This window comes from Pseudorasbora parva, chromosome 9, assembly GCF_024679245.1.
Source record: "Pseudorasbora parva isolate DD20220531a chromosome 9, ASM2467924v1, whole genome shotgun sequence".
In the NCBI taxonomy this organism is placed as follows: Eukaryota; Metazoa; Chordata; class Actinopteri; order Cypriniformes; family Gobionidae; genus Pseudorasbora; species Pseudorasbora parva.
The window spans coordinates 7,336,703-7,408,791 of NC_090180.1; the positions used below are offsets into that span (position 1 = coordinate 7,336,703).

At 38.4% G+C, this 72,089-nt stretch overlaps 1 protein-coding gene across 1 annotated transcript; it reads left to right on the top strand.

Annotated features, from left to right (window-relative positions):
• Positions 1–15,811: 15,811 nt before the first annotated feature.
• cdh6 (cadherin 6) lies at positions 15,812–47,708 on the top strand. Its single transcript, XM_067453683.1, has 12 exons — positions 15,812–15,942; positions 28,862–29,198; positions 33,267–33,561; positions 34,170–34,289; positions 35,614–35,787; positions 36,487–36,674; positions 36,851–37,101; positions 38,146–38,282; positions 38,530–38,660; positions 40,213–40,330; positions 42,516–42,767; positions 45,717–47,708. Exons 2-12 carry the CDS (start codon positions 28,986–28,988, stop codon positions 46,220–46,222), a joined length of 2,385 nt encoding a protein of 794 aa, XP_067309784.1. The 5' UTR covers positions 15,812–15,942; positions 28,862–28,985; the 3' UTR covers positions 46,223–47,708.
• Positions 47,709–72,089: the final 24,381 nt, after the last annotated feature.

Sequence of the window (72,089 nt, forward strand, 5' to 3'; positions counted from 1 at the left end):
TTCAAAGGCGTATTGCTAATAGTATGTTTACTCGGGTCGCCCTCTACAAAATGCTGATACAGTTTGAGGCAACACGCATTTTGTTTTACTACATATTTTATAGTAATTGTATAGTACTATCACAGGGTGTTTTGGTGTTAGGTTCGTGTTTCTTGTTTTTAGGTTTTCATGTTTACTGGGGGTATATTTATTACATATATTATTTAGGAAGGGGGTCCAGTCAAAGAACATCATTAAATCTGTGTCTCATTACAGAAGGCTGTGTCCTCCGGAGGTCGCATTTGAAGGCTGCATACGTCATAAGGCTGTCTCATTTCAAAATAGCGAGTAGGGCACTCCAAATGTGACCGTCGAATTCTTTCACAGGATTTCGGAGTGTGCATGAGGTGTAGCCTTCGCGGCTGGAGATAACCCACAATTCTTTCCGTCACCGTTAACAACCGTCATATATTTTTTTATATTATATGAAAAAAACTGCACATGCGAGCGTAGGTGTGGTGTTTAAAATGTAAGTTCAAGCTTGTTTTTGTTTTTTAAGCTATTACCTCTATTACCTCAAACAGATAGTTGTGGTTAACAGGATTACAACGCTTTAGTGCTTTTTAAACTTTTAGAACAGTACATTGCTGTCAAGTCAAGAAACATTTCATAGTCATTTTCAAGTTATAAATCATTTTCATTCGTATAAACTGGCGTGAGAGCGCAGCGAGGCTAAACGTGTTGGCATAGCAACGTGATACTTCCTGCCTGTGCGTTCTAAGACGTTTAATTCTGACTGAGGACACTCCGTAAACTGCGTCCTACACAGGACGTGTCCTCCGGAGGACGCAGGCTTAGAAATTTAACGAAATGAGACACAGCTATTATATGGTGTATGTGCCTTGCCATCAACATTGCTCCCCAAAATGCCTTCTGTTGTTATTGTTATGCAAATATTTAACACTGCTAAAGCCCAATTTATACTTCTGCGTCAAGTGCACATAGAAGGTAAGGCATACCATATGCATAGACGCGTTACATACTCTGTACTCTTTGCCATACCCTGACACGCACCTCTCCAAAAATGTAACTACGCGTCAATTGACTAACGCATTCAGTGCCAGATCGACTCATGTTAATCTACTAATCAACTAGAGATCCTTAATTTGTATTACATACAACAACTGAAGGTGCAAGAAAAGCCGCTATCTGCCGCCATCACTGCTGATACCTCAGGGGCATGCGATGACAGTGTAAACAAGTCACTTCTTTAAGCGTTTGCCTTGAGACTGGGGATTACCATCAACATGCCTGTGGACAGCGGTCTGCATGTGTAATTGCATATTGATGCGGACAATAACACAGAAGTATAAATTAAAACCAATGCGTAACTTGCGGTGTAGAGGATACGGCGCAGATCCAAAGCAGAAATATAAATCAGCCTTAATACTAAAATGATACTGATACCACTATTACACTCTAAATAATGCTGGGTTATTTTTTAACCCAAAATGCTGGGTTAAGGCGTTTGGGTAATTTTTGTTGGTTTATTTGATCACATTTTAAACACTATTGGGTAGTTTCAAATTTCCAGTCGTTGGGTTAAACCTGCTGGGTCGCAATGCTTGGTTGATTCTCCCCAGCGCTTGGTTGTTTCACGTGCTTCCCGCCTTGATTCATTTAAATTCGCTCCCAAACTGTCATTTTGAAAGGACTATGCAAAAGGCAAAGCCACTGGTTGCAAATGTTTTAAGATAAGATCATATATTTTCATTAATAATCATTTTAATTAGCATAATTATAGTTTTTTTCTTCTTCGCGGCAACAATTCTTAAGCTTACATGAAGACGACAAAAGTTCTGCCTCAGAATCCGATGCAATGTAAGTTACTGACTCGTGTTAGTTTAGGTAGATATGTGAGACGATAGATTAATACAGTTTGTGATTACACAGAACCATGATCCCCTTACGAAAAATTAAACATGGTTGTATGTAGGGATGTCACAAGTACCGGTACTTCGGTACCAATTACATACTGAAATGTTAAAAATGTGACGACAGTATCTGTATAGCATCGACTCACAAGTAGACTATATTCGGTCCCGCAGCTGCGTTCAGTCGCGTCACGCAGGACTCCAGACTGTAGCCGAATATACGTCTGTGTATATTAAATACGATTTAAATATTAACGTTACTCTTCCATGTTTTGCGTTTCTGTGTGAATGACGGGGGCGCGTGTCATGTCATGAACACAGATGCTGCGTCCCAATTCGCCTACTTATACTACGTCCTAAAAGTATGTACTCTTTTTGTGTAGAAAAAGTATATACTTTTGAGTGTGTAGCAGAAAAGTATGCAAGCTTCGGGACATACTACTTCGCCATCTTTAACGGACTCTGTCGCTTAGTTACGTGCATCCCATCACCGTTTATCTGCCCTGTCAATCATCGTCAGAATCGTCACAGTTCAAATCCTTCACATTCAGTTTAATCTCCTACCGTATCGGAGAGAAATGTAGCCGCTCGTTGATCTGCTTTGTGGGTCTTTAATGCAGAGACTCTCCTCATGTATTTACAGTTTAAATATAATGATGCATTTAAAAGTTAATGGCCAAACGTGTCATTTCAAAAGTTCTCAGTGCTGTGCAGGTGAAATATAATGTGGACAACACTGAATAAATATATTTTTGTCAGGTTAAATATTGATAGTTGGTCACTCAAACCCCTTCATCTAAACTTCTCTACTTAACCGTCGAACTCGCACATCCGTCATGTTTGTAGTTTTTTTAACGCTTTTTATCCGCGTTTGTAGTTCTAATCGAATCCTCGTCCAACTCGCAATGGGTTGTGGGCAATATCAGCCGTTAGAGTGCCCATCGATCCATACTGTGAATTCGGACCGGAAATAGTAAACCATCCGGGAATCTTTGGAATACTCTTTTCTACATACTACGATTTGGGACATACTAATTCTATTTTCGAATACTATTTAGGATGGATAGTATGCGAATTGGGACGCAGGGAGAGACTCAAAAGTCACGGCAACCCGTCAAAATAAAAGTTCGATTTAAACGTGAATAAATTGACAGAATATATTAGGTTTGTAGTTGTCATTGTTGCCAATTTTAACAGATTTGTGTATTGTACCATTTGTCAAGCAATAAAAATTATTGTTTTAACAGTCTAAACATGCATTCTTCATTTGTTCTTTCATGATTGTCTAGTTTTACAGTAGGCTAATGCACATGAGGTTTTTTTTAAGAACAACCCAGCAAGAATAACCCAGAATAGCAAATCCATTAATGGTAAAAAAAAAAATTGACTACATTTTGCGTTTTCTCAACATTTTGTTGTTTTTAACCCAGCCATTTTTAGAGTGTACCTCCACTAATACTATAAGAACAACATGGTCTCATTCCAAACTCGTCACCATATTGACGCTTGGTCAGGACCCCTCTGCGTTACTTTTTAACGCACAGGGTGCAGTCGTATCTGCCTGTTATATCGTGTTTTATATCATTTATAATACACAAATTGGTATAGGGATGGGATGTGGTTGGGTTACATGTTCAAATATGTCTAAATAGCGTAACTAAAAATAAATGTAAATAAAAATATACTCCAACATGTCATAATGGCAAAATCATAACCCAATATATAATTTCTTTATGATGATATGCCCAAAGGTTTCTCATTGAAAAATTATGCTAAAGGGGTACCCCATACGTTAAAATGTGACGCTGAGGGGTCCTGACCGAGCCTCAATATGTTGAAGAGCTGGGAATGACCTCTTTTCACAAAACGAGATATAAATCCTGTAAGTTTTACTGGGCAACTGATGTAAAATATTGACCATAAAATTAACATCAGTAAAGTTTCTCTCCTGACAAACATCTTCCTAAGAGATGTGCTTGATGAAAGCACACTCTCATTGAACCTTCTTTTTGAAGTTCCTTGAAAGTGCCGACTCCATTTCCAATGCTGTTGGTGATTGGCCAGCAAACCCAGCTTAGATCTACCAAGACCAGCTAAATCAAACTTGCTGCACTGAATACTTTGACAGAACAAATCAGACACATTGCTTCAAAAATCTGCTGCTGAGTATCTGCATTCATAAGTTAAAGGTTTAGCTGAGTTAAAGGTTCATTTGGTACAAGTGTATAATTATAAGTACGAGCTAAAAGCATCCATTACATTTAACATTTGTGGATGGTCTGGTTGCTCCGTTAGTAGATAATGCTAATAAGCTCTCTTCTCTTGGCCAAGGTGGCTAAAGGTTAGGAGAGTTACTCTTTAAACCATAGAAAACAGCAGTTCAATTTAGTTTAGGATTTATTTAGATAGTGGAGAACCCCCTGTAGCCCTAACTGTGTTTCATCTATCTTTCCCATTTTACGGACCTATTGTTCAGCCATCAAGTGAAGATAAGTGAAACAATGCTAATCACCTGTCAGAGAACAAAAGTACACAGACATCAGAATGCCACTACTGATAATGGTGGACATCAGACACAGAGTTTCCTCACCCAGCCTGTCTCCCGGCCTCCATATCTACACGTGTGCAGGTGGAGAGAAACAAGAGGATCTTTCTCTGGCTTTTCTTAAACTACATAACAGCAGATTAATCAGCCTGTCTCATCCCGGTAAACAGAAAAAAAGTTCCAGTTTCAAAGTAACATCAAGAAAGAGAATACAAACTGTTGCCCATTACATATGTAAAGCACATTGAATGAAAACTTCTTGATCTATGAATAAGCTTTTAAATGTAAATCATGCACAAAATATATTATAAAATGTTGCAGAATTAGTAATGCCTAATATTAATTTCTTTTAATATATATGTAAAATGAATTAATGTTAAGTTTTATGAATTAATCATGTTACAAAGTGGTATAAAGAAATCAAACCTCTGATGTCTTACATTTTTAATGCTTACATGTCTTTTTCCATCTTCAGCAGTTTTCTGCTGTCTTGTGCATGCAGTGAAAGCCCTACATCTTACAATCCCCTCTCGCCTTATTTCAAACCCTCAAGCCTTTTTAACAGAGAGACGCATGAGAGTGATTGTCTGCACTGTGCGATAACTGGTCCTAAACTAGTGCTCATTTGTAAGATGGCTGGCTCAGCATTACTGATCACACTCTTACTAATGAGCAGAGTTCTATAAACTGTGCACTTCATTTGTATTTTCTGTGCTGATTTTGAGGGGGGAAATCTACAGGAAGTATTTGGTGAGATCTGTTAAACAGCTCAGTGTATTCAGTGCAAACGCTTTTTTTTTTTTTTTTGCTAGCTGAAAGCATAATCAAATTAGCCAAAATATTACATAAACAAACAGGGATGTGTAGAACTTTTTTGAATGCTGGTGTTCCATATTTAAAGAGATTTTTGTGGAGTTCTCCACGCTCAGATTCCTGCAGGCCTGCTAATGAGGTACCAATCAAAGGAGAAATCCTTCAAACAGAATCCAACCTCTGAATAAAGTCAAATCAGACCTTAAGATGACATTAAACATGTTTTTAATTTCAGTGCAGAGTTACATAAATTTAGTTCATTGGTCAACTGGAGTTGCTGGTCTTTGTTTTATTTTTTATGATGTTTTGATGATTAACCATTAATCAGGATTAATCCAAACCACAGGTTTTATTTCACCAAGATGATTGGTGATTCCATTACCATAATCAAAGTAATTATATAGACTATATGTTGGAAATATACATTTTAATTTAAACAGATCTGACAACCCATAAGTACAATGATACGATATACCGTTCAAAAGTTTGGGGTTAGTACTTTCTAAAAATAAAGTAATACTTTTTTTATTCACCAAGGCTAAATCAAATTGTTCAGAAGTGACAGTTAATACATTTATAATGTTAAAATATATATATATATATATATATATATATATATATATATATATATATATATATATATATATATATATATATATATATATATATTTTAAATAAGTATTGTTTTTTTGAACTTATGTTTCAAAGAATCCTGGAAAATATTAAGCAGCAGAACAGTTTTCAACATTGATAATAACAAAAATGATGATGATGATGATAATAATAATAACAATAATAATAATACTTTTTTGTATATTTAATATATATATATATATATATATATATATATATATATATATATATATATATATATATATATATATATATATATATATATATATATATATATATATATATATATATATATATATATATAAAAAAAAACCTAAAGGATTATTAGGAACACCTGCTCAATTTGTCATTAATGTAATTATCTATAATAATTAATATTTTCCCATATTTCTTATGGAAAAGAAAGGTGATTTAAGCAATTTTGAGCGTGGCATGGTTGTTGGTGCCAGACGGGCCAGTCTGAGTATTTCACAATCTGCTCAGTTACTGGGATTTTCACGCACAACCATTTCTAGGGTTTACAAAGAATGGTGCAAAGAAGGGAAAAACATCCAGTATGCGGCAGTTCTGTGGGCGAAAATGCCTTGTTGATGCTAGAGGTCAGAGGAGAATGGGCCGACTGATTCAAGCTGAAAGCAGAACAACTTTGACTGAAATAACCACTTGTTACTCCCGAGGTATGCAGCAAAGCATTTGTGAAGCCACAACACGCACAACCTTGAGGCAGATGGGCTACAACAGCAGAAGACCCCACTGGGTACCACTCATCTCCACTACAAATAGGAAAAAGAGGCTACAATTTGCACAAGCTCACCAAAAAGAAACACTCAGTTTCAGTCAATCTCATGTCAATCCTGAGTACCTATAGAGTAGTATTGCATCCTTCATATCTCTGAAACGTCTTTAATTTTAATATATTTATTAAAGAAATATGGGCTGTACCAAGTCTATCCGGAAAAAACGAGCGCCTGGAGGCGTATCGAGTGGGCAGAGCTAAAGAATGACGAATGCGCACAAAGAGGTGACGTCATCAAGCATGGAGAAACTCATGGTTATTGATCTCAGCTAATAGATATATGATCCAGAATCATTCGGAGGCTGAAATAAATTGAACAGGAGAAACAGCAACAGCAGGACGTCCGTCTCTGTGGTATGGACTGTATTTCTCGCAGTTTATGAGGACATGATTCGGTTTATGGACTATTGTATGCAACTAAACCTTAGCAGTAGCAAGCAAAACGGTTTTGCACGTAAGACTAGTGTAACGTTATACATAGAACAACAATGGAGTCCGTTGAATGACGAAGCACGTGATCGTGTCGTTTACTGATGTTTACTCACGTGACGATAGCCAACAGCATAGACATTTGAAGCAGTTTTACTCACCGGCTGCTTCCAAAGCAGGACCGAACCTTTATCGCTGGGACCGCTCCGTCAAAATGCAGCGCGGCCTTCCCGGAATGCTGTGCTGAAGCGTTGAAGTCGCTTGATGTCACCCGTAGGAATAAAGTGGAGCGCGGCGCCTGGATCGACTGGATCTGCACCTCAGAGAGTGTTTACGGGCGTGCATTTCCTCTTTCGCCTCAGTCACGCGCGCGCACCCTACCGGGAGAAGAGCCCATACGGCCCATACAAGGACCTTCCGATCTATTAAAAGGGGCGGCAGTGGCTCAGTGGTTCATGTAGATTGTCTACAAACTGGAAGGTTGGTGGTTCGATCCCCGGTTCCACCTGACCAAGTGTCGAGGTGTCCATGAGCAAGACACCCAACCCCAGCTGCTCCCGACGAGCTGGATGGTGCCTTACATGGCTGACATCGCCGTGGATGGCAATAGAGTCTGTTAAAAGCGCTATATAAATGCAGTCCATTTACCATTTACCATTACGTCAAGCCGAGCCATACTCGAAAAAAACTCTCTGAAATTTGTGAGAAACCGGAAGGAGAATTTTTAACATAGAAATACTCTATCAAACGTCCAACATTAGTTTTTGAAACTTTGTCTATGTTTAGGATGGGAATCCAAGTCTTTAACAGTGTAAAAAGCTCAGTATGCATGAAACAGCATTTCACCCCCCCTTTAAGGCAGTTCTGAAGGTGAAAGGGGGTCAAACACAGTATTAGTTGTGTTCCTGTGTTCCTAATAATCCTTTAGGTGAGTGTGTGTGTGTATATATATATATATATATATATATATATATATATATATATATATATATATATATATATATATATATATATATATATATATATATATATATATATATATATATATATATATATATATATATATATATATATATATATATATATATATAGTGTATTTTCCAAATTGAAAAGCATACATATTTCTTTACACTGTGTGCATATGAGGGGCTGTACCAGTCAGATATACTGTATGGGTTATGATGAGAAATAAAGAAGAACTTTGGGGAAACAAAATGTTGGCACAGAAGACTAAATCACTTAACTTCAAGAGCATATCGCTCTTTGACAAAACCCTCCTTCAGTATAAAGTAATCTGTGGTAAATACAGTTCAAGGAATGGATATGAAACGAATTAGCTAGACCTACTGTTCCTCTTAGAAGATTTCATCTAACATTTTATTAATGCTCGTCTTTGTACAAATTTAATGTGTTTTAGATATGAGAAGTGTGCTACAAATTGCAAGGACCAGTGTGGTTAGTTTGTATGAAAGCATTAGCCTGCCGAAGGTCTAGTTGGAGGCAGCTGTTGAAGTGCTGTGGCAAAAGAATTGCAGGGTCGAGTGCACTCTCCAACCAAAGGCTGCACCAAAGTTAATTACCGTAGACTGAAGTTATTTTGTGTTCCCTGTGGGATTTCCTTAGTGCAAAAATAAAGCAGTAACTTGCGAATTCATGCCATTTCCTGGAGCCCTATCCCTTGTATTAAAAGGAACAATGTCCTGGGAATGTGACCATAGGTTTTCAGCAGTTCCTCCTCTTGCTTCTAGTAGCCCTGTCGTTTTATTATACGTGAACAGTATTTTTGGACTAATCCTCTCATTATGCTCTCTTCTGTCAAGACAAAGGCTCTGTAGGTCATCACCCTTTGACTCTTTTTAAACCTTAGACCTGGTCCTTAGCAGTCTGAAAAAGCAGATCCAGGGACACTTCAAAAAAAGAGGATTACGTCCATTGGCTTTGTCAACCACCAACACCTGAAAAGGCCTTTAAACATGCCACACTCTGGCTAAAGATTTTCTCATTTTTGCCATGTTAATTTGAAGATGGATTTAAACATACCTCCTGGATTAATCGACTGAACAGTCTCTAAAGCTTTAAAAAATGCCAAGTGCTTAAGGGTAGTCTTCAGACAGCCGGAACCGCACAAGTGTGAAAAGTGATTTTCCTGAGGGACGGAACGGAAATATCCTTATTTGCATTTAGAGAATGCATCAACTTTATGAAATGTTTAGCAACTGTGAAGCAGCGCTTGTGTTGATGTCACAGCACAATTTGGCTTTTAATAGGGCCAGAGGCTTAAGCGCGGCATTACATCTTTCCTTCCTCTTGAAATTGTCACTCCGTAATCCCTTGGCAAAGAGTAATGCAGCTAGATTAGTGGGCCAACCCCAGATTTCAGAGCGATCGTCAGAGGACCCACAAAGAGATCGCCGGACCATCTAGCTCACAGTATATATGCTGCTCTCTGATTGTACATTTGAAATTACAGAGTGCTTTTCGACGGTGGGCTATATATATGAGATCTGGTGAAGACGGGGGCTGTTAAATGTGTTGATTATTAAAGCACAAAACATTAGGGATTTAATAACACAGAACAGACTCTGTCCATCTGGGCCAGCGAGGGGGGGGCTGATTAATCCGAAGATCTGTGCAGTATGAGGGATATTAAGAATGGACAGTTGAAAAAGGACCTGTCTAGATGCAATGAAAGCAGAGAGAGCTGTTTCTATTTCGCACAAAACGGCTTACGGCTCGAAATATGATTGATTTGATTGCCTTCGCCCGTCAAATAGTAATTTCCTCAACCCACATGAGATGCCTTTTCAGAATATAAACAAGATTAGATTAGCTCAACACCTCAGCAGAAAATCTCATTCAAAATACTAACGCAATCGCTTGTTAATTCGCTTTTAAACAGCTTTTATCACCTGACAGCATCTTTGTCAGAGAAAGACAATCGAGTTGTAATTGATGCTAATGTTACAAACGAATCAAACATGTTATCAAATAAACAATGAGAATCAGTCTGACTGCACTCTAAAAAATGCTGGGTTAAAAACAACCCAAGTTGGGTTGAAAATGCACCGACCCAACAATTGAGTTGTTTTAACCCAATGGTTGAGTTGTTTTAACCCAGTGGTTGGGTTAAATGTTGCTTAAGACAACCCAATTGCTGGGTAAGAACAACTCAACCATTGGGTTAAAACAACCCAATTGTTGGGTCGGTGCATTTTCAACCCAACTTGGGTTGTTTTTAACCCAGCATTTTTTAGAGTGTGTCATCAACACTGACTTGGCTGTTAATCGTAATTATAACTGATTATATATTAAATGCTGAAAAATATACAATTTTTTTTTGTGTGTGTACTTTTTTGGTTACTTTTTTAAGTATTACACATTGTAATAAGGTTCAATTCATTAAATGCATTAAGTATAATGAACTTTCATCAATTTATTACAGCACTTATCAATCATGGTTAATGATTATTTAAAACATTTTTTTATTATTCAAATCTTTATATTATAGTAGTTGTAATTATTTTTGTACATTATTTGTTTTGTAATTTATTTTGTCTCTTCATATTGGTTTATAATACAGTCATGTTATTTGATATTTCTTAACATCTATTATTATGTAGAGCATTGTTATAATATAAAAATGTAGTTTATTGTTATTATTTTTTTATTTTATTTTTTTAACACACACATGTACTTGTATGTCCTTCTTGAACTGTTTAGGCCAGTGTTTGTCTCTTTCACTCTTGTTTCCCCGTGACAGTAGTCTTATAAATGCAACATGACAAAGTCTATTGAGAAGCACGTCTAATACATTTTTCCCCCTGCTGTAGTGATGTTGCCCTGGGTCTTTGGGATCTGCTCTCTTGCTGAGGGTGGAAATCACATTCCAGTGGTGGAGACGGGTCAACCCCTGCGATTTGCCATGCTCAGCAAGAGCACTCGGGACTACTTTCTTAGGCCTTAAATGACTCACATTGGATCCTCAGGGAATAGATACTTTACAGCTCCTCTCTTTAACATGCCAGCCTTACAGGACATGCAAATAAGATGCCCTTGAAGTTTCCACATTCATTAAAAGAAATTCAGACATTTGAAATCGGAAACATGGAGATACGAAGACTCGGATGTGACAAGAAGTCATCACCATAATTATGTATGTTATACAAAACGCTGTTTGCTCTGCACTCCCCCCACCCACCCCCACTCCCTCTTTGAAATATTGAAGGAATTGCATGACATATCTGGGCTGCTTATTATTTTACATTGCACCCATTGCTCCTTGACTCTGTCTTGGGTGGTATAAGGTATAAGCCTGAGCCAATATGCTGTTACTGATTTAAAGCGGATTATCGTTTGCTGTCCTAAGCCTCGGTGAAATCCTTTAAAATATTCATATTGGCAGACCTGGATTAGAAAACGAAACAACAGACTTTTTTTTTTACCCATGTAGATTGGTTATATATATATATTTCATTCTGAAAAACTCATCCGAACACACTTGTGTTGTGGGTGAAACTCGGCTCCTTTACAATCACCACATGATATTTTCATAGTTAATGAGTGATGGAATGTGTGTAGCCATGCTAGATTAGATAGCACTTAATGCAACATAAACATAAACATCTGCTGAGAGATTGGCTGTTAACATAGAGCATGTGTGCTGTCCATCCGTCCTCCGTCACCACATTTATACTCATTTTCACATTACAGCCATAATCTCTGTTAGCATGAGTCTGGACACAGCAAGAATGAGAATTTACAGTATAAGGCAAATTTGTGATATATATCTTGTGTGTGTGTGTGTGTGTGTGTGTGTGTGTGTGTGTGTGTGTGTGTGTGTGTGTGTGTGTGTGTGTGTGTGTGTGTGTGTGTGTGTGTGTGTGTGTGTGGGTGGCCTGGTAATCCCTACGTTATGGGGACAAAATGTCCCCACAAAGATGGCAATATCCGAAATCCTTGTCCTTGTGGGGACATTTTTAGGTCCCCATGAGGAAAACATCTTATAAATCACACAGAAGGAGCTTTTTTGAGAAAGTAAAAATGCAAAATGTTTCCTGTGATGGGTAGGTTTAGGGGCAGGGGCAGTGTAAGGGGATAGGATGTACAGTTTGTACAGTATGAAATCCATTACGCCTATGGAAAGTCCCCATAAAACATGGAAACACGATGTGTGTGTGTGTGTGTGTGTGTGTGTGTGTGTGTGTGTGTGTGTGTGTGTGTGTGTGTGTGTGTGTGTGTGTGTGTGTGTGTGTGTGTGCCTGTTTATGTGGTTTATGAGGACACAAATTTGTATAACTACATGGGTATTACACTGGTATTACACTATAAATGTGGTTTATGAGGACATATCAAATGTCCTCATAATTCAAATGGCCTTAAAAACATACTAAATGATGTTTTTTTGAGAAAGTAAAAATGCAGAATGTTTCCTATGATGGGTAGGTTTAGGGGCAGGGGCAGTGTAAGGGGATAGAAAATACGGTTTGTACAGTATAAAAACCATTACGCCTATGGAGAGTCCCTGTAAACCACATAGACCAACATGTTAGGGTTAGGGTTAGGGTTAGGGTTAGGGTTAGGGTTGGGTTAGGGTTGTGTGTGTGTGTGTGTGTGTGTGTGTGTGTGTGTGTGTGTGTGTGTGTGTGTGTGTGTGTATTTTATTTCACATGCAGCTGTATCAGTGTATGACTGAAAATATGCACTTTCCCATTTTTTTTCCATTTTTACATACACACACACACACACACACACACACACACACACACACACACACACACACACACACACACACACACACACACACACACACACACACACACACACACACACACACACACACACACACACACACACACACACACATTTATAGATTCATTCACGCTGACTTGAGCAAGACTTTCTGCATTGTCAGCAGTCAAGTAGAATGTGCATCAGCCATGTCAAAGAATACATTTAGGTCATGTCAGGATTTCATCAGTTTGAATTCAGCTGGTGTGTGTAAATACATGCCATTTCAAGAGTCAAGAATCATGCCTGTAAGCGCACTTGTCACATTTATGGTCACTCAAATTTTTGGTGAAGGTTTGGTCATTCGTTTTTTCTTTGGTCAGTTTTTAGAATGTCTTCTGGTGTTGTGAAATGTCTCAGGGTCTTGTGAGCAAAGCAATAAAAAGTTCATATCATCCAAGTTTCTAAATGCTGAGTCATAAATCTGCTTGAACAATAACTTTATTCTGTGCCCCCCAGACAGACCCACTAATGAGGTATCTTCTCATTGTGTTCAGGAGTTGTTGGAGTCAACATGAAGGGGGATGGTTTGTTAAAGTGTGACCAGGTTTCATGAGGTGTTTGACTGATGACTGAACATGGTATGTGGCTTTTGACTTTAGGGCTTGACTTGTAATGCATAGCTAGCTATATTTGTAGCTATTTATGTTTTATCAAAACAAGTCAATTCACAAGTACTATCTAATTCAACGGGTCTCAAACTACCAGTCGATTGGGCTGAATTTGACAATTTTATATGTCCCTTCAGGTGTTAGTTTATCTTTAAACACAGCACATGAATCAGTTTTTACTTTCTGTACTTAGGTTTGGCATTTAGTTATCTCAAATTTTCTTACAGGATTGTTAAGCTGTATACATCTTATCTGTTAGCCTAGAAATCTAGACGCAACCTAGCGGCAGCAAATTTAATCTGCCCGCAAGTGTCGTCTAGGAACTCTCAATACCCTTCTGAGCTGTATTCCTCACAATCTGGGCGGGCCAATCACATCGTGTATAGAGTCGGTGGGCGGGGCCATAATGACGACGGCCGAGTTGCGTTTGCGTGCTTCTAGTAAACACAGAAACTGGCGAACGGCGGCGGTCTTTCGAATCAGCTTTGACTGCGATTCTGGAAGCATTTCTCTGAGAAAAGAACAAAGAACGGCACTGAAGTCATTCTTAAAAAGGGAAGATGTGTTCGGAGTTTAGCCGACCGGATACGGCGAATGTTGAATCTATCAACAAGCTCTGTTTCACCTTCGTTGCTCTGGTTGGTTGTAGCGCTATCCAATCGTGTGCAGAGGGAGTTTGAAAGACAACCGTTTATCCCGCCCCTCGGATTGAGCCCTGTCTATGGTGAGTTTCCAGACCAAACATCTTGATGTGGGTCTGGCTTGTCAGGCTACTTATCAGTGGCACACGGAAAAAAATAGTAAAAACTGTAAAAAGTTTCTAAATTTCACAAATAATTGCAACAAAATGGCAAGAAACTTCTGAAAAGTAGAACAACGTAAAAATACTCTAATCTGTTTTTAAAACTATAAAAATGAAAGGTATTAGTAAAGTAAAGTAATCTTAGAAGCAATTAATCAATGAATGAGTGTGTTTATAGGAATTTTTCAAGAAGCGCATTTGTGAGAGTAGGCACTGATGTTGGACAAGAAGGCCTGGCTCGCACTCTCTGCTCTATTTCATCCCAAAGGTGTTCAGTCGGGTTGTTTCATTCATCCATGTCGTTATGGACCTTGCTTTGTGCACTGGTGGTCATGTTGGATCAGGAAAGGGCCATCCCCAAAGTGTCCCACCCACCCCCACCAAACAATCCTACACACATATGCTAGTTTGTAAGCTAACTGCATAAATGTGCCCATATAAATAAAATGAGAAAATATGTATTTGTTTATTTTTCAGCTATTTAGTTATTAGCTATATTTAGACCCTAGTGCCCCCAGGTCTTTTGAGTTTCTAACCCCTGATCTAATATTTGATAATGGCAGTGTAAGATTAATCTGATTTCGGCTTGCTGTCTGTAGAGGGCTCAAGCTCTAAGTGTCCCCCTTGGACTACATAATTTCATATTCAGTAGAGATCCACAAACTTTTATTTAGAGCTCTGTTAAATGCAAGAAGGCCAACAACATACCATAACAGTTAAAATATTGATTTTAACTTTGATTAAAATGGGGGGGGGAGAGAGAGAGAGAGAGAGAGAGAGAGAGAGAGAGAGAGAGAGAGAGAGAGAGAGAGAGAGAGAGAGAGAGAGAGAGAGAGAGAGAGAGAGAGAGAGACTACCCTTAAAAAATAACTAAAACAGGTCCTCCTTCTCACATAAATAGCAGGTGTAAACTTCAGAAGATTTCTTAAGGGATAGTTTGCTCAAAAAATAAATCTTGTCCTGTATTCACCCTCATGTTGTTCCAACCACATACTGTCTTTGTTCAGTGGAACACAAAAGGAGATGTAAGAATGACAGCCTCAGTCACTATTCACTTTCATTGTAGCCTATAGAAAAAAAGATGAAAGTGAATTATGACTAAGGCTGTCAGTCCGTAATATTCTGCCTAAAATCTCTTTTTGAGCTCCTCGGGAAAAAGGCATACAGGTTTATAATAACATGAATATGGGTGAGTAAATGACAGATTTTGCCTTTTTCCTCTACGGCCAAAAATAGATTCATGATAAACGGAATAAAAGTAGAGTTAATAGTAGTGACCCAAATCTCCGAACAGACGCGACGATATCAAATAACGCAGGCTTAATTTTCAAACTAGTTTTGCATCCCTTAATGTGCATGATCCCCCTCAGTCATCGCGCAAGAGTGACAGCCAATCAGCGGCTCTGTCGCTTAGATCGCACGAGATTTCAGAGAGAGAGAGAGAGAGAGAGAGAGAGAGAGAGAGAGAGAGAGAGAGAGAGAGAGCGGTGATGCTCCGCACAGGGGAGGGGAGAGAGAGACACAGCGAGCCCTGAGTCCACACAGTAGTGTCTTCACAGCGCTCAGAGGATACACATCAAATCCAGGACTACTCTCGACTTCTCAGCACTGAGGTGAGCGGAGGAAATTAACTGCACTTATCTTATTTTTACGTTTAATTTAACGGCTCTGCATTGAATAAACACTTGCTGTTTGACCCTAGCAGTTAGACCTTTGCTTGTGTCGTAGACTGACTTTCGCGGATGCGCGTGGATGATGGCTGTCAAATTTGACCGGGATACTTTTTTTTTGTTTTATTTGTTGCAAATTATTACGCTTCATATAAGTGTTATATATCGTAGAAAACATTTGCACCGGATTCTACGTGTTTCATTTTTATAAATTATTTTGTCAGTTTCCTGTTTTTCAGAGCGCGTGAGTTTTATACGCCTCGTTATAATAGGCCTATATTGCACACGATAATGTTGTTTACTCCTGTTTTATTTGTATTTTTTTATGCTTAACTTAATATTCTAATGCAGAATGTTAATTGGATTTCTTGAGGAAAGTTCGGGCTACTGTAGCTACAACCTAGGCTACTGTAAAAATGTTGCCATTCGTTTATTTGTCAAACTTGTCAAAATTATAACTTTTTCATTGTTTTTATGGTTTTAGCTTTTTTTTCCTGATTGAATTCAAAGTGGTGAAAGGTACATATGTTGTGATGTGATGGTTTTGCTTACAATTTAGTTATTAAACTTAATTTTTCACTTTTAGTGGGTTGAGATATTGCACAGTGTAACTTATTGGCTGTCCATCTCTTGTGTGGAGTGGCAGGAAGTAATGTCCTTAGTTATTTTCACTTCAAGGCCTTTATTTCAGAGGTGACAACAGCAAACAATAGGCGAATTGTTTTTATGTGCAAAAGTATGTGCAATGTCTATATATATATATATATATATATATATATATATATATATATATATATATATATATATATATATATATATATATATATATATATTTATCAGAACTGTTACATAACTGTCTCTCTGTGTCTATTATAATATCTATTATAGTATCTATTATAATAATTTTATCATATATATATATATATATATATATATATATATATATATATATATATATATATATATATATATATATATATATATATATATATAAATAAAATAAAACATAAACATATATAATAAACATATAATGATTTTATTAGATATCATTTTTTTTTTATCTGGATTTATCTGAATAAAAATGGATTCCTTGTCCAGTAATCATGGATGACTGGAAAATTAATGGAGTAGTCATGGAAATTCAATGATCAAAAGGTGTGGGAACATGTTCAGACTGCAGTGCTGTTTGAGGCCTTTTATGTCGGGCACCTGTGTAGATTTCTGGCTGGATTAATTAAAGTTGTTCTATATTATGTAAAATATTCATAAATTCCAGAACTTCTCAGATTTGATTCTGAGGAAGAACCACAGTTGTTGCAAACGTTTCTAAAATTGTTGAAATATATATATAAAATATTTGTACTTTCCAGTCTTTGCGGCAATGCAGTTTTTAATCCATTAAATTGCTGGATTTTACACAATGTAATCTTAGTCAGGCAAATACTTGTTGAACAACTTTGGTCTTCAGTAGATATGGTTGCTAAGGTGTTCTACTCCTACTTTGGTTGGATTTAAGCCACATATTTGATCATTCTATTTTTAAGATCATTTTTTGAGAAATAATGAGGTTAAAACTGGTTAAAGGGTTTATTCATGTTGATGTTAGTTAATAGCATAAGCAAGTTTCAGTTCCGTTCTCCTTTTTATGGGTCTTTTAAGAGATAACGGAAAGCAGTGTATGGGGCCTACAACATACAACAGCATTTTAAAATACAAACATATCATTTGAATGTTTTTATATTGAGAAATATGTCAGAAAATGCTTACAATGCTGTTTGGAATCAGATATAGATTGCCAAATTGTACATAGATATAGATAATAAGGCCATGTGACCTTTGACTTGCTGGAATTATTTGACCACAAGCCACATTACAATTGGTTGGTTGGAGAATAAAGTGCATATTAGTGGTTTGTTTTTATCAGGGCCATTTTAATTCAATCTGAGAGACTGTCTGAGAAGTTGTGTATTTAATTATTTAAAAAAACAAAACAATGTAATCATTTTAATGGCAATTTTCATAGTTGTCATGTCACATTCAAACAAACAGGTTTTAAAATATGATGTTCTAACAAACAATAGAATTTCTTTTTTGATCAAAAGTTTCACTTTGACAGTCTTAATAGTCTGAGAGTTTTGAGTTCTCAGATTGGGAGGAAGCTTGTATGCAAATGTTTCAGTAGGCTCTGTATGATAATTAGATCAGAGCTATCTGTCACCTGACACGACAATGGCACAGTAAAAGCAGTGTTTGCTAGCAGGAGATGAAGCAGGATAACATTGATTAGCACTTGAACATGATTAATTTCACCCAAGAGTGATTTATGAACCTCCATCATGCTTTTACCTCAATAATGGAACACCACATAAATATGGCCAAAATTAAGTACTTTCAGACAATTGAACTGCCAAAAAAAAAAAAAAAAAAAAAACTATAGATAGTCAAGAAAAGCATGACTTGAGTTTAAACCTGTTTTTCCCAGGTATGGGTAATTTGCTGTTCTGATGTGTAGAACACTTCCAAAATCAATAGAACAGTGTTTATCTACACTTGCTTTAGTCCAATACGAGGCGATTGATTTTCTTTACCAATTCATCGTCCGCTATCTGTTTTCAGTTTCCTTGCTTGTTTGTTGTTTGCTAATTCGTACGGATGGGAGGGTGGACGAATGAAACGGTGTCCCAAGTGAATCTTTAAATGGGCTCACAAAGGAAAATATGTTCTCCAATCTCCATTTCTGTCTATGATAATAAGTTTACTTCTTCCAGCAGGGTGTTTTATTGTCTTTCATCCACATGTCCCTATAGGAAATAGCCTTGGTATATGAAAGCTCTGGACATCCTCCATAGATACTCCACACATCAGTCAGCGTGTAAGATGGCAGGGCAGATCACAGAGAGTGCGAGTTGGAGGGAATTTGGTGGGGGAAAATAGCATTGATGATGAAAAACAAACTTGAAACGGAATTCGATATGCACAATGAATATTTCTGCCATTCAGGCTGGTGCTTTAGAATAAATAAGGATCGCTGGCTTTCTTTGTGCCGAGTGCAGTGTGAAATAAGAATGCTGAGACACCATGCTGGCAGTCCTGCCATGGGAAGATGATTTATTCAGTCAGCTCATGACTGCTCTGAATTTGACCTCTGACTCTCTCCCCGTCATAATCACAGTGACCCTAGTGAATTAGGTACATTTGTGAGAGTGTGTATGGTTCATTTAGAAGGGTAGGGCACTTTTTGAATTTAGTGTTTCCGGTGCCTAGGGATCCTTCAGTCAGTGACGTTAAGATGAAAGCTTTGATGAAGCATTATTATTAGTACAGAAAGGCAGCTCAAATGTGTTTCTGGTCATCCTTTAAAATCCTTTTTTTGAAATCCTCATTTTGACTTTTGATTCATGTTCCCAGTGACTCTGCTGATGTGATCTGCCCTGGCTGGTACATGTCGAGGCAGAGTTCTCCACCCATGTTCGCAGAGAAACATGAGTTCGATACATCAATTTTTTATAGTCACATACAAGGCATCTCTAACTGTCTCCAGATGTCCACCATGTTACACTAGGAGGGAACATGTCCCATGTGCTTGGAAATTTGCATGTGGCTAATCATCTGGTGGCTGGTGTTTGAAATACAGCCCACTGAACTCTGCAGCGATGTATCTCCTTCGGCATAGCCTCTTCTAATACAGTCTAGATTTGCATAACTGAGAAGCATCCTCCCTTTGGAAGTTGAAACTGTGTCCACAATTTGTGGCGGCACCTAATTACTCACCAGAGCTGAGTTGTCAAAAATTGGCTATCTGCGCAGGCAGCATCCAATCATGTAGTCCACTTTCAGGCACAATAATAGGCCTAATGTCATTAATGTTCCTCTCAGTTGTCATGGTTCTTTCAATTGATTGCTTTCTCTTATTACGTGCGAGTCAGTCCAAAATGAGGCCGAATGTATTACAGCTCTCCAATTTTCAAACCTGCCCTGGACGTGTGCGATATGAATTACACCAGCACCGAAAATGTCCATTCTGTTGAGGAATCACAGTTGTCTCAAACCTAGATTGGTCAGACAATCTAGCCTGGATATTTTCTGCCGGTGACATCTCGCACTGAAACTGCGATACTGATATATTTACCCTTGGAAAAACAAACTGTCATACAAGCAGCATGGCCCAAAAGCAAATAGTTATTACCTGGAAGACGACACAGTCAGAATGTGGTTACAGAAAGGGCACAAGCCCCTAGAGCAAAGTGCAAGAAATGCAATCCACATATAGATTACTATATGGCTTATTGGCAAATAAGGTACAGTATGTTATGGAAAGAAGAAAAGTGTTTTTTTTTTTTTTTTAAGTAGGTATGCTATACAAAAAAATAAAAATCTGGTTATTTATTTTATTTATTTTTTAAATATGAGCATATCAGTAATTGTTAAATGTATTGTTAACATTAGATTGGATATTTAATTGTGCATCTTTTGTTAATCTTTAACAAATCTGTAAATGTATTGTATGCCCATTTTTCATAATCATTGTAATACACAATTTTAAAGGGACAGTTCACCCAAAAATGAACATTCTCTCACCATTTACTCACCCTCATGTTGTTTCAAACCTGCAAGAATATTATTATATTATAATAGAGATATTTTGAAGAATGTTTGTAACCAAGCAGGTAAAGCAACCATTTACTACCATAGTATTTTTTGTATTTTCCCCTACTATGGTAGTGAATGGTTGCTCTATCTGCTTGGTTTCAAACATTCTTCAAAATAACTTATTTTGTGTTCAGCAGAAAAAAGAAATTCATACAGGTTTGGAACATCATGAGGATGAGTAAGTGATTTTTTTTGGGGGGGGGGGGGGGGGGGGGGGGTTAACTATCCCTTTAATGAATTAACTTATAACAATTTATACATTATTATTATTATTATTATTATTATTATTATTATTATTATTATTATTATTTATTTATTTATTTATTTATTTATTTATTTTATATTCATTCAGACAAACTATTGTAGAATTTCAATATCAGACATTTATTTTTTTATTGTCCGTAACATAAAAAATAATCTGCTTTTTTTAATCAGTTTTTTTTAAATGGTTGATATTGGATATTTAATTGTGCGTTTTAATGTCTTAACATTTTTTTCATTTAGATTACCTTACATTTACATTTTTAATTTTAAACTTACAGTTACATTTAACACACTTAAAGTTAACCTTTAAAATTACTGTTAATGATGAATGCAAATCTCACAATGTATATACATTTTTCATATTCATTATATATTCAATATTATTCACTTGTATTCACAATTTACTTTATTTTTTATTAATTTATTTATTTAGTTCTTTTTACTTATCTAGAGAAACTATTGTAGCATTTTAATATCAGCTATTTATTGTTAAGCAACCATAGCATAAAAATCTTATCGTATATTGACAAATCCAGGGCTGTCAGAGTTCCGCTTTTCCACCGTTTCATAGCTTGGTCCAAAAAAAGAAAGCAAAAAAGAAAAGTCAGTTTAATCAACAGCCTTTACCCTTTGCTCTCTGCTTGCCTTCGGCATATACGGTGGCTTTTAATGTGAATCATTTTCCAGTTGCCACTCACTGGATTTATTTATTGTGGTCACAGAGCATTAGGATTTTCAATTGTATTGCTGCGCTTGTTAATGTCAATAAATGTCATTATTGATCATTTCTCTTGATATATATATATTTTTTTCTTTCCTTGTCATGTGGGGCCTGAACTATATCAACAAAGATGCAGAATCAAATGTCAATGTATGTTGTGATTGCAATCAAGATGACTTTGCGTGACCTTTTGAAATGGAAGCATTGTTACCTTGATTGTAAAAATCCTGTCTTTAGGACTTCTTCCTCAAAGCAATGGTTAGAGGCATAAAATAACACAATGAATTACGACCTGTCAGGAACGGTTCCGTTTAGATACCTTCATGTAAATCGCAGCCATAAATTGAAATGTAGTCTGGGGGTTAAACAGCCACGTCGCACTCTGTCTGGAACACAAGTCTCTTGTGTTTACCAAGGTAAAGGTGCCACACTTACAAGATGCTTTGAGTCTGAGGATGAGTTAATGGCATTGTCAAGTTGTAAAAGGGCCTTCAGGGTAGAACACACAATAAATATCAACTATGATACGGGAAAGAGTCTGTTTGACTTTGACAGCCTCTGCAAACTCCATTAGCAGTGTGTTTGTGATTTGCGTATTTGTCAGTCTTGGAAGTGACAAGTAAACAAGCATGCATGTAAACGCCGTGCACGCACAAAACATCCAGACGCGGAGACATTTGCATTGCAATGGGAGCCGCATTCCAGGGCTGAATCACAATGCTGAAGGGAGGCTGCTGTCTCGTAGGCTCCCGCGGAGCTCTTTACACAGGCCCTAAAACTGCTGTTCCCACGGCTTCTCCTCTGCCTCGAGAGGGGAACCCTAAACAAACACCCAACAATGCTGTTATGGGATTACAGTGGAACCTTTCCAGCTCCACTGTAAACGCCAGGGCCACACTGACACAAAGGTTAACAGGTGTTTTGTGCTATCTATTTGAACAGTCCGTGCGAATTGACAAAGGAAGGACGGGCTGCAGTCTATCACGCGACGCTCTCGTGAGCAAATGAATGGTATGCGGCTAAATGGGGATTTGAGGCACTTTTGATTTTAGCAGGTTTGGCTAAATTGCTTTAATTCACCACACAGAAGGGTCTGCTCCAGGCAATTTGTGCGGCAAAAACACACGCTTTCACCGTCTTTACGGCCGACCAGGAAAAACAGATTCTAAGTCAGTGGCACAACATTGCTTCCAGATCACATTATGGCCTCTCTCGTTACGTAATTAAGAGGACCCATCTGGTACGGGCAGCGCTCCCTGACACTAATTGTGTTGGTGTGCACATGGCCATCCCATTGAGCAAAAAAAGACCTCCAACATTTGAATCCATTATCTCCTACTGTTCAGATTAAGGCGCACATGTTTCCTGGGAGATTATGGTGGAGGGTCGGGGGACGCTTGTGTCTTGTAGGGTCGAGACTTGAGGATTAAGCCTATGGCGTGGTGGCCCTGTCGGTTAAGCACTTCCAGCAATCTAGTCACATGCCGGGAGTATGTTACAATGTACTGTTATATCAAGTGACTCCTTTATGTTTCCGCAGACTAGAGATAATCGTTTTTTTGAACAATAATCATACTTTTCATTTGGAACTTAATCGGTTAGAGAGTTCTTTAACATTTGGTCGGTTTGGCAAGTCCCTAAAGAATAGCACCCAACAATAGGTAATGTAATTTCATGTATTGTTTGAATGACTAATACTGCTACTACGGCTAAACCTGGATCTGTTTTGGCTGCCTGAAGGAGAAATTGTTTTGGTTATTTTAAAATGAATGTGTTTGTATGGCAACCTTTGTTGAGAAGGCATGGACATTAAGACAAAAGACTTTGTACCCTGAGATGAGATGATTATGTCAGGATGTTGTGGCTTATTGTATGTATGTATATAATACAATTTTTTTGATGGACATCTCATCTTTCCTAATGATGGGATGGTGTCATATAAGCCCACGTGGGCTGGGCTTCATGCCATGACACTTAAAAAAAATATGAATGAATGAATGAATGAATGAATGAATGAATGAATGAATGAATGAATGAATGAATTCATTCATTCATTCATTCATTCATTCATTCATTCATTCATTCATTCATCACTAGTAATAATAATAATAATTATTATTACACTGTAAAAAAAAGGCAAACTTTGAACTTTTGCAGTACAATCGACTTGGATGTTTAAGTTATTTCAACTTAAATTATGTTAAACTGACTTTAAAAATTGAGTTACATCTTGTATAACTAATAAAAACAAGTTTTATATTGCTTAACTTATTTTGATGAGTTAAAACAATGTAAAAACATATGTTGTCATAACTTATTGAACATATAATTTTTTACAGTGTATTATTATTATTATTATTATTATTATTATTATTATTATTATTATTATTATTAAGTAGTAGTATAGCAAACATGACATTTTCATTTTTTCATTATGATAATAATAATTATTAATATTATTTGTATTGTTGTTGTTATTGTTATAATTAAATGATGTGCATTGTATTTTATTATTATGGCAAATAAAAATGGAAATAAAAACAGTGATATATATATATATATATATATATATATATATATATATATATATATATATATATATATATATATATATATATATATATATATATATATAATAATAGTTGTTAGCTAAATTATATACATTATATTTTTATTATAACAATAGTCTTATTGCAAATAAAAAACATTATTTAATATTATTGTTATAATGAACAGCAAAAATATAAATTATATTTTATAATAAAAATATATGGCATGTTGTAGTTTTAGTTCATTTGCATCCAATGGCAGAAATACAATATTAAAAATACAGTTTGGAATAACAGTCATCGGATACTTAATTCTTAACATTTAAAATAATCCATCAGTATTGATCATAAAAGTAAAAAAAAAACAGGACATCAATCGATTGTGTGCTGTTATATGATACTCCAGTCCTTTTTGGTTGTCTCGTGCAGCTGCAAATAATAATGGTTGTTATAGCTAAATGCCACACAGTATTTACCTGCTTACTATCACTGATTTTTTTTCACATCTTAGCCATTTTGCCATCAGGTGAACTTGTTATTGCATTTGAACCTCAAGTGATGTGTATAAATAGCCTTGGCAAATGTAGGGTAGGCCAGATATGGGAAAAAACGTATGTCTAAAATGAATAAATCAATCATCGCTTACAGCTGAGCTAGAGTGTTGCAGGATAAGTGATACCTTAGCATTCGAAAACCCAGCTGTCTAGACAGCCCTTTTCCCCCCAAACAGACAAATCAATATATATTGATTACCCGCTATGCCCTGGGGAATGACACGGATACGCTGCTCGGCAAGCAAGTGCAGCGAACGGACCGAAGAGGAGCTCGAATCTGTTTAAGTGTGCCACCCTGACTGAATTTGTGTTCACCTGATCTCGACTTTGCCTCTCATGCACTGTTGCTCGGTAGTAGGAAGAGAACCGCAATCAAACATGGCACATGTCTCCTACCATTTGTTTGAGCAAGATGAGTACTAGCTGGAGAGTTTTCTCTTGGTGTTTTCAGTAAGATGTGATGTAGCCAGAAGCTACATGAGAATTTCTTAGCAGAGGCAAAAAATAAATAAATATATAAATAAACTAAAATAACAGATTCACACAGCTCAGAGAAATCAAACATTTATGCTATCGCTATCATAAGACGCTATATCATGTACCATGGCTATGCAAACAAGAATGACCTATTTAAAAAGATGTGGCGTCTAGCCTTTCTAGTTAATGGCTGGTGGTCCGGTGCCTTATTCATTTTAATAGAGAGCCCGGAGACAGTATGTGGCATTAGCTAGCTCTGTTTCTCTCTGCTCTGCTGGTCTGTGTTCCTGCAGCAAGACTTGTTACCTGTCGCCTCCCTTCTCGCTGCCCGTGGCTGACATTCTCCTTCTCTCACTCCTAATTGCCCCTGTGGGACTTATCAGGGCTGCTGTGGCTGTCTGCAGTGTGGCAGAGCTTTCAGCGAGGGCCGCACTTGGGGCCCCCGCCTCTCTCTCTTTCACTCTGGCACTTCCTGCCGCCTGACTGACTCCCCGCGTCCTCCACAGGTGTCGCCGGTCTTCCTCTTCCTCCCTCACCTGTCAGCCCCCACCTCGCTTGTGTTCCCGAAGGGCCTCTGAGGGTACTGTGCCTTTGAAAGAAAAATAAAAACAAAACCAAAAAATAAATAAAAAAATAGGACATCTGATGTCTCAAGGTCAGACTGCATGGTAAATTGCCTGATCTGAAAATAACAGCAGATAACGTTCAGGCAGACGCGAGTGAGGTGCCATTGAGGTTAATTTGTTTTGTCTGTGTTTTGGATAGCAGACAACTGTGGCGCAGTTTATGGCAGGCACCCGGAGAGTTAATTACTTTATCGTTGCATTAATTGAAACATGAAAAATGTAAACATGCTAGTGTAACAGAGTCATGTGGGCTGATTTCTCACAAAAGTGTCAAGTTGAACTGGTAGCATCTGGTTGTTTGGGCTTTCACACCGGTTTGACAGAGCAACATTGGCTCAACCAATAACGTGATTTTGGGGGCAGGGGGGTTGGAATGTTTGGAAACATTATTATTTTTTGCAGTTTGATTTAGTGATGCTATACTGTAAACAAAAAAAAAAATTGAGTGAGAGGGAAAAAATGTCTCCAAATAAACACTGATCACATCAAAGTTGGCCAAATTGAATTTCTGTGAATTGGTGCAATTTAATTCACAGACATTCATTTTGGCCAACTGAAAAATTGATTTACAGTGTAGTGACACCAAAATCACACGCTGCAAATTTAAGTTAATTGTAAAGGTTGCCAAAATGCTGTTTCTATTATAATTTTAGCTCCGCTTTATAGTTTAGAGCCCAATTCTCATAATTAACTAACAACTTACCATGACTTTTTACTCGATAAACTCGTCGATAAACTAATTTCTGTTTATTAATAGCTAAAGTACTTGTTAAGATTAGGGATTGGGTGGAATTAAGGGATGTAGAATATGGTAATTCAGAATAATGCATTAATATGAGCTTTTTAAGTATTTATATAACTCAAAATAGGTCTTAATTTTAACATTTACTCTCACCATGCTATGCCATGCAGAGCATGCTGGAAATTAAAAGTCGCTCCAGTGCAAACAAATTATGCAAAGTTCTATATTTAAATTAATACATTTAAATAAATTGATATTTTTAAATATCTTTTGCTTTTTAAAGTCATACAGGTTGAGGTAAATATGCATGCGTACTATCACCCTCTACTAATACATTTACATTATGGCGATGGCAGGTTTAAGCACATGCAACAAACATGAAAACTAAGTATTATTTACAATATTTTTTATATATATATATTAGTTAGGTTAAAGTTAGAAAAAAATATTTTATTAAATTTTAAGTTTCCTCAGTAATAAGATGGTTATGTTGTTTTTGTCTTTTTTTGGGTTTGGGTACATACTGTAAATGCCGAATGACTGAAACTGATGACTGAATTTTTCATTTTTGTGTGTATTATTCTTTTAGGTACTAAAACATGACTTTCACATTAGTCTGATATAAAGAGATTGATATAAAGAGTTTATAGTGTTGTGGATCAGCATGTATCAAATGACACAACGGTGAGCCTGTAAAATGAAGTGCTATGTGAACCATTATGTGAAACCATAGTGTCCCATTGTGTTGTCTTAGGTTTGTGCTTATATTTAAAGACAGCAGGGGAATTTTCATCCTTCACTATCCATCTCCCTCCCAGCAGGATGGACTTGTAAATGAACGAGCAGACATTTTGTGCTGGAAACTGTGTCTGTTCACTCTGACACACCATGTAACAAAACCGCTTTAGATCCAGCTGAGTTCCCCCGGCAGGACTGTGTCAAGGGATTTGCCAGGTCACAGAGCTGAGCAAAATGGCTGCCTGAGTTTGACTAATGTGCTCCAGGAGCCCGCTCTCTTTGCCCAGGAGTTTTGGGTGGCTGAAATTCATTAAAGAGCAGCATCCATAAACTACAATTGTTGGACATAACAGGGCCCACGTCTACCATTTTGCTTCCCTGTTTGTTTTGAAATGCACACATAGTATCATACACGCACACACACCTATGTTTATACATACGTGGAGCCCTTATGATTATTTCTAGCTCATTGACTTTGACAGTAAATCAATATCCTGTGCTATCTATTGTTACCTAATTCAATTAGGCCAATTCATAAAGCAGAACATAACGGAGCTAATGGAAAGCGCTATTAGGGGAATAGCCGCACCATTTAAGTCATGCACGGAACTACGAAAGTCAATTCGGCATCGCAATTGTGCATTTCCATCTGAATCGCTGGCCCTCAACCGCCGCTCTTCCCGGATGAAGGGTGATGTTGACCTGATGCATTTTTACACTGATGGAGAGAGGTGCGCCAATGTCGCAAGCAATATTGTAAATCAAAAAACCAGAGGTACTTAAATGCGATTCATTGAGAGGCCCACGTCTCCCCTTCACCACTTTGCGCAATCACATTTGCAATCTGCTTGATAAAGTGCGAGAGGGAGCGAGGGCAGGCGTTCAGGCGCAGACAAAGCCACAGATTGATGTGGAAACAGGAAACGTGCTGATTGCTGATTATTATGTGGTGGCAGGAAGCTTTTGTCTCTCAGACTGTCATTCCAGCAGGTCAGTTCAGAGCCAGCAGGCTATTGTGACCATGCATGCATGCTGATAAAACCCAACACACGTTGGTTGTTGCAATATTTTTTTTTGGTGAAGATTCAATGGCGCTGTGAGTGTTTAGATCTTTAATTCGGGGCATTTAGAGAGCATGCGTATTGATTCATTGATTACAGATTTGTGAGCGCTTGCCCATTGGCCTGCTTTGCAGTATTTTAAGAGTTGGAGGTTAATGGCTAGGTGTGGGGAAAAAAGCCTTTCTGCCTTTTATCATGATGGCTTTAGCACTTTGAATGGCCTCTGGTTTTATACTTCATGAATGTGGGACACCAATTATATAGATATCAGAGCCTCGGCCACAAAACTTTCAGTGCAATTGGTATCTTATGGAGAATGTTTCAAAGACATCTTTAATAAGGGGATGGCTGTCGTATGATACAGGAGCTGAAGTTGCCTTTAATTAGGATGGGAAGCATTCCCAGCAGCCCTAGGATAGCACTCTGAGACTTTGCCCAATAACTGATTGTTTTTCAATTTCTTTCTCTCTCTTATTACAGGTACTGTGTGGCTCGCTGGCAGCAGGAAGGACTATGAGGGTGGCTGCCGCCTGCACTGCAGAGCTCTGTAACTTTGGCAGATAGGATCATTATCCCCCTGTAAGACACCCTAAGAGCGGAAAAGATGAGGACTTGGATTGTACTTCTTCTGTGGGCATGTGCACACCAAACTGTGAATGCAGTTGCCCTTTCAAGAGGGTCGGTTCGAAGGAAAACCAAAGAAATTGAAGGACGGCGAGACAAAGACTTGCTCAGACGTTCAAAGAGAGGATGGATGTGGAAGCAGTTTTTTCTGCAAGAGGAATACACAGGAACGGAACACCAATATATTGGCAAGGTACGAGATGATGCTTCTATATCAGGGAATAAAGGTGGTCTGAGCAATGCTGGGGTATTGTCGATGGAGTCGATTGCAGAGACACATTCGGTTTCATCACTCCTTCTACAGTAATTCTGTCTTCTGATGTTAATAAGCAGAGCATGATACAAACTGTGGCTATTGTAGGGATGTAGGGATCTCCAGCATAGAGCCTGCTGGATTTGAGATAAGGAGCTGGGTGAAATCTGACCTCCCTGGTACCTCACACTTCATCTGAAGCTCAGAGCTGTATAGGATCAAAGATTCAAATAAATAACAGCTTGCTACTGTTGCTTATAGCAGAAGATCTCAAACTGTGGCCCTCAGCTCAGCTCAGGTGGTAGGCGATACACTACAGGACTTTTAGCCTGCTAAACTTAGTTCAGCCTGTTAATCCATTAAAAAGTTCCTTTGAAAATAATTGAATTGCAAACAGAATATGGTGGCTCAAGACACATCATATTAGTGAGGCAGTGTTTAAATTTATATTAAATATCACACTAGTGTTAAAAATCAGCATCGTGTTTGGATCACAGTTTTATTTTATGACTGAAAACTGATAAATAACCCATATTAAAGCTCTGTACTACTTTTTCTAAATAAATAGAAAAATACATTTTTTAAAGCGAAAATCATTTGTATGTATGTAGAGGTGTGACGAGACAAGACACAGGATTGGGTTCACGAGAATGAGACGATCGAATACATTTTTACACATTATTTTTAAGAATTCCTCAGTGACAAAATACATGACTAAAAAAATAGCCTCCAGGTGCATTTTGAAACGGTTTAACTAATTTAACTAAATTTGTAATGAATGTCATTTCAGTTCTACTTTCTGAGTATGAATTTTAATATGCAGTAAAAGACAACAATACTCAAGCACTGTAAAATGTTTTGCCACAAATTGAACCGACTTCTCTCCTGTATGATTGTCTCTTCAGACCTTAGAACTGCACATGATTTATGAGCTTCTACAACTTTTGACCTCCTAACTGAACCCCTTTCCACACACTGATCATATATTAAGTGCAAACAATATGTGCAACCATAATCAATGTACTATCTCAATATTCAAAGTGTAAACAGAGACCGAATTCTTCTTCAGGCATGACACTGAGCTAAGGTATGGTTAACTACACAGCCCAGCCCAAGATAGTTTTCATATGTGGAGATATTTGCATTCCTCACGGAGTCGCTTTCAAACAGCATGCATTAACTTATTGAAATCATTTGAATTACCCTCCCTGCCAGGGTTTACTTTCACTTTCAATTTTGCGAACACTCGTACTCTATGAATAGGGGCTGAACCACTAATCTCTATATAGGTCTATAAAGATGCTAAAGGCGCATTTTACAAGACATTTTTCTGGCAATGAATTCTCCGCAATAGTCCTCTTGTGGTCACGTGATCAGTTATCAGCGGCAGTGTTTTGTACAGCTCGTTGAGCTCGTGTCGGATGAACTGATGAAATTGAAGTGAACGTTATTCACTGGGATTAAATTGTTTTTATTTCTATAAAAAAACAAAACGAAAGTGAGGCATAATGTAAACGTTGCCATGGCATATTTTATTCTAACTTCACCCTCACATTCAGTCATGACAATATGACGTGAGATTTACATGAATCTAAGCATATAGGGTTATATGCACAGATGTGTAGAAACAAGTGCAACTATATGCTATTTGTGTATATTTTGATATGCATATTATTGTTCCCTATTTAAGTTTGTAAATTTGATATTGTTTAATAACATAACATAAAATAAAAAAATATGACGTGAGCTTTTCACCCCGACGAGATCTCGTCAAAACCCATGTATTATAATGTTCAATATTAAATATTTAATAAGATTACATTTAACAGTGTTATGAAATTATTAGTCTAAATTTAGTCTAAATGTAAAAATAGGGCAAATTAACATACAGTAGTACCGATACATTGTGCATCCCTAAATACTGTATACACTATCATTCAAAGTTTTGAGGTTAGTAAGATTTTCATTTAATACCTTTGCTCAAGGATGCATCAAATTGATCAAAAGTGACAGTAAAGACAGTAAAGACATGTATAATTTTACATAATATTTATATTTTAAAGAAATGCAGTTTCTTTTTCTATTTTCTGTTATTTTAAATCGTAAAAATACTTGAATTTACTGTAAAAAAAAAAAACTTTGTTTTTACAAAATACACAGTTTTTAACTGTATTTTTGATCAAATAAATGCAATTTATCTTACAAACCCTAAACCTCTAAACTGTAGTGTATGCGATATTGAATATTTATTAGTTTGAAGTGGATTGTAAAATATGTAAGTAAGTATGTTTTATTTATAGAGCACATTTAAATTCAGCTTACGCTGACCAAAGTGCTATAAAAAACAGTCAAAAATAAAAATAAAAATATAATAATAATAATAATAATAATAATAATAATTCCATAATCGTGGAGCAGCAACTGCAAAGGCTCTGTCATCTTTCATTTTAAGTCGTTTCCGTGGAACATATTAGAGAGCTTTATTGGCAGATCTGAGGGACTTAGAGACAAATTCAAATGAAAAAGTTTGGAGATGTAAGATGGGGCTTGTCCGTTAAGAGCTTTAAAAACAATCTGCAACATTTTGAGTTGAATTCTAAAAAAAAAAAAAAAAAAAAAAAAAAAACAGGAAGCCAGTGAAGAGAAGCTAATATTGGAGCGATATGATCACGTTTTTTTTTTTTTGCACTATAGTCAACAGTCTGGGCGCTGCATTCTGAACCATCTATAAACATGCAAACGAAGATTGAGAAAGACCATGGTATAAATAATTACAATAGTCCAGCCGTGATGTAATGTAATAAATGCATGAATAACTTTCTCCAAGTCTCGAAGAGTCGGTTTAAGTCTGCAAATGATTCTCAGTTTATAGTAGCCGTTTTTAACTGTGCTAATTTGTTTTTCAAGACAAAGCTCAGAATCAAAGACAACACCTACGATTTTTGCATGTTACTTAACATATGGAATGAGCTTGTCTATGTATGTATATTAGTAAGTGCAATAACATGTCACGTAGCCAGTCAAGAAACCGATAATGGTCTTCACAGGAACAGTGATATATGAATCAAAATACAGAACTGTCTTTTTTACACAGCCCTTACACTTGCACTGCAGAGAGGTGAATTAACTACGGTAGGTGGTACTTGGATGTTCTGATTTGATCAAAGGTGGTACATGGCCTGAAAATTCTGAAAACCACTGGTTCAGAGACTCGAAAGTCTTACAAAGGATCCCCAACCAGTGGATTATTCATGTGCGATGCTGCAAGCACATAATTCACAAAGCTCTCATTGTTGTTATGGACATTATGTGTCTGGATCATGTACCAGTCAGTGTGGAGTAGAAGCAGACATTTCTATAATGTTCAGAAGGAAAATCATGTAGAGCAAAAGAGCCATTGTGTTTGAATGGTCTTTTGTATTTTACTACCCTATTTTACAGTAACAAAGCAGCGTATTGAAGTGGAAAGAAGTGTCAAATCATTCTCTCACTCCTCTATCAGAAGTCATTGTCAAAGCTAATCACATCACACCTTCAGCTCTAAAATGTGATGTTCCTATCAATCAATTTTATCATGCCGTGTAACAATAGTGAATAACACAAATTCAAAACAGCTTCATACACACATCCAGTAGAGGCGAGAAGTAAAAAAGTTTGATTCGGCTCATATATATCTTACAAAAGTAGTTGCACCAAGAGATACCATGCGGCAGCTTCACTGTTCATAATAGACAGGCATTCACCCTGATTGCACATTCATTGTGCTGTACTTTCATCTGATATGCCATCAGAATTCAATTTCCCAAGGACTCATTTTCACATATTTACCATGGAGTACCTGTCTATTACTACATCCCCCTGTAGTATTTCTTCATTGTTTTATTCCTTCAAAATCAACGGATATTGAATACATTCAGAATATTGAATGCAATACATATTCATGAGCCCTATCAACGGCAGAATGAGCGGAGGTGCTGATGAAATGCTTGAATTGCTTCCTCTCAACAGCTTCACTCAGATATGGATAAAGGAGACGACACAGTGATGTACGTTCTCACAGGTGAAGGTGCGGGGACGATCTTTGTGATAGATGCCAAATCAGGAGATCTGCATGCTACCAGGAGCCTGGACAGAGAGGAGAAACCTTCCTACATGCTCCGAGCTCAGGCTGTCAACAAGAGGACCGGCATCCCACTGGAGCCAGAGACAGAGTTTATTGTGAAACTACATGACATCAATGACAATGAACCAAAGTTTGACAAGGAGGTTTATACAGCGTCCGTACCTGAGAGGTCGCATATCGGTAAGATTCAGTGGCTTCAAAAACAAACACTGAAAGTCTTGTGAGTGACATCAATTATATTAATATTGTAGAAATATTGCAAAACAATCACAATTACTTTATATATATATATATATATATATATATATATATATATATATATATATATATATATATATATATATATATATATATATATATATATATATAGCATCACTTTAAGGAATTATTGAGTCTTTCCCACATCTGGTTCCAAACCTATTTTTTCTAAACAAATTAGGAGATATTCTGAAAAATGTGCAGGTCACTTATTTCCATGCAAATGGTGACTGGAGCTTTCAAACTTTGAATAGCATGCAAATGTAGTAATTTTAATCGTTATTCATTGGTAATCTTACCCTGGAGAACTATTAACTGCTGAAACTGGATCACTGAACCAGTATGTTGAACTTGAGAAACAAAACAGTCCAATTCAGGAATGAATCACTCAGGCATTCCATTCCTTAGTCATAGACAAGAGTGACAAACACAGTTTCCACCGATTAACGAAAGTCATAACAACATAACATCATTATAGCGAGTACATAATGATTTACAGATTAACTTTTAACTAATTTGTCATTTTTCAGGTACCTATGTCACTCAAGTTACCGCCCAGGATGCAGATGATGAAATGTTTGGCCTCAGTGCAAAGCTAGCCTACAGCATCAGCCAGGGTCATCCATACTTCTCAGTAGAGCCAAATACAGGTCAGTCCATGTTGAACTGTTATATCATAGACAGAAATGGTGTATCTGTATAATTTGATATGGGGCAAGGGTTGCACTACAGCTCTGTCGTTCAAGCAATTTAGCCGAGCAAATTCGCCCAGCGAGTTTAATCATTGCTAATGTGTGCCCTGGAACATTTCCCGCAGAGGTCTTTGTTTAAACAAAAGAGAAATAGAAACACAAAAGCTCCCATGGCAGATTAGTGTCCAGCTTAACACTGATATGCTTTAGCCCAGATGGGACACGAACGATGATGTCCATGAGCACATGAAATCCTAAGACCGAAAAAAGGGATATTCATTAGGGGTGGGGGTTAATCTGGGAACATTTGTGCCATTCAAAGAAGCAGCAGGGCTTGGATTCTTCGTTACGTGAATTACTGGATTTGTCTTTTGCCTTTTTTTGGGTCTAACCGAGACATCAGGCATACTCAAGTTCAAAGTCAAAGTGAATCACGGTTTGCAAGCCCTTTTAATTCTTTAAAGGATGTTCAATAAGAAAAAAATGTAGGATGAGACTCGATTTTATCCGACACAAATTAATTGGGTAAGGAAAAGTGGGTGTTACATATCAGAAAGTGAGTTTGCTATTCCATTAATCCCATTGGTTATATCACTGCCAACAGTAGTCCGGCCAGGATATTGTCATTTAAAAGTTGTTGCAGCCCTCAACTGATGTTGATGTTGACATGTTGTGTTTTGGCCTGAAGCTCCACCCTCCACCTACCTACCAATCACGAAGTCAGTAGTGTTTCGGCATCTGGGTAGCCAGCTCTGCTCTAGTTAACACAGCTGCAGCTACAAACGTTCCTGCTGTTCCTGCAGCCAATCTGGCAACCTCGAGTCAGGGGGGATAGTGATTGCAGAACCAGTTTTGGCCACAATCTTATATACACTTCCTTTAACATTGTCCAACATTTCCTAACTGACATCAAAAAAAAAAAATCTAATAATTGTGCCTTTTTATTCATAAATAAACTTGCAAAAAACTCCTGGTCCAACACTGCCAAGCAAGCCCAGCAATATCTTGCTCTTGAGACCAAATTGTTTTAGCTTGTAAAACACCGGTTTTAATAATCCGAGATCTGGTTTCTTCAGAACCTGCAGCGATCTCTCAATCAGCAGCTGCCGCCTGTAATAATCTCTGCGGCAAAATGTCAGTCTCAATGCATGTACGCAATTAGTTCTGCACTGTTCAAACACAACAAAGACTCAGCTGCAACTGCAGTCTGGTGTCGTCCATCTCCTAGAGTAAGAAACTGGACTGGATTGGATGTTAACGAATCAAGTCATCTTTCCCTCAGGTATAATCCGGACCGCTTTGGGACCTTCTGATATGGATAGAGAGCAGAGGGAGCACTACCAAGTGGTGATCGAAGCCAAGGACATGGCCGGCCAGAAGGGGGGCTTAACGGGCAGCACCACAGTAAACATTAGCCTCACCGATGTCAATGACAACCCCCCACATTTCACACAGAGTAAGCATGCATTTAATAGAGAGTAAATATGTATGTAAATTCCTAAATATCAACAAACTGCTATTTGCACAAGACATTTGCTCCATAATTCCATTGATTCTTGTCATTTGCATAAGTCTTACAGTTGAAATAAACAACAAATACAAAGCACAACTAAAAAACAAAACAGAGACGGATACATTTTTTATCATTGTATGAAGGAAAATGGTTAGTGGCAAAGCTTTAGAAACTATGTGAGGTCTGTGTGTTAATCCTGATTAAATGGACAGAGTGGGCTCAGCTCACTTACTCTTTTGTGTTTCTCTTAATATAATCTATTCTTTTAGCCTTCATGCAAATAGAAAATGCTTGGAATTTCTGTCATGTTAATCAGAGGAATGCAGGCTATCAGCACAAAGCGGATTTATTGCAGGCAGCACAAAATCGGTCACGTTCGCCATTTATTACAGTAAAGAGAACACCAAGAGAAGGTGAAAAAGCTATAAAAAGCACTTTAATTGGCTACGGTGTTAGATGCAGGGATCGGTTATGTAGATTTACGAATGCAAATTGTCAGATGAGATTTGTTCCTCCAAACTCTTCTTTTAGGTTCTTTTGAACAAGTAAACGATCTCCTGCTGCACTATAATAAGTAGATCCTCTCTCAAGGGAATTTACAGTTTCAAGCACAAACCCTGACGTTAACATTATGTTCCCCAGGTATATATCAGTTCAGCGTTCCAGAGATCACCAAGGTAGGATCATCAGTTGGCAGGATCGAGGCCGTGGATGCCGACGTCGGCAGAAATGCAGAGATGGACTACACCGTTGTTGGCGGAGACGGTCTGGATGTGTTCGACATCAGCACTGACAGGAACACCCAAGAAGGCATACTTAGCGTTAAGAAGGTACTTTCGTGCTTTGAGTTTGAAAGTAGATTTTTTAGTTTGGGAGGCTTTTTTATTTATGTTTTATTAAAATAGTTACGCTTGATGTTACGTGAATGAAATGCATAAAATGGGGGGGGGGGGGGGATTTTACTCAGAGTGGGTTGTTTATTCCTGTGAATGTGTTTCGGTTGCAGCCTCTGGACTACGAGAAGAAGAAATCATACATCCTTCAGATCAAAGTCCAAAACACACATCCAGACCCACGCTTTCTGAGCTTGGATGCTAAGGACATGGCATCTGTCAGGGTCAGCATTGAGGATGTGGATGAGCCCCCTCAATTTGAGAAAGTCAGCTATATTTTGGAAGTGAAAGAGGACGCGGCTGTAGGCACAGTGATAGGAGCGGTCAGTGCCATTGATCCTGACATACGGCGCAGTCCGGTCAAGTAAGGGCTTTGCATTAATATCATCACATCACATTGTGATTTATCATCTATATTTACAAAACCACCGTAAATCTCTTTAAATGCACATTGCCTAACACATAATAGCTGGACAATAGCATGCAAGCCTCTTAAACATCTGCCCGTTTCTTCAGGTGACCTTTTGATATCTGCAAACCCCTGATTAATCAGTCTGAAACTGTGGCAATATGAGCTTAGATGGCCTGCTTCCTCAAAGCATGTTTATTAAATTCACATTTAATTCAAGAGGTCCTTCAATCGCAGCATCTTTATGAGATAATTGTAATAAACTACAATTATGAGAATAAATGAGGATATTATCGCTGTCCAAAGCGCCCTGATGATAAAGCTGACGCGGAAGGCTCGGGAGGACAATAAATGGATGTTTTTCCCTCGGGAGACCACAGTAAATAAGAACGCAGAATGGAAGCGCAATTAAAAAGCCCTCTGCAGCAGAGAACAGGACTTCAGGGCTGGTAATTATCAGGGACATCAGAAGCATGAGCAGCACTGTCGCTCTGAACATCAGGAGGCTAATTAGGAAATTGAACAATCCCACTGATTGATTGCATTTGAAAGAGCAATATTGTGATCTTCTGGTAAAATGGAACAAATGGGGAACTGGGCATGTGTGGGCTTAGGGCACTGGGATTTCATGCAGTTACAGCAGTGGTGTGCATCCAGCGTCCTCAAGTGTCTCCATCTCTAAAGGTTCAGCTGTCTTAACGGTTTTGCGAACCAGTGTTGGGGAAGCTGTTTTGCTAATTGCTAATTTGAATTCAAAGTAGTTTACAAGCTAACAACAAAAAAAACTCACTACAGGAAAAGCTGTCCTACACATCCATGAATATGGAAACACTGACAAAAAACAAACTTGCATTATTTTCACACTTAATTTTCGAGCACAATTGAGTCACAGGTCACATCATAGTTTATCACTATTCTACACTTTAAAAAAAACACTGTCACAAACACATTGGAACTGTTGACAGTTGAGCTGATGGTTTGAGATGGTTGATTTTGCAGGTATTCCATTGATCGACACACAGATGTGGACCGCGTTTTTGGCGTCTATGCTGGGAATGGATCTATATTCCTTCAAAGGCCTCTGGACCGAGAGGAATTCGCTTGGCACAACATTTCAGTGATCGCAACCGAATTTAGTGAGTATCTCCACGCGGCTCACAGCCGCAGTTCATTTGGAATGAATTTAGGTTGCTAAGCTCAAGTCATCCAGCATTAAATTTCTCCAATAAGATTTCCGCATTTTCATTTACCATGACAGCTTAAATTGACTAAATATATCAGTTTACTTTTTTAAATTAGAAATCCAGTTTCCTCCTGTGGCTCCAATAATGTGAGCTTCTATCATCTCAAGTAGTCAACCATCATCTGCCACATCTTTTTAAGGACACTTAGACAACCCAGAGCAGACCAGCCGAGTGCCTGTGTACATCCGTGTACTGGATGTCAACGATAACCCCCCGGTGCTGGCATCCTTCTACGAGACCTTCGTCTGTGAAAACGCCAATGCTGGTCAGGTAAAGAGCATTTTAGTATATGTTTCCCATTTTATCTGCCACATTGTCAATTTCGATGTAAGATAAGGAGGAATAAGTCCACTTCTCCTGTTTGGCCGGTGGATGGATGTGTCGATTTAAAGCAGGGGCGTCTGTTAAACAGTGTGTGACCTCTACAGAACTCACACCTCCAGAGCGAGATAGAGATCAGTGATGAGTATTTCTCCTTCATGGATTAGACGGCAGAGCCTTTTTCTGTCAGGCTTGATGAGATTATGTGTCATGGTGGATGACAGGGGCTGTCACATATCACAGGCACTTCATAATAACTGTCCACCTCTCCTCCATTTCCTGACTCTTCTTGTATCCCTCGTTGTCCGTCATCACCCACCTCACTGACCCGCCCACCTCAGCGCCTGGCAGAATCGTTCAGCCTGGTGTTTGCCATGGTTTAGTTATTGGGTACAAAAACATCCAAGACTATGAACATACATGCACCTAGTATTAGCAGTATTTTTTTTTCTTTTCAAAACAAGAACAATTGAAATAACATTTTACAATTTTTTTTAAAGAAAAGGTGCATATGCTATCAACTACATCTATAAAAAAAAATATATAAGATAATTGTGTGTCTACCATTTAAATACATTTAGGTAAAAGAGGGTTTGGGTAAAAGAGAGTGTGGCAATTCTGTTACTTGCATGATGTAACTAAACAATTATTAATTAGCATTGTTTAGTAGCTATATTTCAGTGATGGCAGTGTGAGATAAGGCTGGGATTTTGGTTCTGTTCAGCAGTTATATTCGAACAGACTGAAGTAAAGCCCAGAGGAAAGGGAAGCCAGCCAGCAACACGCAAGCAAGAAATCTGGCCAGTGCGTAAGCCTGGTTGAGAAAAAAATCATGAAGCACACAATGGATGATTACATTTTTGTCACAGCGTGTTGCCAGTGCACCCTTGAGAGATGCATTTAAACTAAAATTGCCCTTGGTGACAACTAAAGATAACCATGAGCTTCTATCACTGAGCCAACATCTTTCCTCGCTGTAAACATGCTTATAGTGTTTACATGTAAACACTTGTAAGGTCTGAAAGATGACATTGTGAATAGGTCATTCCTGTTTTGCAGTACCTTTCCAGCTCTGTAACTTAAATAAAAATGCATGCTTTTTAAGTAATAGGGTATAGCTTACAAGATTATGTGCTGTAAAGCTCATGCAATTAAATTAAGTATAACTTGCACAATGTACATAATGTGAATATAATTAACAGGAGGCCTAAATGGATGATGATATGAAGCAATAGTTATATTGCTAACATTAGCTAAAGGCAGGCTACAATAAAACTAACAGAATAATATTTTTTTAATTCGTTTTATATGGCTTTGAATTAGTTATATATATATATATATATATATATATATATATATATATATATATATATATATATATATATATATATATATATATATATATATATATATATATATATATATATATATATATATATATATATATATATATATATATATATATATATATATATAGTCATAATTTACTTCTTTGCTACAGAAAATCCAGACAATAAGTGCAGTGGATCCAGATGCCCCAGTCGGTGGTCATCGCTTCTTGTTCTCCTTGGCACCAGAGAGCTCAGTGCGAGCAAACTTCTCAGTCCGAGATAATGGAGGTGGGTGCCCTCTCACATTGTCTGGCCCTCTAACTAGCTCACTGTCTTTCTTCATGACAACACAGACCAATCAAACAGGAGAAATCTTTACGAGACATGGCTTCTTCGCATCTAGCTGTTTAAACTGAGCCAGCTTGGTTTGCAGTAGACATAACTTTAGGTCAGTCTAGGCCTGTTGTGGTCTGCAGAGAGAGCATTTGCCTCGCTCCTTAAAATGCCTCTATTATGCTATTTTAAAGGTTCCTAATTTTGTTTTGGAGGTCTACTACACCAGGTTTACATGCATCAAATGTCAAAAAACACTCTAATTTTCCTATAATATACATTGCGCATCACTGCATTTTTCAAAGATTCTCAAAAGACTTGTCTAAACCCCTCTTCCGAGAGCTTACTCTGCTCAGGTTGGCCCAGTCTGTTATGATTGGTCTACAACTTACAGTGTGTGTCTGAAACAAAACATCAATTACAATAACTGAACTAGCTGCTCCGCTGGCTTCCTAAAGCTCAGGGATCGTACTATATAAATCCAAGCGCGAGTCCAATGATGAAACATTGGAATAACTAGTTATTCAACCCCAAAACTCCATCTCAAATCGACTTGAGCAGGACCCAGTGATATGCTACTTAAATTTTTTACAACAAATCTTGCTCCATTCTTTATCTTTACTCAAAGTAGTAAGATTATGAATGCATTCATGGAAACAATTGTATGTTATAGTGGTACACAGCTGATTAGCAGAAGTATTTCAGTAAGACAGTAATTAACTTTTTAACTGGTCTGCCGGAGACCTACACAAAAAAATAAATAAACGATGTATTTTGAACTCACGGAGCAAAATATATACATCAATAGTTAATCATACGTACAGGTTGTGATTTTGAGGAGCAAGGTGGTCCAAATAAAGTGGGTACTGACCCATCTTTAATGGATAAACGTTTTATAAATCCCATTTAGACAGAGATTTGTAGAGAAATCTTCAAAAAGAGGTCATTTTAACCACTGACTCTTCTCATTCTCATCCTTTGGAAGTGTTTACAAAGATAATTAACATTTGCAGCACAAAAATATGGCATCTTCTCAACATGCAGTATGCAACTCACTGACGACTTGTTTTGGCAGTTCAGAATTGATTTTATCATCAGAATTGAGATTAACTTAAATTTGTTGTGCACTTTGATTTTTAAAACGTTGCAGACCTTTTACATTCACAAACATTTTATTACACACTGAAGGAAAGAGAAATTGATTTAATTGATTTAGAACTTGATTTATTTTAACAAAAATGGAATATCAAATTTTTCGCAAATCATTATTACATATTCATGTCTCGTGATCTCTAACTGTCGATATTGTATTAAACTCTCCTGATATTTAAAAAAGAAATAAAAAAAAAATAAAAAAAAATAAAGCATGTTTCATTATGTAATAAAGTTCATAAATATGGGAAGGAAGGAGGCGGTAACCAGCGAACGTTCAACAACTTTAATTCAAAACAAACAAAATGAAATTAAATAACGTGGGCAGCCCCTCACGGATGACTGCCAGCACACACACAACAAAACATAAACAAAACTCAATGTACATTCCATTCCAGGCTCATGTACACGTACAGGCCACGTACATGAGACCGGTGTCTCCAACTTAAGGAAAAAAGGTGAATTGCACTTATTGGGCCATCAGCGTTTCAATTATTGATACACAGAAAAAATATACTTACACTATTACATACTTTGGGTTGCTAGCGACCCTGTCCACTTTTTTCCAAAAATGTATTAGAAAAACGATATTCTTTTATAATTATATTTTTTCTTGTTAAATTGTTAATAATGAATCGATTGAGGAATACAAAGTAGGTTGATGTCTAACTTTAAAAAATGAACGAGGGGGAGGGTTGTGAATGACATCCCAGTTTAATAAAGACCAGTGCTATGTGTTTATGGGTTAATAAAATAAGCGCTCAACTTGTTTTGTATAGTATATTCTGGCTGACTTTATAATTATGAGTCTGTTCTTTTTGTTCATTTGTATTTGTGTGTGTGATTGATGGGGCACAGGGGATTGTTTTTTTGGGAGGGTTCCTATTTTTATTTGTGTGTTCCATTGGTGTTTTGTTTTGTTAAGTTTAAATTGAAAAATTCAATAAATATATTAAACACAAAAAAATAAACGCTCAACTCTCCACAGATAACACAGCTGGAATCTTTACACAACGTACTGGATTTGGCCGAATGCACAAGAGCACCCATCTAGTAGCTGTGGTGATCACAGATGGAACCTTTCCCATGCAGAGCAGCACAGGCACGCTCACAATTCGGGTGTGCACATGCGACCGGGACGGCAACATGGAGATGTGCAATGCAGAGGCTCTGACCAGCTCTGCGGGGCTCAGTACGGGAGCGCTGGTGGCCATCCTGCTCTGCATCCTCATCCTGCTCTGTAAGTAGCCTTCGCTTCTCTCTATTGACTTTAACAATCAGATCACTTCTTCTACGTCCATCTGTCTGATGCCCGCTTCCTCCATCTATATGTCCGCATTGAATTCGACTGTTCATCTTTCAAGCCCTTTGTTAGTTAGACTTTTCAGTTCATTTTCCCACCTGTCTTCCTGTCAGTTAACGCTTTTGTCTGCGCTGCCATTTGATTAATTACAATTCCAGTGGTCTGAAGTGTGTACGCATGATCTGCATGTAAAATCATTTGCAATTAAGGGAAAAAAGAAAATAAAGAAAAACAGTTTCTGACATGCTCAGATGGCTGAACTGATAAAACTTGTTGGTTATTTAATCAGGAAACTGAGTAACATGGGCTACATTTCAATTAAACTCAAATGAATCCAGTCTTGATTTAATTTAACAAAAATGGAATATCACATTTGAGTTCTAGGCTTAATTTTAATTGAAACACTTGTCATATAGCATGCAAGTGTAATTAATCAATTTTCTGTGATTTTGTTGACTGCATTTGAATTTCCTTAGAAAACCTTGCTTATTTGAGTTCTGCTATCTATTAACATCAGCTACTCAGAGTTCTCACCTGTGAACTGCGTGCAATAGAGCTTAACGACCTGACACCTACAGTAGCTGTCACCCACTGGGTAATGCATCATGTGTGAAACGCGTCCTACTCCGTTGCAGTAAAAGATCACTGATAAACGCAACCAAATGGTACTATGGGGGGATTTACTGAAAACAAATTTCTCCCACTGATAGCATGGTTTATTTCCACATGCCATCTGAATCACCACTTCAAAATGCCGAAAGCATACATTAACACACTGCACCTTTGGATATATGGCCGTTTATAATGCTCTTCTATATCATTTGATGAATATGAGCTGCAAAGATCATTAGAAAATGTACACAGTGCACACATTTTTAATGACATTTCGTATACCATCTGCTTTCTGTAGGTGGTAATAGCTTGCACTAATTAGCACAATATATAATATATAATAGCTTGCACTAATTAGCACAATATATAATATATAATAGCTTGCACTAATTAAACAATATACAAGCAATGCACAATATATGATAAACCTAATTTAAATATGAACACATTTAAATCAATTATCAAAATACAGTAAAAATATATAAAATTCAAGCTGTATAAAAAGCTCTCAGCACTGGTTGCATACACGGCAAAATAAAAGGATGGATTTAATATATGAATGTCTAATGAAAATGACCTCAAAATGACACTTCAGAATACTGGATAGAAAAACATGTAGAGAACAAAAAACAAAATACTGACAAAAACCGACAATAAACTGAAAAATATCAGGGCTTAAAAAACACAAGCTAAACTAATCAATAAAAAATCAAGGAAACGAAATTCAACAACAGGAAACTGAACTAAAACAAGTGCAAAACAGACCCAGAATACCTGTTACATATCCCCCTATGCCATATTATTATTATTGATAAAGTCCAACAGTGGATGGGACAGGAGCTTAAAAGTTGGGCACATGGCAGGCACAAGGGACAAACACAGGAGCCAGGGAGGAGCAATCAACTGGAAAATCAAAGTGGTAGATCCCAGTATGTAGAGGATGGTGGGCCAGGGTGGAATCCCCAGCCGGAACCCCTGGATGAAAGCCCATGGGGGAGATGAGGGACGGAGAAATTATGGTGTCAACTTGGCAGATGGAACCAGATGAACTATCAACTGAGACAAATCTGATGGAGGTAGAGACCCGGCGGGAGCCTAAGAGCCAATAAGATCAGGTGACTTTGAAGGTCCTGGAGACCAATGAGGAGCTCCGGAGACAAGCAGCCAAGGTGAAGCCTGGGTGCTGAAGGACTGAGGTGGAGCCGGTATGCCCCAGGGACTGAGGTGAAGCCTTAGGGAAGGCGGAGCCTAACAAAGCCAAAGTGGATGGACAAGGAAGCCTGGTGAAGCTGTAGGGATGATGGTCCAAGGTGGAGGCCGAGATGGAGTGCAGTCACAGAGCAAACGGGTTGACAGTGAAGGGCTGAACTGGCCAACAGTTAGCCTGAATTCATAAAGCACTAAGCAGGAGACCATAACAGACATACTTCTAAGGAATGGTCTCTTTGGTCAATGCAAAATGGACAAACTTCTCAGGAACGGCCTCCTTGGCTGATACAGGGCAGATAGAAATCTCTGGAACGACCCTTTTGGTTGATGTTGAAAAAGCAGACATTTTAGGAATGACTCTTTTGGCCATCTTGCAAGAGGCAGAGGAGGTGGTAGTGGGCGGCAGGATGGGAACACAGACATCAATAACTCGGTGCTGGGTGACGAATCAGGCTCGGTGCTGGGTGAGGAAACAGGCAGGGTGCAATCATTTTTCAGATCAATCAGGGACTCAGGGTTTAGTGCATCTACATCCACCTTAGCTGAAGGAAACAGGGCTCCCTCCCCTCCCCTCGTATTCCACTAGTTTTCCCTCAATGTAGGACGATGTTGCCACACATGGAAAAACATGTAGAACAGAACAACGTACATACTATAGAATGGACAATGAAAAACATTACTCCAGTCTTCAGTGTCACCTGATCCTTCAGAAATTAGAAATTATCAAGATTGATTGATGAACAGAACGTTCACAAGAACAGTATTTTTGTGTATATATATATATATATATATATATATATATATATATATATATATATATATATATATATATATATATATATATATATATATATATATATATATATATTTTTTTTTTTTTTTACAATGCAAAAGTTTTATTATTGTCACTTTTGATTTTGTCACATTTTAATGCATCCTTACTGAATAAAAGTATGAATTTCTTTTTTTTAAAATATAACCCAAACCCCATATATGTGTATACGTAACAGTCAAGCTTTTTCATTCTGGTGCATCACTTACATTTTTCCTTCTCTTGTTCTGTAGTGATCGTAGTGCTGTTTGCCGCCCTGAAACGTCAGAAGAAAAAAGAGCCCCTGATCATCTCCAAGGAGGACGTGAGGGACAATGTCGTCAGCTACAACGACGAGGGTGGTGGCGAGGAGGACACGCAGGCCTTTGACATCGGAGCACTTCGCCATCCAGAAGCAATGGAGGACAGCAAAATGCGCCGGGACATCCTGCCCTCCGAGTCGCTTTACCCCCCTCCGCCGCTCCGCAGGACCACTGTGCCGTCCCGAGAGAATGCAGACGTGCGGGACTTTATCAACCAGCGGGTGCAGGAAAATGATGGCAACCCCACGGCTCCTCCTTATGACTCGCTGGCCACCTACGCATACGAGGGTAACGGATCGGTGGCTGAGTCACTCAGCTCGCTGGGGTCCGTGTCCTCCGAGGGGGAGCATGACTATAACTATCTCAGCGAATGGGGGCCACGCTTCAGGAAGCTAGCAGACATGTACGGCGGCGAGGACAGCGACTGGGACTCCTAATGGAAAGACTGCAGAACAAGACTCATTTGCTGATCTGCCTCTACATGAAGACTGGAGTGGCAGAATGAGGCAGCCTAATTTCTTTTACAAAGTGCCCTTTTATCCTTCTCTTTGTCCTACAATCAGGCAGCCGGTTTCTCTGTCGTGATTGGCTGTGCGTTTTCTCAAAAGAGGAGACGAACTTCACGCTTCACAAGGGGAACATATCTGTCTGTGGACTTCTCATCAGAAAGATCATCTGCGGTGACATCTTTTTGCATAATCCCAGGTTGTTTTGGAGATGTCTACAGTGTTTCATATCTGTAACCATCATTGCAAACATCCTTTTGAAAAACTAAGCATCTGATGCGGAAGCGCTGTTCAAATACTGCTGCAAAGAACAGTTTATCAGTCGACTGTGAGCCTGTGAAACACTTGAAGTGAACTTGAGCAGGTCACTGAATTAAAGGCCAGCCCGAGTACTTTATGAAAGTAATGAAACCACCGCCAAGTTCGGGCTGGTGAATTCACCATCAGACCTCAATGTGTAGCGGGCAGCTCAGAATCAAACAGTTCAACATCATAGGAGATGTCTAAAAATTGGGAGAAATATTTCAAACCCTTACTATTAACCATTTGCATAATTTTACTAATCTACTTACGCAGTCAAGAAGAGATGCGTTGTCCTGTAACCAGAATAAAGAGCGGTTGTGTGAAACCCATCTAGAAAATGGGTCAGAAGATGTTTCATGGTTGGCACTGGTTTTCATCATCCACGTGAAAAAAATGCCAGAAGCTTACAATTATCTGCTATGTCATTGGGCCTAAATGTGTTTTGCTTCCTTTAGCAGTCTGACAAACGTTTGGTTGAAATCAGAACTGCTTAGTATGACTTTCTTCTTGTAAGAGACACACTTCCACACGGTCCCTTAATGACATGCTGCAAAAGAATAACCAGGGAAGTAATAAAAGTTCAATTGATTTATTCCTTGGCTGAATGATAACCACAACAGTGTTGTATATCGAGGTGTGAGTCAAATCTTAAAGTAAATCACTCCGCAATGATTGCGCCCTCTCTTCAAACCAGAAAATGAGCCTTGAGATTGCCTTCACCTCTTCGGCTAGAAGGGGATGAGTCAGCAGTGCTCGAGCTGGTAAATATTTGTGTTTTAGAAGCAGAATTTCCATTCTTTGTCATTGATAAGCTGTAAAAAGAAAAAAGATGGTTACTCATGCTGTAAAAACTTGGTTTAATGAACAGTGCTTTGTACCAGTGGCTTGGGAGAGTAGATTATGTCCATGTACTACTTTACTTTATATCTTGTGAAATTTTGTACCAAATATTTATATACCACAATGATGACTAAATATTCTTGAAATATGTACATTCGGTATTATTGTTTCAGTGTATTGAATGTGTTCAACTGTAAATGTGAGCTGGTTGCAGTTCATCTGATGATGTGCAAATGGAATCAAACTTTCATTCAAATAAATGTTCTCTTTTACAGAAAAATGACAATTCTTTGCACACCCAAAAAACACTTACAAATGCATTGTGTTAAGCTATATATATATATATATATATATATATATATATATATATATATATATATATATATATATATATATATATATATATATATATATATATATACTCACCTAAAGGATTATTAGGAACACTATACTAATACTGAACGTTCAGAACTGCCTTCAGAACTGCCTTAATTTTACGTGGCATTGATTAAACAAGGTGCTGAAAGCATTCTTTAGAAATGTTGGCCCATATTGATAGGATCAATATGCTAGCATCTTGCAGTTGATGGAGATTTGTGGGATTCACATCCAGGGCACGAAGCTCCCGTTCCACCACATCCCAAAGATGCTCTTTTGGGTTAAGATCTGGTGACTGTGGGGGCCATTTAGTACAGTGAACTCATTGTCATGTTCAAGAAACCAATTTGAAATGATTCAAGCTTTTTGACATGGTGCATTATCCAAATTGGCACTAAGGGGCCTAAAGTGTGCCAAGATAACATCCCCCACACCATTACACCACCACCACCAGCAGCCTGCACAGTGGTAACAAGGCATGATGGATCCATGTTCTCATTTTGTTTGTGCTAAATTCTGACTACCATCTGAATGTCTCAACAGAAATCGAGACTCATCAGACCAGGCAACATTTTTCCAGTTTCCAACTGTCCAATTTTGGTGAGCTTGTGCAAATTGTAGCCTCTTTTTCCTATTTGTAGTGGAGATGAGTGGTACCCGGTGGGATCTTCTGCTCTTGTAGCCCATCCGCCTCAATGTTGTGCATGTTGTGGATTCACAAATGCTTTGCTGCATACCTCGATTGTAACGAGTAGTTATTTCAGTCAAAGTTGCTCTTCTATCAGCTTGAATCATTCGGCTCATTCTCCTCTGACCTCTAGCATCAACAAGGCATTTTCGCCCACTGGACTGCCGCATACTGGATGTTTTTCCCTTTTCACACCATTCTTTGTAAACCCTAGAAATGGTTGGGTGTGAAAATCCCAGTATAACTGAGCAGATTGTGAAAGACCGGCCCGTCTGGCACCAACAACCATGCCACACTCAAAATTGCTTAAATCACTTTTCTTTCCCATTCTGACATTCAGTTTGGAGTTCAGGGGATTGTCTTGACCAGGACCACACGCCTAAATGAATTGAAGCAACTGCCATGTGATTGGTTGTTTAGATAATTGCATTAATGAGAAGAAAAAAAAAAAAAAAAAAATATATATATATATATATATATATATATATATATATATATATATATATATATATATATATATATATATATATATATATATATATATATATTACAGTATTTTATATATAAAATACAATGTTTTTTATAGTATATACTTGATGCTCAATATATGGCCATGACTTTAACATGATTCTTAGAGGCCAGATGTCATGATCGTTATCTGAAAATTTCTAGGGTCTGCCCCAGATCGTCAGCTCATTAGGCCAATCTATAATGAAGATCTCAAAGCGCGCTACTGGGTTTGGAGGGAGAGGAAACAGTATTCATTTTAAATTGATTGGGGGATCAGCAGTTGTGAGGCAGATGGTGACATTTCAAACAATGCCGATGTTAACTCAATCACTCTGCCATCCAGCGCTCTCTGCAAATATGTACGTAGACACAAGTCTCATCTGGTGTCTCTGTCTATACAAGGCCATTAAGGGCTTAAGCAACAATCCAGGATTCAGGTGTGCTAACCTCATTTAGAAGGGTCAGTATGCATGTCTTGGAAAAAAATATATTGAAAAATTCTACTCTAGCAGAAGAGCTTTTGCTTATATGAGAAACAGGTCAATGTACTGTTGAAAAAGGAAGAAGCACTGATGTCTGAAAACTATTTAAAGGGTTCCTAGTTTAAAGGAATAGTTCACACCCTAATTAAAATGCTTTACATTATATGTCCTTGTATGTTTTTTCTGTTGCTGGTCTTTTGCCAATAAAAAAGTTTAGGGATTTAAAAAAAAATGTTATTTACATATCAGCTATATTCCACTTTTTGAAGCTATGATATAGCTTTATATGAACAAATTTATTTATTGTCCCGTTGTGGTCACTATAAACTGTTGTTGTATTGGGGGGGGGGGGTGTCTATGTGAAAATTCTATGTTCCATGTTTAAAAGAAACAGGTTTGAATGACATGATGAGGGCGAGTTAATGATTTGTTAATATGCTCAATCATCAGGCAGCTTTTTAATAAAAACTGAGCAAAACTTTACAGCTTTTACCTGATCTGCATAAGACATTCAGTCGTATGCACTAAAATGTTGCAAACTCTAAAGATGCAGACTTGAGTTCATTACAAGCGTATATCTCGAATCAAATACAGCTGGTAAGCGTAGCATAAGCCCCAAAGACAAGATTACATGAACTACGCAGTAATGAAAGCAAGGGCGGCACAAAGCAGAAGAAAATGTACACTCAAGTGTTTTTTTAATCTCTGTAACATTAAGCCGACTAAAGGTTAGTTGTGCTTCAGGCCCGCTCCGGATGTACGCTGGGGATCCGCCGCGCTCACGGCCGTCTCCGTGAAGGAGCCGCCTGAATCAAGGGCAGTCAACATGTCACCGCAGCCACGCGGCTGCTGAGGGCTGTAACTCTTCATGGCCGAGGCTTAAAACGCTGCGTCGCTTCCCATTAGCCTCGCCTGTCTCTTTAGCCTTAATCTTTAATGGGCATGTCATGTTAAGGGAAATGCTAAACACCAATCTACCTCATCTTGGGCTTTGATTTTCTTCTCTTTCTACCCCACGCTTTCATGGAATGCCGTATCCTCCGCTGTTGCCGTCATCGCTGACAGCCTAAGTTTTCATTGTTACTCACAAAAAGATGTACAATTTTCGGATTAAACTTTACTCCAGAGACTTCTAAAGCACCGTTCCCGCTTTTTTTTGTGCCAAAAATTATGTTTATATTCAATCTGTCAAGCTGCAAATTGTGAAAAGCACTGAAAGGTCTGTTGTCTGTGTTATCTAAGAGCTCCTGATGTTGTTTTGAATGCGTTGTGTCATGGCCTATTTTCCAGTCATTCACCGACTGAGTCCCATTCACTTGTACACTCATTTCGGTTACTTGTTGTAGTTCTGACTCATTTAACAAGCAATAGGCTGTTCATTTGCCATACAAAAGACATTTAGCTATGGCTCAAAATAATCTCCGAACAGCATGTTTAGTGATACGTACACCATCGTTCAACAGTTTAAGCAACAGTGACGGTTGAAACTTGCGTAGCCGTCATTAGACTCTGATACAGTGAGTGCTTTTGATGGATTATTCTAATTAATATACAAACTCATGCGCTTTTCTTGGTATGGTACTGATCTGAAGTCTCTTATCTCGGAGTCCAACTCATCTTGTGTTTCAAAAGTGTCCAAACTTTCTGAACTTTTCAGTCTAACATGCATTGATTTAAAAGTATTTGAGTCTGATGAAAAATATTCTTGTCAGCATTAATGCAACATGATCTTCCCCACTGTATCCTTTTTTCAGTATCCAGCTACAACTGCTGAAAAAATCTTGTGGGAAAAATGTTTAAACCATTTGATGCCATAGAAGAACCATTTTTGGTTCCCCTAAGAACCCTTTAGTGAAAAGTTGAAGACACCCTGTGGTGAAAATCAAGTTAATTTAGTTGAATACAATTTATACAAGTTAGTTTAGAGTTGTTTATATGCCTATGTGGTGTTTTAAATATGCTTTAAGACAAACCATGTGCAAATTCATATCAACACTATTGTTCTCAAAAGCGTAGTTTGAAATCACCTGTGTTTCTGATGTGACAAAATGCCTTGTAACCAATCACATCAATGTGTAGGCGGGCTTAAGCATATCATTAACTATGATAACAGTAGCGTCTCAAGAGAAGCCACATTATCCCGATATATTTTTCTGTTGATATGAAAAATTGGTAACATTTAGCAATAAAGTGGGTGAATTGTGTATATGATGTACATTACAATATTATGATGAACTATATGCTTTTCTCCACTGAGATTCTAAGTTGTTCAAAGCGTTTGTAATGATACTAAAATTTAGAAGGCAGCTGTCTGACTCTGAGGTGGGAATGGTTTGTGTAACATCAGGAACACATTATCAGTCGTTTGATAATATAGTCAAGCAATATGCTAATCGTATTAATTGCCTTTATGTGTACGATTTTGTGGAGACCAATACATAAAATGCATTTCCATTCTGATACATCGACACCGAGTGGATCACAGAAGAAAAAAAACTGTTTAAATGTGTAATTTTGCTGATCAAAGTTGAGTTTTAAGGGATACTTTTTTTATTCTTCCATTTTTTGTTCTTTCACCCTGCTTATCTGGGTACTTGACAGGTATTTGGTAATCACTGTCTGCCCATCAGAACAACAGAGCACGATGAAGAGTGAGCGGTCTGGAAGACAGCTGATGTCAAAAAGGCCAGCAAAAATTCATTAGAGCTTGAAATATTGAACCTGTAAGGCACCAAGTAACAATCTCCCATCGGGTTTCATGTCTAGTTTTTCATGTCTGTAGCAAATGTGAAGCCATGCACAGAGGATCCAAATCTGTAAGAACACCCCTATTTTATGCGCGGAAAGAGTCACAGCGAGTTTCTTTTGAACTTCTGAACCTTTGCAGCCACATTAGGCAAACGCTGTTTCCCGCTAGAGAGGACGTAAAGGTTCACTTCAAAACAACGGACATCTGAGGTGTTAACATCTCTCTCCAATGGACCAGAAAATGCAGCCTTTACCGCACACCGGTGGTAGCAAGAAGCATTTATTGGCCGCAGAATGCCCGTCATCACAGGCCAATTCGAGAAAGCGGGGACGGCATTAATTTTTTACCCCAAATTCCCATTTTCCCACAGCTTAGCGCTTACCTGCCCCGGTGCGGCTCAAAAAAGCACGGCCATTGCTTTGTCATCAGGTGGTGGATTATCGGCAGAAATGTGAAGCTGTTGTCAAATTGAGATTTTCTAATATGCCTCTATCTGCCAAGTCTATGACTTTATGTTTACTCAGAGGGGGGTGGAGGAGTCCGAAGGAGAAGAAATGAGAGATCATCGGGTCTGCCGCATCTCATCCGCTTCTCTACATTTCATTTCACCCTCAGTATTCATTTTCCTGCCCCTAAAATGATCAGAATAATTCATGTGCTCCAGCGTTGCCTGTAGAATGTGATTTCCACTTCTCGGCCCTCTCAGCTGAACAACCCCACAGAGGCATTGGACTTTGAGGTCACTCAGCTCCAGCATAGATGATGCCCATATCTATAATTCAATGGACAGGAAAAAAGGGATGAGTACAGATCACAGACTACTTAGAAGACATACGGTGGTGTGGAATCTCCCTCGTGCCCACAAGATTGAACCCGCAATCCGATGGGGGCATCTAAAAGCAAAGTCCATTAGCAGGAACCTTTTCTTTAAAATATTCCTGCCCTCTGAAATGTTTGCTTTGCCCTTTTAACTGAACTTTTAGTTTTAGTCTATTTAAGGGTCTTGTGCATTTGTAGATTTGTATCTTTTTTTCAAACGTAAGTGTATCTCTGTTTTCACTTCGCTCGCACAAATGTCACTGAATCCACTTTAGCGGCAAACACATGGCAATATGAAAATGGTTCCATTTTCGTCTTAGATGCACTTAGCTTTACCAAGTTAAGACTCCGGTGTACTAAACACGCTTTTTGCTCCGAAATGGGAGATATAAAAATTGCACTAGTTCAAACAGGATTACAGACCTTTTCATGTGGAGTGCTAGTCCTTTCAAGTTCGATCACAAGTGGCCATTAGGTCTTCTTGCATAGTTTCCTTCTCAAGCACTTCATTGATTTAGCTCAAGAGCCTCTCTTAACCAGTCCAGCTACCTATTAATAATCCTTGTTGCGAACGGAGAACCACGCAAGTGCTTCTGCTGAGTAGAAATCGTTGTAAAGATATTATACGGTGCGATTAAAGAAATGGACAAAAAGGTGAAAATCCGTCTTTTACAGATCATCTCTGGCCTTGAGATGGGAATTCAGAATTTAAATAACTACAGAAAAACTTAAGTGAAAAACGATATGCTTTCAAACTATTATTGTTCTTCATTGTGGAACAATGTTCTTGATTCAATCTATGCGCTCTCACTACATGGCTTAACTGGTTTTAACAAACCAATAACAAGCTAATTTTCTTCAATTTGCAACCACATGATGCATACAAAATGGCAATACAATGGTTAATAATGAAGCAGAGTGAACCAGTAAAAAAGCTTTTTCTTGGTCACATCCCAGTAGTCACTATAATGTCTTTTTTTCTGGGATGATGCACCATGTAGCACATTTGTGTTCTGGAAAATTGCTCTCAGAAAAGCATTTTTATTGATTTTCTAGTAATTTTAGAGTCATATGCATTTGTATGTAATGATGAACTGCTTGAATGTGTTTCTGTCAGCAGAAGTGTCATTTGGTATTCTAACATTTTTGGTATTTCCGTATTCTCACATCATTAAAAATGAATAGAAGTCACCCAAAACATCCTTCAAATAAAACTGCAAATGGACCTGGTGCAGTTTTACTTCCTAAAAACACTTTTGAAGACTGAACAATACCCACGCAGAAATGTTCACCATCACCATATTATAAAAAAACAAAAAAAACATTTAGCCTTTTAGAGTTTCTATCCCAGATTTCAAGCAACTGCAGTCTTGCATTTAGATGTATGGTTCATTTTAAGCATCAGTGATCTAATCACTGACACTCTACAGACTCACCTTCATTCAAGATTATTTCAGATATTGAGGGCCCTCTAAATCATCCATGGTACTTCATAGCCCCTTCTGCTTTGGTCTGATCTTCTCCACACCTCTCATTCCCAGAGGGTCTAAGGCACTCTTAGACATGGGGCTGACAGCTCCACCCGCCTCACTTCAAATGAGACCATTCTTTGTCTTAAGTGCTTTTAAGAAAGAAAGAGAACATTTTTGCTCTGAGTTCATTGAGTGCCGACTAAATCATATTGTTTCAAGGGTAAATCACGCGGGTTGAGACTATTCTCTGAATGATTATCCACATTGTTAAGAATCTACTTTTGTCAAATTAATTTGTTGTTTAAAAAATGCTCTCTGCTTTGACAGCAGTGACATGGAGGAGATGAAATAAAGTAATATGCTTCATATCACATCCCATCGGGAAAGGCCATAAGTGGAAAATACATTGAAATTGGCTGCCATAAAGCACGGCTGTCCCACTTTCTTAGGCACATTGTGTTAGGCTCCACATTTGAATTTTCAACTCTCAAAAGACACACACCTCATTAGGCATGCTGTGATGCCAAGAAAAGGAATGAATGGAATAAGTCTGCTAATACATGAAAAGTCCCCTGATAAAACATCGTCATTAGATAGCTTACAAAAATACTTTATTTTAGAGGATCGTTTGATTATTTAAGAGATCTGCCAGTAGTGCATTTTCAATACTGTGGATTTACTGACTGAAACAAAAAAAAAAGAGAGCTCCAATGTTTCTGTATTGATCATTGTGCTCTGGAGAACATGTAGACCACATCCATCTGAAACGGCTGGACAGACTGGCAGCTGCTTCTATGTGCTGTTAACCTAGCTATCTTGGGGGGAAAGAACAGATTCTCTGTTTCAGAGTGGTTTTATATCATAAATCCAAGGTAAATGATAAAATCCCAGCTGTTTTTGATCAGTTGACGTACTGTTAAAAAACAGCTAAAGCCCTGAAGGAAAATCTGTATGAAATCAAGTTTACCTGCCTCTAGTTACCGTAAATCAAGGACAATTCATGAAGCTGTCAGCAATATGACATTACAAAGGGCCGCATGTCATGTCTGTAGTTTCCGAATACATTGAAGCTAACAAAACACACAGGTAAAAAAATTATCATATATGGTGTGTTCAGTTGGATTTATATACACAGTGAACAAAATTATAAACATTTTTGATTTTGCCCACATTTCTCATAGGTCTAAGATTTTTCGATGTACACAAAAATGTTGTTGACAAATCTATCTAAATCTGTGTTAGTGAGCACTTCTCCTTTGCCAAGGTAATCCATCCACCTCATTGGTGTGGCATATCAAGATGCTGATTAGACAGCATGATTATTGCAAAGGTGTGGCCACAATACCTTTGTGTCCACAATACCACCACCTTCAATGTGTCTCAGCGTCAAGTACATAGGGTACAAAAAAAGATTTGAAGAGACTGGAGACATTTTTGACAAGCCCAGGTCAGGCAAGACCCTGCAAGACAACTGCTCGAGGGGACCGTTTGTAGGCTCAAAAATCCAAGGCCAGCCCATTTTCCACTGCAACAGAGCTCCAAGAGACCTGGTCACCTGAAGTCCCTGTGTCAACCAAAACAGTTTGTCAGATTCTGTCTCAAAATGGCCTCCATGGTCGAATCAGTGCCCAGAAGCCAGCACTAAACAAAAGACAATTGAAAAACCATGTGGCATTTGCCAAGGCCCACAGCCTGCTAAAATGATGGACGCTGGTAAAGTGGCAGAAGGTGGATTGTTCAGATTAATCTTCTGTTGAATTACACCACAGTTGCCGCAAATATCGCAGGAGACCTACTGGAGCCCGCATGGATCCGAGATTCACCCAGAAAACAGTGAAGTTTGGTGGCGGAAAAATCATGGTCTGGGGTTACATCCAGTATTGGGGTGTGCGAGAGATCTGCAGGGTGGAAGGCAACATCAATAGTCTAAAATAAGAAATCTTAGCTACCGCTTATATTCCCAACCATAAAAGAGGCCAAATTCTGCAGCAGGACGGTGCTCCATCACATACTTCCATCTCCACATCAAAGTTCATCAAGGTGAAGAAGATCAAGATGCTCCAGGATTGGCCAGCCCAGTCACCAGAAATGAACATCATTGAGCATATGTGAGGTAGGATGAAAGAGGACGCATGGAAGACAAAACCAAAGAATATTGATGAACTCTGGGAGGCATGCAAGACTGCTTTCTGAGCTACTCCTGATGACTTCATCAATAAATTGTATGCATCCTTTCCAAACCGCATGGATGCAGTCCTTCAAGTTCGAAGATATTCAATTTGGATCTCACAGCACCACTACTTTATTTGCTGACATATTTTTGTATTTGCAGTAAATTTGTTCAATTTCTGTATAGGCGAAAAAACTTTCGTCTTGCCAAAATTTGACGTTTCTTGATTAAATGATAAATCTTTTTTCAGTTAAAGGTGCCCTAGAATGAGCTGAAACAATATGTTAAATTGTTCTCTGATATCTACATAGAGGGTATGTGGCTTATTTAAGTGCAAAAATTGTCCAGATACAGTTTTACAAGTCCATTTACAACCCTAAAAATTGTCCCTAGGATGTAATGCTCTGTTTTTGCCTTATTTGGAAGAGTCGTGAATATTAAAAACGGTTTAAACAGTCAATAAGTGGATAAATCACAGCTTACTGCTTGCAGGAATATAGTTGTAATTGCCCCTTTCTCCACTTTAAGACGCTGAGTGAAGCTTGCTTGAAATGGGCCAAACAAACAAACGATTTTGAATTACATTTTAGCAGTATCCGATTATACTAAACATCAACCATGACATTTTTTGTCTGTGGGAAGGGTAGAAAAGTCCTCACGTCTCCTGCACAGCCTGGAACATGACATTTGTGTCCATGAGAGCTGCCGTTTTCGCTATCCTCGAGTGTCGCTTGTTTACCAGCAGTCCCGATGATTTTGGCTCGGTCAATTCCGCCTGACACTGAACATGTTTGGACATATGCAAATGTTGTACATATTAATGCTCTCCAGCGATTGCGTCACATTTGGCATTATTTTGAGAATCACTTATTTTTTCTTGGTGTCTTTCATGCACAAGATTTACATAAGAAGTTGAAGGCAATGGTGTTTGAGACCCACATGTGATGTCCACGTATTGAACTTTTATTATTTAACTATTGCAAGGTTAATTACATTTTTCATTCTAGGGCACCTTTAAACTAATTGATTTAAGGGCATTTAATATCATTTGGGAGGGTTTTAGGTTTTCATATGAGCTATTTCTAACACCAATTAATTCATTAAAAGTCAGGTTAATAGCAGGTGTTTCTACAAAAAAAGATAAGCGACAGGACTTTTCTCAGGGACTGAGGACACCTAATATAAAATGAGTTAGAAATAATTTTATCAATATTCCACATCCCCATTAGTGCTTTCAAAAAATCGTAAATAATTGTGGATATTGTTTTTTAATATTGAAAGAAATATAAAGTGTCAGATTTATATCACTATACTGATATGAATATTAATTTATGATAAAATTAATATATTTGAGTGAAAATATGCACTTGTCCACTATTAACCCTTTAGTTCACTACAGTTCACTCCCTTTCAAATACTGTAAATGCACACTGTATTGCCCGAGTTTTATTTACATCCTCACTGCCATCATTGAATTCAATTTGAGGTCGGATACTAGTAACGGATAGCTTAATAAAACTGCTCCTCTCCCAGCTGCAATGGGTTCATACGAGCCAGAAGAGGGGAATGAGGGAAAAATCCTCTCTCTGTATTACCCCGGAGGACCACTTAAAACATCTCCTATAGAAGAGGAAATAAATGAGGGCACCAATCTCTCATCTCCACAAAAGCTCAATGCACAGCCAAGGCTACGGAGCCTGGGGTAACGGGGGGGTTGGTGAGGTGGAGGCTCAAAGAGAGCAGAGGAGCACCTATCAATCTCCTCTGACAACCTGTCCTGTTTTCTTCCTTTATGCCAAGCCAGAGAGCATCCCTCATCCGTGTCCACTCCACCCCAGCTCCTATACTTTTGCTCCCCTCCTCTATGCCGTTCAATCTCTTTCTCTCACCCAGAAGGGATTCTGTCATCTACTATCGGCTCTGTCGTTAACAAGAAGGGAACACATCAAAGTGAGGCTGAAACCTCAGGAGGGGAGAGATCAAAGTTTGGCTCTAATCTCATCAGGAATGAAGCAGATTGATGAAGATTTGAGGAAGGGTGGTGGTCTGCTCAAAGACAGGAGCGCAGTGTGAGGAGGCAGAGGGGAACGCGGGGTGGGGAACCCGGGATCTGTCTTTCAATCAGGCAGACGCTTTATATGGTCACAATACTGTCAGGAAACCAGACTGTCCTGAAGTTTTCCTGCTCTTTGATTATTTTATTACCATTTCAAAAGAATATATGAATGACTGCAGGTGAACGGAGAAGCAAAGAGTCAAATTAACCCCCGCATCACCTTTTATAAATCACAATCTTTATACTCCTCCACAAGCCTCAATTTAGTTTCCATCTTCTTTGCAAAACAGTTTCCTGACATTTGTGAGGGTTAGCACAGCTCAGTTGTGACTATACGCCGTTCTGTTAGTGTTTGCTTGCCTCTTTTGCTGCAATCAACACGCTGATATCTCTATATGATTGTAGCACACTCTGCTGGTTACTGCAGACACACAAGCGTTAGATACAGCTTTCAGACAATACAACCATCTTAAAACTAGATAGATAGAACTAGAAGGCATGTAAATGCAAAATATGCAGACCTTGGGCTGTATATTGTTTTATATGTCACAGATATTTAAAATGTTACTAACCATGATCTTATTTATGAGTTTTCCCCATGAAGCTGTCTATAAAGTCATCATGGGGCGCTGAACTGTAAAGAAGGGGTTAGCATAATGTCAGGGGTGAAGGGTTTGTGCCAGCAGGCAAACTGAAAGGCTTGTTTGTTGTTGTCCTAGTAACAGATGCAAAACCTCAAATTGCAGGAGTACATGGCTGACATATTTTTCCAGTGTACTCATTCAAATACAGGAATATCAAACATGTCGTTCTCAATAAACACTAAAGTGGCTCCTGTACGTCATGTACAAAGAAAGCTAGAAAATAATTATCATGTCATGATCGTTGACATTGAAAACTATTGTGCAAAAATATTGCTCGTCTTTGACAGAATTTATTAATCATATTTTATTCAGACTTCATATATTTTCACAAATATATTCCCTTCATTTCAATAGCTCCACTGGTATTAATCCCAAGGTCATGGGTTTTTAATTCTCAGTAAAAACTGGTAAAATGTCACCTGCATGTGCAATTTATTGTAGGTCACTTTGGGTAAAACGTTTGAATGTTTATTGTCCATGTTTCCAATTCCTCTGAATGCTGCTTGCAGTAAAAATACAATTAGACCAGCTGTTCTGTTAATGTTTTATAAACATTCATATAACTAAACATTTTTTTTTTTTAGAAATTCTGAATGTTGACTTTCAGAAAATAATGTTTTAATAATAACTAGAAAAAATGGAATGTAGTTTAGGGGTGAACTGATTATGGAAATTCTGGCTGAAAAATCAATACATGGCTAATATTAAAATTCTAAATAAAAATAAAACAAAAATATTAAATATCAAACGATACTGATTCATTTAAAGGTGCACTATGTAGTATGTTTGCACTAAAATATCCAAAAACCACCAGGCCAGTGTTATATATTTTATTCAGTTGAGTTCTAACAATATCCCAAATGTTTCCAACTATTTGTACATTTTTGTAAAATTTGTAAATTATTTGTATTTGTAAATTATTTTAACCAAGGAGCCGGGACATCTGAGGGAGTCGCCTGTCAATTTCATATTTGCGTAACCCTCAGTTACCTGTTTTATTTGGCAGAAGAGCTTTAAGCCTAGTTCAGACTGCACGATTTTCAAACTCGTCGGGTCACAGCTCTATTCACACTGCATGACTATCTGGGGTATCATTCAGTCACTGCTGTGTTCACACTGCACGATGGTTTGACGACAGAGGAGTTCACACTGCATGACTGAACAAGAGGAAGAATCGCCGACAACTCTCTCGCTCTCCGGTGCGCAAACTACGTTTCCCAAACACACGTGCGATGTGACAAGTAAACAATGCGAGATCACACGTGCGTCAGACCGGAGTTCTCGCGCGAGACTTGGAATTGTTATTAAAAATGACAAACTGCACAAAGTTTGCTTCAAATTGTGTGCGCTGATTTGTGGAGAAAAAGAAAAAAGATTATGGCGGAAGAAATTGTTGGAGAGACAGAGGGAGCCAGGATTTTGTTCTGCAAAGACAGTTTGAGGTAAATAAATAATTATTTAATGTGCTGCTGCTGTGGCTGGATGTGCAAATGTTTGGGCTTTGTTTCTGTTTGATAGAATTGTAAATATATCTATTAAAATACTGAAATTCTGCTTTATAACTCCTCCCTGAACCTCCTGCGGCCCTGTATCTCACTCTCTCATTGGCTGTCGGTGTAATTTTCAGTCAGAACGCTGTTCACACAGCAGGAGTTTGAATCGCCGACAGGTCCAGATATTTAGCATGCCAAATATCTCACCGGCGTCGGCGACTCGTCGGCGATTCTCTCTGATCGCGTCTTTGATAATTCATACTGCATGATTGTCACTCGCGTGCACGAGCACCGATTTGCCTGTGATCTCGGGCATTTGTCGGCGATTTCACAAAACCTGTCGGCGACTCAAAATCGGGGCAAAAATCGGGCAGTGTGAACTAGGCTTTACTGAACAAATGTCACAGCAGCCGTTGAGCGAATGCACAGAGTAACGTCATTACATAACACACTTAAATGTATCTAATATGATAAATAGAGCTGTGTTACCTCATACTCATGACCGGAAAAGCAGAAATAGCGCCGGCACCCCGTGATTGTGTCCCTTCATTATAAAAGTCCTGCTGCTCGCGAGGTGTGTGTTTGTTTAACAATTGCTCCAGCAGCCTTGTTCAGCTCCACAACACTTGGTCCTGTTCTGCTTCATACTAAAGTAACGTTAATAACCGCATCCATGAACATGATTTCTGCCCGAGTCCTATTTTCCACTGGCTGAGATGTGAAGACCACATGCCCCAAGATGTTGGGCTCAAACTTGGTGTCATCAAACTACGCATTTGTTTTGAATAGGCGACCTCTAGTGGATGGAAAAGTTGCATAGTGCACCTTTAAAAACGAAATTCTTATATTGGCTGATAATTGGTATGCATCATGTGTTTGCAGTGTTTTAAGATATATTCTATTCATATTGACAAGTATAAATAGCCTGACAAGCCAGACCCACATCAAGATGTTTGGTCTGGAAACTCACCATTGACAGCTCAATCCGAGGGGCGGGATAAACGGTTCTGAACGCTTTGTACACGCAATCGGATAGAACTACAACCAACCAGAGCAGCGAAGAAGCGCAGCTAGTTGACAGATTAAACTTTCGCCGTATCCGGTCGGCAAAACTCTTCCGAACACCTCTTCCCTTCTTAAGAATGACTTCAGTGCTGTTCTTTGTTCTTTTCTCAGGAAAGCTTAACTCCAAGTCTTCAATATTCGCGGCCAAAGATGATTCAAAAGACCGTCGTTCTCCAGCTTCTGTGTTTACTAGTAGCACGCAAGCGCAACTCTGCCATCATTATGTTAAGCCCCACCCACCGACTCTATACATGAGTTGATTGGCCTGACCAGAGTTTGTTTTTTACAGATCTGAAGTGTATTGAGAGCTCGCAGCAGATTAGATTTGCTGCCGCTAGGGTGGGTCTAGATTTCTAGGCTAAAGTATAAAAAGAACCAGATCATTGACTGTCACTGCACCAAAAACACTACATGTGACACTCATTTGTCATCTGTTTATTTGTGCACAGCCCTCAATATAAGGCTCTGACTTTAGGGATTAGATAAAGAGGGGTGACCATGGGCGATCATCCGCAGATGCACAGACCGCGGCAAACACGCCTTATTTCTTTCTCTTTTGTACAACGCTACCTGAACCTGCTGTGGCACACATCTCCCCCTCCATCACTGTCGCGATGTTGGTCCAGCCCCCAAGCCTCATCCATCAGGACCCTCTTATATCCTCCTCCCCTCTCAGTCGTGAACGCCCTCTATGGGGCTAAATGCGCTTTTGCCATTATGTCACATGTTTTTATCATCCCCGCTATCTATCATCAGCAGACCAGTACAGTTCAGATGCCCTCGGTTATTGCTGGGATAAAGCAAGGCTTGGACAAAAGGATATGTAGCTCTTTGGAAGAGACACAAGGACTGAATCACCCATCAGCTGGATTCATGTATCCACTGGTTTGGTGAAACAAGATAAAGTGTGCACATACAGGAAAGCCTTGAGTGACAAGACAGCATCTTTCAATAGGAAAACTCCCATCAAATAAACAACTCAGAGAAGCATTGAATGATAAAGTGGAGTGTAACATGACCACACTCAGTGGCACACACAAAAGACAGAAGTCTATAGCAGAGTTCATTCCTGAATTGAGCGGGTTTGGAAAAGAAGAAATATATAACTGTGCTGCTGCAGATTGCTACGGGTGATCCACGCAAAGGCTAAACAGCTGTTTGAAAGGCCACGGCCCCCTATGATCTTACCCAAGGCATTTCAGAACAATATTGCAAATATCACCACTGCCATATGGGGCATCATTCTTCCGCAATTGTGGGCTTACACAATCCTTATTACCTTTGACATTAACATTCATCCAAAAGCATTTCCTATTCTCGATTTTTCCACATGACTCCTCTAGTTTCTAATAACCCCATTATAAAAGTATGTAATTTCTATCACTTGTTTTAATGACATTTTGACTTATGTAGGTCAGCAGCTTGGTGTGAGTCAGTCAAATTTGATCCGCAGAGTTTATGTAATCAGAAATTAGTCTTGCACATTAAAAGGGCAAATGAAGTGAAAGGAATTCATTTACCAAAGGGTGGTATTTGGAATTGGAGATGAAAGCGTCGAGGGCTTCTACGGGGCACAGCCTCTTTGGCATGGGATCTTGTTTCAACATTTTTTCTGCATTAGAACACTGAGGGGATCCGAGTTAAAATAGTTTCAGTTTGGCTGTTTGAATGCTTGAGCGGTTAATTGAACTGACCCTGCAGCTTTATTTTTGTAATGTTTTAGAAAGTACAGGGATCATAATTAGGCCTTCACTTCAATATACTGAACACAAATTTTCTGAGGTTGAGTTCCATATTGTCTCCTCCAAAAGCAGATGAGAATTTTCATGAATATATGAGTGCAAGCAGAGATGAGGTCATTTGGTTCGGTCACTCTCTTTTTATGGGGCAATATATAAGCCTCGTTACAGTGAATACAACGTCAAGGGTGAAATCTTAAAATAACAGTTATATTTAGGACACCGCAGCGCTGTGAAAACGTATGGTTAGTTGTCATTTAGAAGTTTGACTATATGTCATATACTATTATATATTTCCAATTTCTGTCAAAAATACTAGAAAAGTAATCTCAAAGATTTTTTTTCCACAAATGGTACTGTGAGAGTTTCCAGTCAGGATTTAGACCATATATAGACTGAGACTGCTCTTATTAGAGTAACCAATGACTTGCTCTTATTATATGATCGTGGTTGCATCTTTCCATTTGTGTTACTGCTGCATTTGACAACATCGACGACAACATTCTTTAGAATAGACCTGAAAATGATTTTGGCATTAGTGAAATTGCATACTTACTAATCTTACCGTTATTAGTTTGTAGCAGTAAATGAAGAGTTATCATACCGATCACAAGTTCAGAATGGAGTACCTCAAGGCTCAACACTAGGAGCGTTGCTCTTCACCCTGTATATGCTACACTTAGAAGATCTAATTAGGAAACATGGCATCAGTTTTCACTCTTACACAGATGATACCTAGCTCTATATTACTTTGCGAATTCAAAAAAAAAATGGAATGCACAGTTGATATAAAAGCTTTGATGATAAGTAATTTTCTACTGCTAAACGTAATAACCTATAACCTCGACACGTAATAACCTATAACACTTGATGGATGCTCTATCTTCGTCATCATTTAGGAACCTGGAAGTGCTGATAGCGATCTTCATTTAAAATACACATTTCTAGCATATGTTTAAATGATGACTTGCTCTCAATGTGAACTGTGGAGAAGTGAATTCATACATTCATTACCTCGAGACTAAATTATCATAATGCCTTACTGGGTGGTTGCCCAGCAGGCTTAATAAACAAACTCTAGCTGGAGTATTAAATTAGCCATATTTTGTCATCACAGCATTGGCTGATTACATATACAGCCCTGAAGATTAGATCAACTGGATCCTGAGAACATCTCCCATAACATCTGATGTACTTTTTTAAAATCCACAATTTGACTTGTGAAGCAGCCTGGAATAAAACCACGCCATGTTTAATTTTAAACCCATCTCCATTTCTGTCACAGATGAAATTTGGGCTCTTTGCCACTGTTGCCTTTTCACTTGCTTAGTTGAGGAAGCTCACTATTCTGCAATATTATTAATTTGACTGCACTGACAGTATCCGATGAGAACTGAAATGAGTTAGATGATGACATCACTGTTTTCTCCAGAACATCTTTATAGATGATTTGAACTCTTTGCACAGCTATTAAATCAAACCGAGTCAACACTGAACACTTTCCACTGAACAATGACACTATTGTCTCTCTAGAACTCTGTTTGCATCATTGATCATTATTTACTTCTTTAACACTGTAAAGCTGCTTTGAAACAATATAAAGGTGACTAAATAATGCCTTCCTTAAATAGCCCATATTTACAACAAAACTGACATTTAACTAAATAGAAGTTAAAGAATTTCAGCCCAAAAAATAATAATAATCATAATTTGATCACCCTCATGTTGTACAAAACCTGTTTGACTTTCTGTGAAAACCAAAAGAAGATATTTTGAAAATGTTTTTGGTCCATACAGGTCGAATGTGGTATATACAAAAAAATGATATAAAAATTGAAACATTCTTCCAAATATCTTATTTAGATGATCATGAAAGATAAATATGCTGAGCTAATACATAGAAAATGCCTGAATAGATATCATATTATCTTTTTTCCAAATAAAAATGATCCTGTGAGGCATATATGTCCAGCCAATTTAATTGTTTATCAGCAAACTGCATATCCAATGTTGCAGGTCCCATGTTGTATGTACAAATAAACAGATGAAATATTCCAAATATCTTATTTAGAAAAATATAAATATGCCAAGATGGCGAAGGCGTAAAATACCTAAATAGGTGTCATGTTTGATTTTATGCAAATAAAAATGATCCAGCGAGGCATATCTTTGCACCCAATTCAAACTGTTTGTCAGCTGACATGCGCATCAATCCTTCACAGCCTGGTTTTCATTTAAATATGGCTTCTATACCCTGACTATAGTCAGTAGATGGAAGTCTAGAGAGAGATGGAGATTAAAAATATAACAGGTGTGCTATAAGGATGATGAAGAAGGCTGTTTTAAGTTTTAAGGCTGTTCTTCACCCTGCAGCTGAATAGCTCTGAGAACAAATTTAGCAGAAACTCGTTATTTGTTTCAAATCATGTGTATATTTTTTACTAACAAGTTTCCTCAATGTTCATCCAGTGGTGCATGACACACAAGTCACTGTGCATTCACACCAAACTCAATAAGACTTAAGAAAACTCAAGAGAGAAGACGTACAGAGCTGATCGAGGAATTACAGCTACATAGAAAGGGAAAATGATTGTTTGATTTCTTCATGTGGGTGGATTCATTAATTAACTTGTAGGAATTTTTAACCGTGCAACGTCTGGTTTGGCTCCCTACCTCCAAAGGGAGCTCTCACCCAATATTGAAGTCGGTCACTTCCTGTTCCTTCCGGTCACCCTTAAGCTGTGTTGTTGATTACTGTTATGGCCATTGTCATTGCTCTTTCTTTCATGTGTCTGGATTACTGTTTTGGATTTATCTGCCATTGGGTTGTTTTGCCATTTTTATTAATATTATTTTAAAAAATCATATTTGTCCCATTAGTTTTTTTTTTAATTATTTATTATTAGGCAGTTGATTGATAACAACAGAAATACATTTTTGATTCCATTTACTGCACACTACATTAAATTTGTTGTTCACAAAATTAGCCTTTTTTTGTAGTCAAAAGTTTAAATAATGCCAACAAAATTATGAAACTGTTAATAAATAACTGTAAATAATAAATCTTGTAAATGTACAAATCTGTATAGTCCTAATATTATCAACATAATCAACTAAATGTTTATTGTGAAATATCAATAACAATTTACTAAAAGACATGTGCATCGCAAAATGCAGGTAGATATTGTAGAAACAATATTAAAAGATATTCTATAATAAAAATAATAAGTCATTACATTTATATAGCGCTTTTCTATACACCCAAAGCGCTTTACATATAAAAGGGGGAATCTCCTTAGCCACCACCAATGGGAATCTCCTTAGCCACCACCAATGGGAATCTCCTTAGCCACCACCAATGGGAATCTCCTTAGCCACCACCAATGAGAATCTCCTTAGCCACCACCAATGGGAATCTCATTAGCCACCACCAATGGGAATCTCCTTAGCCACCTATAGGTAAGTGCTATCCACCAGGTGGCAGAAGGCAAGAGGTGTTTTGGGAAAGTATTAATTATTTAAACGATTTAAAGGGCCTTAGAAAGCCATGTTGTTAAATATAATGCTTATGGCTTCATAGGGTTAAAATTATATACAATAATCACACAGTAAATAAAGGCCTTGCTTGTAATGTCATTTTTTCACTTTGTGTAACTCCTGACTCTTTGCTGATGGATTTCCCTATTGGTCATATGTCCACCAGCATTGCCTATTCTGCATATACCCTGTATTTGTGCCCCTGAGGGCAAGCATGAGTGATGCTTTAATATTTCCCTTCACATTCTCCTCAGAATGTTTCCACCTCATTGGTGCTTACAGGCTCTGACTCAGTGACAGTGAATTTAAAAGAGAACATTTGCAGGAACTACACATTAAAAAACCCTGTTCGCTATTCACTCTTTCAAACTAATTTCCTTATTTCTTTCATTTCCGAAAACTCACAACCTGGATGACGCACCTCTCAAGATCGCAGTCGATTCACAGTCATGTCCCTTTGGCTGTTTCATTAGATTCAGGGTTTCCTACCAGGGGTCCCTGAAGGTACTCCAGAGGGGCCATGGAGAAGATATCATATATAAAACATGTTGAATTTTCATAGCATTTGAACTAATGATCCACTAAGCATTACATAATGTTATATATTTTGAATGAAAGTTATGATAATGTGTTAGCCAATTCAGTTGGGTGAGGGGGTCTTTGGGTTTGTAAAAGTTGAAATCTTCTCCATTAGACAGATGAATAACACGCAGATTGAGGGCCTGTCATAAAAAAAGATAAAATATCATAACAATATTCAATACTAGGGTGGTAATCCTGTATTCTGGTCTTTTTAATAGGAAGAGCTCAGAATGTCATACAAAGCCCCACCATCTGCTCCGCAATGGTGGGTGACTCCGCTAGACTATAATCCACAGATCAGATGCACACAGAAATTAGGGACATAAAGCAAAGTAGAATGGACTTCTCTCTCGCTGTGTTAGATGGAAATGAAGCTGAGAGCTTATCAGCTGTAGTGGTGTCTTCGTTGAAGATCGCAGTGAAACAAAGCCTTGCAAAGTTTTCAGTGGAGTTCAGCGGTTCAATCTGTGAGAGGGGAATCTTTTTTAATTGGAGATCGGGAGATGGTGACCCCCCACCATGAAATCCACGGAGCCTTGACAAGATGATGAATAGAGTTCAGTGCATTCACACTGGTACGCTTTGAAATTCGAATGAAGTATGGGAAGGTACTGATGGTGTCACAGTTTGAGTCTCTGAGAAGGCTTGACGGATCTCTTTGTGTGCTCAAAATCAGCGGTGGTATTACCAGTTCTCCCGAGTCCTATAATGGCAGTGATTTTCCAAAACTCTGCACAATAATTTGGATGGTATTGGCGTTGTAATGTCATAATGATCACCATGGGAAACAGAGCTGAGGGGGAAATCAACATAATCACTTTCAGAGCTTTTGTACCTCATGCAAAATGCTCAAAAACCAGGTGTTGTTTTGAAGAGGGAGCTCCATTGAATCTCATCATCGTCCAGACGGTTTCTTTCAAATCCCAACAGCATTCGTAAAAGCACAGCGAGACGCCGGCGCTCTGTTTAAGTGATCCAAGTGCAACGTTGATAGAGAGTGCGGAGTGGTAATGCGGCCGCTGCCTAGTCACTGAGCGATGGCTGCTCCTGTTGTCAGCGCTCCCTGTGCTGGCCTGATAGATGCGTTCTCGCAGGGCAAGAAGAAAGCCTTATCTGCACAGATAAAGCCTGCTTTCTCAGAGGGCTCTTAGTTTAAAGGTCACATTACGTCGGCACCAGTAAGACCAGGGTCTTTGGAGTGTATGCAGCATATCCGCAGTATCTGTATATGAGTCACAAGCGTGACGGCGGGAGACAGCAAAGGCACCCTTTGTGGCCGGCCCTGAATAGCATTTCAATATCAACCTGTGCCTGCAGGCTGTGCTCAACTCCTTTGGTGTCAACAGAACATCATATTAGCTTATCAAGCCCGGTTGGGGGTCAGAGATGGAGAGACAGGTTGACACTGCTTGCTACCAAAACTGTTCCTTGCAGTCAGGGAGGATGACAAAAGTGTCAGGGAAGAGGGAGGCGGAAGGAGGGAGGTATCAGAACGCCACATCTCTCCCTCGGTCACGGATGCTCGGGCCACAGTAAGCCACCGCTATCGGAAAGGCATTCCAAGTCGGTTCTCCATAGGATGACTTTTCTGCTTATTATTCATAGAGGCTGAAGGTGGAGAGATAAACTGTGCATTGCTGCCACTGTGTCCTGTTAGCATGGGTAGCCGCTATGAGGAAAGGCCAACTGCGGAGATGAATATGAAAGAGCATGAGAATAAAGGTGGACACGCACTCTCACGCTGGGTACGGCCATCGCTGCCAAATGCCAACTTGTTATGATACAAAATATGGTGGGCCATGGCCAACGAAATCTGAAGGAAACGTTTTTTTTTTTTTTTTAACGATCGGTGCTAAAACCCGCTGGCGTGCACGCAAATGATTGATCTTATCGTCGGCTTCGTGAACAGATTGGAGTGTCGAGTAAGAAGTGTGATGCCTTTGTAAACGGATGTGACACAAATAAATAAATAAATAACGGATTCTGTGAAAAGAATGTTAAAGCAGTGGTTGCGCCTTTTCCCATGTGCATTACATTCCATCTGGTCCATACAGCCGACAGATGAAAGTGCTCTCGCAGCTCAGCTTGGGCTGCACCAAGCAGATGTTTCACCCTCTGTCTAGCTATAAACACAGTTAGCCAATGCACACAGAAACATTTTCTAGACTATACCGAAGGCCAAGTGTAGCCTAAAGAGTGGAGGTATGTGTCAGAGCCACTGAAGATTAATACTGGGGCCACCTCAGGGAAGACCCCTGCTTCCCTTTACCTTTTACAAGGTTATTAGGCTAGTTTTAAACATTCATTTATATATATATATATATATATATATATATATATATATATATATATATATATATATATATATATATATATATATATATATATATATATATATAAACATATAAAAATGCATTTAGGGGTGTGGTCCTGGTCAAGACAATCCCCTGAACTCCAAACTGAATGTCAGAGTGGGAAAGAAAGGTGATTTAAGCAATTTTGAGTGTGGCATGGTTGTTGGTGCCAGACGGGCCGGTCTGAGTATTTCACGATCTGCTCAGTTACTGGGATTTTCACGCACAACCATTTCTAGGGTTTACAAAGAATAGTGTGAAAAGGGAAAAACATCCAGTATGCTGCAGTCCTATGGGCGAAAATGCCTTGTTGATGCTAGAGGTCAGAGGAGAATGAGCCGACTGATTCAAGCTGATAGAAGAGCAACTTTGAATAAAATAATAACCTCGTTACAACTGAGGTATGCAGCAAAGCATTTGTGAAGCCACAACACGCACAACCTTGAGGCGGATGGACTACAACAGCAGAAGACCGCACTGGGTACCACTCATCTCCACTACAATTAGGAAAAAGAGGCTACAATTTGCACAAGATCACCAAAATTGGACAGTTGAAGACTGGAAAAATGTTGCCTGGTCTGATGAGTCTCGATTTCTGCTGAGACATTCAGATGGTAGAGTCAGATGGTAGAGTCAGAATTTGGCATAAACAGAATGAGAACATGGATCCATCCTGCTTTGTTACCACTGTGCAGGCTGCTGCTGGTGGTGGTGGGGATGGGGTGTGGGGGATGTTTTCTTGGCCCACTTTAGGCCCCTTAGTGCCAGTTGGGCATTGTTTAAATGCCACAGCCTACCTGAGCATTCTTTCTGACCATGTCCATCCCTTTATGACCACCATTTACCCATCCTCTGATGGCTACTTCCAGCAGGATAATGCACCATGTCACAAAGCTCAAATTATTTTCAGATTGGTTTCTTCAACATGACAATGAGTTCACTGTACTAAAATGGCCCCCACAGTCACCAGATCTCAACCCAATAGAGCATGTTTGGGATGTGGTGGAACGGGAGCTTCGTGCCCTGGATGTGCATCCCACAAATCTCCATCAACTGCAAGATGCTATCCTATCAATATGGGCCAACATTTCTAAAGAATGCTTTCAGCCCCTTGTTGAATCAATGCCCCGTAGAAGTAAGGCAGTTCTGAAGGCGAAGGAGGGTCAAACACAGTAGTAGTATGGTGTTCCTAATAATCCTTTAGGTGAGTGTATATATTAGTTGATTTATTATACTTATAGAGAACAATGCAGTAATACGAGGGTGCAATGTTGTGGAATGTATACAGCAAAATGAGTTTTGGTATGCAAATGATACGCAATATCGCATGCTTGCGATATGCATTTTATGCCGTACTATACGCACAAACCCCCACCCTACCCAAAAGCGTGTCATTGACTAACATCTGACTTTAAAAATCGAAATGTATCTTTTAATTTTCAGCTTAAGAACATAAAAAAAGGTTGAGATGAAAAGCCCCTAATAAAGGTGGGACCCTTAGGCTTTTATAGGCTCGTCAAGAAATAGACGGCTTCAAAAGTTACATAATGAATATTAATGCAAAATAAATAATGAATATATTAATACAAATAAATAATAGTGCAAATAAAATAAAACAAATATCATGTATCCATGATTAAATATATCAGCGTATTAAAAGCTCATTAAAATGTGTTAATAATAGCAGAATATATAAAACAGCAGAATAAAATTACCTGTGTATGTGTTGGAGAAGACATCCAGCCTGCACATAGCAACAAGGTGTGGGAAGTACAGACACTGATGGCAGATGCATTGTTCATTTAGCAGCTTTAGCCCATCTTAAAGGGATAGTTCCCTCCAAAACGAACATTCTGTCATCATTTACTCACCCTCATGTCATTCCAAAATTCTTTCTTCTTTAAAACACAAAAGAAG

Coding starts and splice junctions, on each gene's coding strand:
- cdh6 (XM_067453683.1), top strand. CDS start 28,986: ATGAGGACTTGGATTGTACTTCTTCTGTGGGCATGTGCACACCAAACT. Junction 35,788..36,486: donor CCCCCCACATTTCACACAGA/GTAAGCATGCAT, acceptor TATGTTCCCCAG/GTATATATCAGTTCAGCGTT. Junction 38,283..38,529: donor AGTGATCGCAACCGAATTTA/GTGAGTATCTCC, acceptor CATCTTTTTAAG/GACACTTAGACAACCCAGAG.